Here is a 72,089-nt window from a genome sequence, read left to right on the forward strand (position 1 = left end):
CAGAGTCACAGTTGCCATATAGGAACATCCCTGGGCCTGGATAGACCTGGCCTTCTGTAAGCTCCAACTCTACCTGCAAAACCCATCATGAGCTGCACATACTTTCCCTCCAAGTGGGTCATGGGGTGTGCTACCATGTCCTTCACCTTCTTCATCCCAACCTCCCAACCCCTCTTCTTCCCTAATATCTTCGATGAATCCATCAGTTTCACTCTGCTCTTGATTCCCCTCTGACCATCCCCCATCACTGCTGCTGTTGTTGCCACTATGTCCTCCTCCTCTTCCCCTATCGTCTCCAATTCATGTTTCACTATATCATCTATGCCGATAGATGAGTTTGTTACCCTCTTCTTTTGTGCTGCATGTGGTATCAATGGAGCCATCTTCACTGCTTCTCTTTTATCTCCTCTCCTCCTCTGTGTTTATGTAGAGAGAGAGTGTGTGTGTGTGTGTGGAAGTGTACATATATTCACATTAGCAAAGTAAAAGGCGGTTTTGATGAAAGCACCGGTTTTTAGAAAAGTGGTATTGAATTGGTCAACTGGTTTTGATGTGAGGATAAGGACACAATCAAAAAATAGGGATGCACAACAAGCCGAGTAGATAAAGCAGGACTTAGTTAAAGCAGCTCGAGCTTGCTTATTGAACGAGCCAAGCTTTAGCTTGGCTATAAGCTCGGTACAATAAACGAGCATGATCTCAAACTTATTACTTACGTTTGAGCTCGATTGTGCTTGTTTAAAATAGGTAATGTTTGGTGTTACTGAAGTAGGGATGGCAGTTGATGGGGGAACGAAGCCCTGCCCCGGCTCGGCCCGTTTGGACCAGAGATGGAGGTGGGGATGAAGGTTAAAATCAAAACCGGTGCAGGGATGGAGGCGGGGCTGAACTTACGCTTTCCCCCCGCCCTGCCCCACCCCACCCTCGCCTTGTTTGGACCAAGGATGGAGTTGGAGATGTCAGTTAAAATCCAAACCCGTGCAGGGTGGAGGCGGAGATGGAGGTCCGGATTTTGAGATGCGGCCGGGGTGGAGATCTTGTCCCCCGCCCTCACCACGGTCCACTGCCATCCTTATACTGAAGGCACCAAATTATATGGAACTATTAAGCTGAAAATCATAGTGTTAAGATGTTTTTGTAAATTAAATCTTATGGACGTAATTTACAATGTTTGTTTAGTGGGAAATGGGTTCCCAATCATTAGACTGTTATGCAGAAGCAAGTTTTTTAAGGGATTCAAAAATTAATAGTCCACAATGCACTAAAATTTTATTACTCAAAAAAATCATATTTTTTGATCGAAATAACATGATCCAAGGTTTGATCCTTAGAAAACAAACATTTTGAAACACGTGGTCAGATTTAGCTGATAAAGCTTGAACCTGTGATTTATATTTCAATAGTTCCATATAATTTGGTGCCTTCAATAGCACCAAATATTAACCCATATTTAATACAGTTAATTATAGGTACAATCTAGTTGGAATCTTACTGTGCTAGTCATTTTGAGTCAACGTAATCCTATACACGTATTCAGAAATCAGAATGGTCGATTTAGTGGGAATGGACCCTTTTCATCATGTTTTTTCTATTAAAAAACATGTTTTGAGTAAGAAAAAATCACTTCATTTCTAAACTATTGATTTCTGCATTGCCAGAAAAACCTGTACAGAGATTGGATTCAGACTATTCAAAAGCTCATTACCAAGGCTGGATCAGGTGCAAGCGCATTTGTGATATGCCACTGCACCTAAGCACCTTCATCTTTCCCATACCCAACAGCAGATGGTGAGTGTTTGGGTGCAACAGAACATTTAAAATGTGCAATGTGATTCACCTGATCTTTTTGCATGTAGATCACAGACATGGGGTTGTTGGGATGAAAAAAATACACAAATTAAAAATAAATACAATTTGCTAAATCATTTGTACATACAAACGATTGTGTTGCAAACTTTAATCCATTTAAAGTATACACAAATAATAGCGTCAGCTCAATGACTGCTTTATTGATTGTGAAAAGTGAGGCATGGCTTCTCATTTTACTAAAATGGCATTTTAGAAAAAACACATTTTTATTATAAGCTAGCCTTGAGAGCTAGCCTAGTCGAGCCAAACTCAAGCTTATGAGCTTGCCGAGCCAGCCAGAATTAAGTGGTCAACCTCAACTCATGCTCAGTGCAAGCGTAGAAGTATCCAGCCGAGCTCAAACAACTCAGGCTCGGCTGTTGTGCAGCCCTTTAAAAGGTTCAATATGATGAGGGAATCGGCAGACCCCCACTTTGTGAAGGTGTTCCCATTGGCAATTACGTCAAAGCCTTTTTTAGATTTTGAAAATCAACGTGGGGAAGACTGTGGACATCTGTAGTTTGAGAAATTTGAAAAGCTGTTAATTCCCTGGAATCCAAAATCGTGTTTTTGACTCACAACATTGTGCTATTCAACAGAAAATTGCAGTGGTTTTTTATTAACATGAGACTCACTTCTCCACTGACCACAGGAAGGGCTTGCCCAATATTCAGACCATCATGTTCGTTTTCAAGAATATGAGAATCGTGCTCACATCCATCTACAAAGTTAGACCATCATGTTTTTGTCTTAAATCTAAAATGGGTATGGTTGAGATCAAATCCAAACCGATTCTTAATCCATCTGTATTCTATTCATGGTGTACAAGTTCAAATTTGTTGGGGTACTATTTACTCAATTGGGCCTTTTAAATGTGCTTGCCATGGTTGCTTTGCTCCTTTTTTATTTTTTATTTTTATTTTTATAACAAGGAGAAACTGCCATTATGGTTCGGACATCTTGTTATGGGCAGAGAGATGCCATCTCGGCCACGGATGTGTTTTAGCGTCGGCAGTGTAAAACTCAACAAGTACTCTCCCCCTGTCCACCAGGGACAGTTTCTGGTTGACTTCAACCTTGCAGTAAGAGACACGCACCCCAAGTATCAAACTAGTGACATCATTAGGGATGGCAGTGGACCGGGGAGAAATGGGGCCCCGCCTCGCCCTGTTTGGACCGGGGATGAAGGTTAAAATCAAAACCCGTGTGGGGATGGACTTACACTTTTCCCCACCCCAATCCCCGCCCTGCCCTGCCCCGCCCCGCCCCATCCCCAATCCTTCTAACACTTGGACCGGGGATGGAGGACATGAAAGGAGATGGAGGCGAGAATGGAGGTTAAAATCCAAACCCGTGCAGGGATGGAGGTGGGGATGAAGGTCCGGATTTTGAGACGCATCCCTAGACGTCATTCCACTTGAACGCCTACCTAACCAGGTGTACAAAGCAGTCAGTTTGCTCATTATCATGCATTGCATCTTGATGTTTTGTTGTAAAATTATGGTACTTGTCAATTTTTAGATTTATTTTAAAAAATAGAATTGTTTAGCCTATCGATCACTAGATCCTCTCTCCAAACTCACCCGGCCATTTTCAGCTTGTCAGCAAATGGCAATTTTTTAAATTTTTTTTCCTGTTTTCCCTCAGATTTTATCCTTCATTTTGAAAACTATAAGCGCATAATTTCATTAGTTCTGTTTAATACAGGAAGAACACTGTTATTTCTTCAAATTAGGGGTCCAAACAGATCGGATATATATGGATATCCCATCCAAATCTGGTACATTATTCCTAGATTTTGATCCTTAAAACAAGACCCAGATGTCCATTTGGATCAGATTGAGATTGGTTCCCTGACCTAATCCTGATTTCAGATCTTAACTTTAATCGTGTTTACTAATCCAGTTTTCTCACATGTATTTCAAATATGGATTCACCTGCCTCATCGTATAATTGGATCCAGATTCAGATTTGGATCTGGCATAATCCAGCCCATATCCGATCCCTTTGAACCCCTACGTCAAATATTACTAAGGTAGAGGAGGGTTAGGAGTGTAATTGTATACTTGGTGTAATTGTATGCTTGGCAAAGGGGGGAGCTAAGAGTATTTGGATAAAGGGAGAATTGGGTCCCCATTCCAAAGTCATGATAAGGGTCGAAATCTTGACATCTTGGGTCCAGCAACAAACCAGAACCACAAGCTGTTTTCTGATGTTAAGGCAGCCACTGACAGGTTGAATACGGGTTGGATCACATTTGATTCTATTTAGTTGCGTTTGGTAAGCCAAAAGCATATCAGATTATAATTGGATGCGGATATGGTTTTGATTTGTTGTGATCAAATCGGACAAATATCTGAATTTGACAGAAACCCAAATCCGTTTACAATTTAAAAAATGAATCTGTTATGGACTTTTCACCATCCTAATCCGAATCCATTTAGCCAACATCCGATTAGTTGAATATGGTATTGGCCACATCCAATCCAAATCTGAACAGTTTACATGGAGTGCAACGACGTTCATGTGATTCAACTCGGGCTGTCAAAGCAGCCCACTTTGGATTAGGATGGTTCCATAAGTCCAACCCTGACTGGACCTGATTCGATGTTCATTTAAAACCACAGAATATGACAAAATTTCCTGAAATTTGAGAGAAAGGGAGAGTGATATTATTTGCTTGAAAAATCATATCGTGTGGCTCATTGATTTATTTATTTTTTTAATATTTATAGGGAGAAACCACTCACAGCATCACAAACCTAGCCCCTCTGGCTCTTCCTGTCGCAATTACTAAAACTCCGTGGTCTTACCACGACAAAAGTTAAAAACGGAAAAATCTCCCGAGTCAAAAACTCAGGAGATTTTGAAAACTTTCATAAATCTTGGCAATAAAAAATATTTTTTATAAGAAAATATAAATAAAACACATTCACAATAAATATCTGCTAAAACCGTAAATATCACGATATTTGTTATGGTTTGAAAATCTTGTGAAAATTGTTTGTTTTAAACTTTCAGGCAATTTCTCACGATAATATAGCGAGATTTATAAGCGATATTTGTTACAGAGCTTATCGCTTACCCCAGGAAGTCGCCACGCTTAGGCTTGCGCAAGAAGTGACTCTCATGGGATTTGAACTTAGACCACCAGCCTGGCGGTCTAGGCCCCATCCCACTATGCCAAACCCCTTTGGGGCATGTGGCTCATTGATTACTTTCACATAAAAAGATCTGATCTTTACCCAATTCACAGGAAACTATTAAGGATCAAATACATCCTTATCATGCATTTGTTTCACAGGGTTTACAAAGGATCATGTGAATAACCCGTGGGCACGGGTGACTTTAAGGGTTTTACCAACTGAAGAACGATGATAGTTCATATGAGATTTGTATCTGATTAGAAAGTTAGTTAAGATAGGGATTGATCTTAATTAGAGTTTATCCCTTACGTATTTGTTTTGATTGGGAATTCTCATCTATAAAAAGGATGAGACCATAAATTATTTTACCCACCTCTTTGGTAAATCTGCAAGAGTTGCCCCGAATCTTGAGAGCAACAGGGAGCCTAGTGTTGCAGAAAGTGAGAATGATTCCTTGATGGAAGAAGTAACGAATGAAGAGGTCAAACAAACAGTTTTTGAATTAGAATAATTTATGGTCAAACAAACAGGACCTGATGCGTTTTTGGGTTTTTTTTTTTTTCAGAAATATTGGCATATAGTTGGGTTGGACGTCTCAAAGGCCATAAGGAACTTTTTTCATTCTGCTAAGCTCTTGAAGAAAGTAAACTGCACTAATATTTCATTGATTCCGAAGGTCGACGGAGCAAATAGTTTACCCCTGTTTCAACCAATCGATTTCATCTATAAAATCATCACCAAGATCATGGTAAATAGAATGAGGAGAACGCTGGACTGCATAATCAGTAAAAACCAACAAGCCTGGGGTGCAACATCTATGTCAGCATTCTCTTAGCCCATGATTCCATGTCCAGGAACAGGAAAAAAGTGTCATTTTTCAAGACTGACTTTGCCAAGGCGTATGATAAAGTTTGATTGGGAGTTCCTCGAAGATACATTCACTTTTTCGGATTTGAAAAAACTTGGACTGACAGGATTATGGTCTGTGTAAGAATCACATCTTTCTCTGTCATCATAAACGGAAAAGCCAGTAAACAGTTCAGGGGGAGCCATGGTATTCGCCAAGGGGACCCTATCTCTCCATATTTATTTTTTGTTGGTGATAGAAAGACCAACAAGAGTGTGTGTAGAGGGTGGATAAGACCAATCGAGATGAAAGGTACTAAGTGGCATCATTCCTTTTATGCAGACGATGCTTTGTTTTTTATAAGGGAAAAGAAAGAAGTCAATTACTCGTTTCCTGATCATCATGGCAAACATTGAAGAAGCTTCAGGGCTTCAGATTTGTAAAGAAAAATCAAGTTTCATCGCTTTTAATATTATTCCTCACATGGTGGAAGTGATATCTCGGAGAAGGGGGCGGCTGGCTAAGCAACTCGCGAGAAGGAATCAACTCTCATTTAATAGGGGTGGGATAAAGTATGTAAGCCACAGGAAGGAGGAGGTCTATGATTGAGGAAATGAACCAGATATGCTTAGCCAAATTGGCATGGAGGGTAGCTGAACATCATAAATCTCCTTGGGTTCAGATAGTTATAATTAAATATCTTTCTGCGGAATCAATATGGGCCCCAGATCAACACAATCGTGGTTTGTATGGATGGCGGGAGGTGAAGAAAGGTGTGGCAAGTATCCAAAGAACAAGTGAGGTCGGTCATTGGAGACGGATTCCAAGTAAAATTCTGGTTCAATCCGTGGTGCAATCAAGGCCTTTTTAATCCATCTCCTACCCCATGATACTATACGAACAATGTATAGTGACATGAGACACATCAAGGTAAAGGACAAAATTGACTATAATCAAGTCCCACAATGCAAATATGTGGACTCAATCTTTCGAGTGGCAGAATCAGTCAAGCAATCTGTCAATAACCAGGTCTGGAATCCAGGGGTTCCTGACCATCTTAAATGGCTACGGCAGGAGAAATTCTCTGTTAAATCGGCATGGGAATCACTGCGAGTTAAAGGTCAGAAAGATCAAGGAATGAAGATGGTATGTGTTATTAAGCGGACTTATCCAAGGGCAGCAATCATGCTGAGAGGACCGTTTATTAACCGATAACAGATTGCATAGGTTTGGGCTACAATTCCCAAGCAGATGTGCCCTCTGCTCATCGAATGGAGAGGACGACCCCTGTCACCTATTCTTTTTATTCCCAATTAGTCGTTCCCTATGGAGAATTAGCAAAAATCTATTTGGAGTTAAATGGTCTCCCACTGGGAACATGAAGAGACGGACATCAGATCCTGGTTGGCTAAAAGACTTAGCCATAAGCGTGTCCGCTGGAGCTGGGAAAAAGCCTTCCCAAGTCCTTATCTGGTTTATATGGAGAGCTCGCAATGCACAAATTTTTGGTGACCAGCCAAAATCACCTCAACAACTTCAGAAAGAAGGTTTAATGGCAATTATGGAACAGGTTCTCCAAAATTTAACAGAGGCGGTGGCATGCAGGTGGCAAAGACTTACCTGCTGGTTCCCCCCACAGGAGGGATGGATACAAGTTTGCTGCCATGGAATCTTCCACTGTAGTTGGCATTTTGGGTTCACAATCAGGGATCACTCAGGCCAATATTTACTGGCTGAAAGTTTTTCTTTAATCAGAGACATCAAGGAAAATGAATGGTGTGGCTGGCCTATCATTTTGGATCAGTTGGGGCCACATTGTAAAATAATCATGGAATCGGGGAGAACAGATATAGTACTCAAAACTAGGAATTTTTTTTGGAAGGAAGAACTAATGTTCAAGCAATCCCGCCATATGTGAGACCTTTTTTTATATAGATTTAGAAGATTTTCTATACAGAAAACCAAGTATAAATCAAACTTTACGTCCGGGCAACTTGCCAAACTTGTTAAGGAGGTATCCACAAATCATGGAAGGACCATCCCCAGATTGGTAGATGGTATAGATCTTTTGTATTTTGATTATCCATTGAATTAATGAATCTGGTAGGGTCTGCCTAACCCCAGCTTGACTTTTGGAAAAAAAAAGGTGTGATTGCACATTTTTAGTGTGCTGCTGCACCTGATCATCCTCCATCTTTGAGATACAGCCTCTCAGCTGTGGGGCCTAAGTAATGATGAAGGATGATCAGGTGCTGCAGTAAAAATATGTTGTCACATTTCGCCTGATCCTCCCTCCGTTTAAATTAGGATGTCCTGTCAGATTGATGATGTTCAGAGTCACCCCTACTAAATGTATAGAGCCTTCATGTATTATGCTATTGTTTAGATGGCATTTTGCACAGAATATTCCTTGTGATGTATCAAATTTTACAAAAAAAATGGTCTCGATCAAGAAGCTAGTTCAGGTGAGATCATATTTCACAAATGCAACGTGCCACTACACCTGATCACGCTGTATTCTTTGTTGTACAGCCTGTTAGAGTAGGGACAACAGCAAATGGAAGGGTAGCACCAATGTTGTCAGTATGGGTATCGGACCCTCTCTCGTTGGGCCACCGATTCAGTTGTATCGGCTGATACTGATACTCAATTGAATCATTCTGTATCGGCCTAAAAACAATAAAAAATTATTGTGTCAATCATATCATGACACCTGTTAAAACTATTAAAATAAATTTAAAATAATATTAAAACTGTTTTTAGTATTTTTTTATTTATTAAAAAATAGCCTCAAGCCTGCAGTCAGAGGCGGAGCTTGGGGGGGGGGGGGGGGGGGCAGGACTGGGCTGTAGCCCAGTCCTGCCTTCCGAAACAGTTAATTTTTTTTTTTTTAAAGTCCAGTCCTAGCCCAGCCCTGATTCCATATGAAATAGATTTTTATCCATTTTTTTTAGCCCAGTCCAGTTCTAGCCCAGCCCAGCCCTGACTGCAGCAAATAGTTTGATTTGTCCATATGAAATAGATTTTTATTAATAATTGTAGCCATTTTTTATTTTATCTCAAAAAAAAAATTCAGGGGCGCTGGCCCCGAACCCCCGGCTATCACACCATTTTTTTTTGCTACACCCCTGTTTGCTCCCCCCCCCCCCCCTCACATGAATCCTAGCTACGCCAGTGCCTGCAATGGATCAAAATTCTGTTCGATACGATGAGTATCAGCCCATACTGATAACATTGGGTAGCACATTCCATTTGTGGAATGTGATTGCACCTAATCCCCAGGGTTTGGAGTGTTGAAGATTTTGTTGCATACATGATCAGAAACAAAGGAGAAGAAGAGAAGATACCTGGTTCGGTCATGGTAGACCTACATCTACGGAAAGACAACAATGTTATTTTTCACACGCAATGGAGGTACATCAACGAGAATATAAAGGAGGGTCTTTCCACATTTGATGGACCCTCTTGACTTATCAGGTATAGGCAGAAAAACAGAAAGTATACTAATAACCAAAAATATCTCCAGCACCATATCTGGAGGAGATATACCAGCACACGATCAATTTGTCCCAGCTTGCGAATAAGACGATGATGATTGTCACAGCTTAAAGATTTTGTAAACACGTCTGTGAGTTGTTCTTTGCTCTTGACATGTGAAGTTTGGATTTCTCATGCACTGATTTTTTCATGAACAAAGTGACATTCAAGTTCAATGTGCTTTGTTCTTTCATGAAAATCTGGATTAGCTCCTATGTAAATAGGAGCCTAATTGTCGCAGTAAAGCTTTATAGGGGTTTTGATGTGAATACCCATGTCTTTTAATAAGGCTTTAACCCATACCAATTCGCAGGTACCGTGAACCATAGCCCTGTATTCTGCTTCTGTGCTTAATCTAGCAACCACATTTTGTTTCTTGCTTCTCTACGTAACCAAATTTCCTCCTACAAATATGCAAAAACCTGTTGTAGACCTTCTATCATCGACATTTCTTGCCCAATTAGCATCAGTATACCCAACAACTTCAAAAATTGGAAATATCAGGTTGCGTAACAGTCAAGTATATTAGCCACCCTATCAATCGTTGGAAGGCATTTATATCGGTGAGGACTTGACCATCTTCTTTGTTTAGTTGATGATTGACTTCAAGAGGAGTGTTGAATGGCTTTGATCCAAGTAAACCTGTTTCTTTCAACAGATCAAGAGCATATTTATGTTGGCAAATAAACAATCATTTCTTAGAATGAGCAACTTCGAGACCGAGAAAATACCTTAACTTTCTCAAGTCTTTGATTTCAAACTTTTTTTGCAAGATACGTTTGATGTGCGCTATGTTTTCTTCATTATTTCCTATAATGATGATGTCATCAACATACACAAGGATGATCACAGTTCCTGACTTTTGAACTTGGGTAAACATAGTGTGATATGCTTTACTTTGCTCAAAATTTTGTTCTAAGAGGGCTTCTCTCAACTTTGTAAACCATGCTCTTGGTGATTGTTTCAGACCATAAAGAGCCTTTTTTAGTTTACACACCATACCAACCTTTGGTGGGGCAACACCTGGAGATGGTTTCATATAGACTTCTTCGAGTAAGTCTCCATTTAGGAATGCATTTTTTACATCCATCTGATATGTTTGCCATCTCTGATTAGCAGCCACAGACAATAAAATTTGAACAAAATTCATTTTTGCTACAGGAGCTAAAGTTTCATTATAATCAATGCTTTCAACTTGGGTATATCTCTTTGCCACAAGCCTAGCTCTGTATCGTTCTACACTGCCATCACTTTGATACTTTATTTTATAAACCCATCGACACCCTACTAATTTCTTGTCTTTGGGAAATTTCATGAATTCCCAAGTATTATTCTTCTTTAGAGCTTTTAACTCTTCTCCCATAGCTTCCTTTCATTTTGGATCCCGATTGGCTTCAAGAAACGTCCTTTGTTCAGTTTGGTTATAGATTTGGGCAATATAAGCGTAGTACATGGGATTCAATCGGTCTAGTTTGACATAATTTTCAATCGGGTAGGTACATTCACTAGGACTAGAAACTAGATATGTAAAGTAGTTTTGAAGTCTGGAGAAGGGTTGAGCAATGCGAGTGGATCTTCTGAGGGTAACAACATCAGAAGGGGGAATTTCACGGGTAGTATCACATGAATCATTGGGGCTCTCGGTTTCATGGTTTATGGGTGGAGAATTGATATTTTCTCCAGCATAGAGGTTTGGTAGCATGAACTCGGTTTCATGATGTGAGGTCTCCTCCTCACGGTTAACTTCATCATCGAACATGGATGTAAGAGGGGTGTCAAATGATGGTTCTTTTTCATAGAAATGAACATCACGAGAAGTGTACCAGCTTTTTGTGGAGGGGTCATAACACTTGAAACCTTTTTTTATCGAGGAATAATCGAGAAACACACATTTTACAGTTTAGTGTGACAATTTGTCACGATCCTTTTGCTGGAGATGTACAAAACATTTACAACCAAATACTCGAAGATGGGTAAGAGATACCTGTTTATTGTAGAGAACTTCCATAGGCACCTTGTTCGCAATGGAGCTACTTGGAAGATAGTTGATAAAATAACATGCCGTGGATACAACTTCAGCCCAGAACTCCTTAGGCACGTTCATATGGAACATTATGGCACAAGTTACATTCAAGAGATGGTGATTTTTTCTTTCAGCAACCCCATTCTGTTGGGGCGTTTCTGTGCAAGTGTTTTGGGGAAGTATTCCATTTTCTTTAAAAAAATCACTCAGCGTGGCGTTGATGAATTCACCTCCATTATCGGATCTGAAGGACTTGATCTTGATGTTAAACTGACTAAAAACCATGTCATAAAATTCTTTGAAACATTTGGCAACTTCATGTTTATGCTTTAGAAAATAGACCCACGTCATTCGAGAATGATCATCAATAAAAGTAAAGAAATACATAAAGCCAGCATGTGACTTAACCAGTGTTGGACCCCAAACATCACTATGTATCAACTGAAAAATGCTATAAGACTGACTTCTTGATTTAGGAAAGCACATTCTAGTAGACTTTGAGTATTCACATGCATCACATGACTTATTATTTAAAACAGATTGCAAAACATGTGGGAGCCGAGTTTTCAACACTCTTATTGACGGATGCCCCAGACGCTCGTGCCACAAAACTCTATCATCCTCCTTTGTCGTAAGAGCCTGAAGATCAAAATCCAAGGTATAGAGCCCATTGTGTAGAGATCCTCTACCAATTACTTCCTTCGTCACTTTGTCCTAAAACTCCATACCGTCAGCAGAAAAAATAGCTATACAATGATGAGTTTTTGTGAGTTTGTTAACCGATAATATACTAGCAGGAAATACAGGGATGTATAAAACTTCATGTTTTTTATTCAAGAAATTGATTTCACTGATTCCCAAAATGGGCGATTTAGACCCATCGGCAATGCAAACAGGTTGTTTATATGCTGGTCGGTAATTTTTTAGAAGCGTCTTTTGCCCTGTCATGGGGTTAGTTGCTCCCGTATCTATAATCCAGAAATCTGATTTAGTATGAGCAGTCATGGTGAGATACGTACCAGATTTTTCAATAACTTGTTGATCGGTAGAAGTAGTCGTGGCCAGACTCGCTCGAACTTATGTTTTGGAAAAACTTCGCCAGGTCATCAACGCTTATGGAAGCAACATTAGCTTGCTTAACTGATGAGAATGAAGACGGTGTAGCTCTCGGCTTCGATGGATTCTCGTTGAGATCCCAACATCGTTCTCTAGTGTGCCCGACCTTTTTACAATAAGAACATCTCATTTTTGGGCGTTAACGGCTCAACATCTGATTTTCATTAAAGTTTGGAAGTTTATCACTGACGTTAAAATCACATTTGTTTTCAGCCTTACATGCCACAGTTTCATGCACCTGATCTGGTTCTTTTGCTTTAGAATCTTTACCCATTACTCATCGCCTAGTTTCATCTCTTTGAATAACTTGACAAACAAAGTTAAATGAAGGAAGGGTTTGTGACATCAAAATCTGACTTCTAATAGTATCAAAATCCTCTCGAAGACCCGCAAGCATGTTAAAGATTTTATCTTCTTTCAACCTTCGCTTAATCACTTTAGGATCAATCAATATTGGTCGATATTGAGACATCTCATCCCACAACTCGAGAAATTGGCCGAGATACATGTGATACGACTTATTGCTTTGTTGAAGGTGAGCGATATCTTGTTGAATTTGATAAATCTGAGCCAGGTGATTTTGCTCCCCATACACTTCCTTGAGACTAGCCCACATTTCTTGGGTTGTTTTAAGGAATAACACTCCTGCAATAATTGGCTCAATCGAGTTAAGAAGCCAAGACATGACGAGATGATTTAAGGATTCTCACTTGTCATAGCTAGAATCATTAAGACCGGGTTTAGGGATTTTACCATTCACATACCCGAGTTTCCCTTTTTCACTGAGAAACATCTTGCAACCTTCGACCACCCAAGGTAGTTCGATCCATTTAGGGGAGCGGATGTGATCTTCAAAGTGGGATTTTGATCATGAACGATCAACTTTGCGGATGATAACTCGATGTTCGAAGCGGAGTCGTCAATCGATTGCTGATTACCACTGCTACTCATCTTGAAGAAGAAGAATCTCCCTTTCGCAGATCGATTGCTCTCAAGAGCGCTTTGATACTATGTTGAAGATTTCGTTGCATACGATGACTATCACGATAATCAGAAACAAAGGAGAAGAAGAGAAGATACGTGGTTCAGTCATGATAGACCTACATCCACGGGAAGACAATAATGTTATTTTTCACACGCAGTGGAGGTACATCAACGAGAATATAAAAGAGGGTCTTTCCACATTTGATGGACCCTCTTGACTTACAGAAAGTATACCAATAACCAAAATATCTCCAGCATCAGATCTGAAAGAGATATATCAGCACACCCAAAAGTATCAAGCCATATCCGTTAATACGGAGAGCATTTTGTTGCTTTCCATTGAATGCAATCTTCTTTGACGTTGCATAGTTTAAAGACAATGTGGGCTACCCATGCCATGGATGGTGGAGCCCCCAACTAGGGATGACAATGGACCAGGGGAAAACTGGCCCGGCCTCGCTCCGTTTAGACCGGGATGGAGGATATGAAACAGAGAATGAAGGTTAAAATCAAAACCCGTGCATGATGGAGGCAGAGATAGACTTTTTCTTGCCTTGCCTTAAAATTATTAGTATACTCTTGACATATTATAAAATTCTCTCTCTCTCTCTCTCTCTCTCTCTATATATATATATATATATATATTCTTAACCCTAATATAAAACCCATTCTCGATTATTCTTTCCTCTCTTCTTCTAACGAGTTTTGTGAGATCGCATTTCTCTCATCTCCTTTATTTTCTTTAATAACAAAAGGCAAAAGGTGACAGCAGCGAAAGAACCGGAGAAAAAGGGCTCAGCCCCAGCTCACTACGTTTGGATCAGGGCGGAGGACATGAAACAGAAAATGAACCGAGGCAGTGATGGAGGGCAAAATTTTGAGATGTGGCGGGGGGTGGATACCTTGTCCCCCACTCCCGCCCCAGGTTCTTCCCTACCCCCAACCAGTGTTTTCCTTCGGGTCATAAACGAATAATAATAATAATAAACTAAAAATATAGTATTTTAATATTAATTCATTGATATTGTTGTAACTTTCTTGAGGTTTGTTTTTCATGAGTCTATTTTCTCTCTTCTCTTTTCAGTTTTTTGGATTCTTTCTGAGATTGATGAATTTCACTCATTATCTTGGTACCGATTTGGAGGTTTTAATTCATTGTGTACATTTATGTTTGATATAAAGCGCTCTGCAGAGGGTGGTGGTAATGAAATTGAAATACCAACAGAGAAGAAGAAGCACAGAGGGTTGAGGCATAAGACGAGAAAACTCGTCTCTTCGCTTATATTGAATGAGAGACACTCACAAGGAGAAAACCATGGTAAGGGTCACCTGCTCTCTTGTCTTCATTGTTTCTCCTCGAGCTCTCCTTCTGAGGACCCCTATACAGAACTCACCTACGAGTTTGTCAAGTCATTGATAGAGAGCAATGATTTCTATTCCAATGATTGCAATATTCATAAAGAGTGGCATAATTGAGGTTCTTCATGGATGGGAATGTTTCTTCCTTGGTTTTTCTGAGTTTTATGATGTTGGTTGTGGGTTAATTGATGATGTTGGTGGTTGCTTGATGGTTTTACCAGATGTGTAACTAAGAAAAAGTTGCTTTTTGTGGGAAAATTGAAGGCTGAAGGGGTTAATTTCTCCAATTGATCAATTGTATAATGTTTCCTCACAAAATTGGATGGAATTGGAGATTGGTGAGTCACTCTATTTGATGAGACAACTCTTGATATCGATGATGAGCAGACTCGTAATAGTGGGCAGCGTAGGGGGAGAATTTCTAACATATGGATGGGATAGTGTCTGCAGTTACTTGTATGGTATCAATTGGATTGAGGGTTCAAGAGAATTGTGTTGATTTGTGCAAGAGAAGAACCAATTTGATCATTTGAAGCAAGGGGAACTCAAGAGAGTCGACCATTTTATGTGTTTTATCATATGAGAGGAATAAGAAAATGAGAGTTTGTAATTGCTTTGAATCTCAAAGTCTTGTATTGAATCATCAAAATATCAGAGCAACTGAGACAGCCATGCTATGAAGTACTGCAATTCTGACCACTTACCGAAGCTTCTCAGATAGGTGGAAAACCTGCTTCTCGAAAACTCGTTTGGGAAGCGTGATACTCTCTCTCTTCCTAAACTTGATGAGAAACTCGATTCTCCCTTGCTTCTATTCTTTTCACCTGCTTCATTCGTATTTTTTATGTGTTTTTTTTTTCACTCTACTTTTCATGTCTTTTGTGTTTCGTATCAAGCTTCTCACTCACTTCCATATGCTTTCTCTAAATTGACAGTTATCATTTTTAGATTTTGTCAAAAGTTTAATTCTTACACTAAAACATCATGAAATTTAAAAAATAATCACTTTTATTTGTATTCTATTTTGATTCTCATTCAATTATTATATTGTTTTTAATTATATATTTTTCGCTTCTCGTTTAGTATACATTTTAAAATGCATCACTTCTCGCTTTGGCTTTCTATATCGTTTTCAGCTTCCGCTTAGTCTGGCAACCTTGATTCTGACACTGTTGAATTTCTGAAACTTCTGTCAATATGGTCGTCTTTTGCTTATGTGTTGGGCCCTTTTTCAATCCTGAACCTTTCTTTTGGTTTTATCTTGTCCATTTTCTTTTCCACATTTTGTTGCAGGAACAGGTTCACCTTATTTCAAGAGTATAGTAATTTTTGTGGTGGTGAAATTCTCATATGCAACTAGCATGAATACAAATTCCTCGATGGTAAGGAACTCCACCAACCTCTGTTCAAAACTGAGTTCGTTATTTTCTTTTCAATCATGATCAGAACTTTGAGAGATCTCATCATGATTTTGTTAGCACTAGACACATTTTCCTGCTTCCAAAATCTGTGGAATACTTGGGGAAATAGGAACGTGACACGGTTTCAGATATGCACGTTGCTCCTAACATACAGATGCTTCATCCAGTTTATCTTGCTGGATTGTTTTTGTCTTCTGAAGCATTGTACAAATTAAAGAGGTTGGATTATGTGGACTACTGACGATTCAAGAGTTCTTTAGCTCTTGCAAGGACTTGAGCTTTCTGCATTTTCAAGATTTAAAGGATCTTGGGGAAGCATGCTGCTCGTTGTTACTGATATCTTAATTATTGAAACATGTACTGAAGTGATTCTCGAGTTTGCACCAAGTCAAACTAATGTGACAGCTGGATTCTCTGGTTTCATATCTATTGGTGAAAGTATTTAAGTCATGCTTTTTCGGGCACACTTTTTGCCTTGTGCTGGTAAGGCTGCAATCTGCTGAAAATATTATACTCAATTTTCGCTTGTGTAACATAAGGGCATCAACACAGTATGCACTCTGTTGTTCCAAGATTAGATGTCTTTAGGTGTTCTCAGATTCCAACTGTTTTGTCTTCTTCAGAAGTCGAATCTTATTTCTAGACGTGCACCTTTCTCGTTGTGCATGCATTGGACCTCTTCTGTATTTTCTAAGGAATATCCTGCCAAGGATGAACTTGTCTTGAGAATCTACATGTTTTTACTGGGAACTGGCTGACCTATGTACAGGATTTTCTGGCGATGCAATAAAAAAAATGCTTTTTGGACATGATCCAAGGGTCAATTTTCACTCAATTGATCATGCTGAACACATCTACCAAGTTAGATTCAGTCAAAACGACTTGCATCATGAGATTCCAACTAGATTGTAGTACAATCGACTGTTTTAAATATATACTCTGGAATAAAGCACCTGTTTTCTATACTTTTCTATATCTAAAGAATATTAACATTTTTTAATAGAGCTACTGTCATTTGAAATGTGAAATGCAGTGCTGATTATTTTTACCACTTTATTTTTGTGCTTACTTTCAGTTTCTACACCCACCTAGGAATATTCAATTCATAGTTATCAGGAAGCAAAACGGATAAGGAAAGTGATGCGTGAAGTGGAAGCAGGGAAGCCAATTAATGAAAAGTAATATGAAGCGTGAAGCGAGATTCATTTTGGAAGAGATTGTGAAACACCAATGCTATCTACCATCTTATCTTGGGTACAGTTTTGGAAAATTGAAAAAGTAACAGCATAACTTGCAGGTGATTCCCTCCTACCATGGCTTGTGGTTGATGCTTGTCAATTGCCGGCTCTGATTTCCCACTGTGAAAAAGATGCTTCATTCATTCTATATGGAGCAATAATGTCAATGAGAAGTGCAAGACTGCAATAAGATTGGTGCTGCAGGACCACCACTGTGTAGTCAATGAGAAGTGCAAGACTGCAATAAGATTGGTGCTGCAAGACCACCACTGTGTATGGATGATGTTACTCAGACTCTTGTTCATTAGACTGCTGTTTCTGAAACGTTACTTAGTGTCCACTATGACGTGCGGCTTTAAGGCATAATGTTGGAAGAACGTTAAAAACATGACGGTGTGATGATATAAAGCTGAAATTGGTCCCCAAACACTAAATCAGACTTCATTAATTGATCATAGTTACCAGAAGCGCCTACCTAAGGGGAGAATTGCACTTCCCCGGAATCTCACTTCCAAAACGGGAAGCATTCCCATCGTTTCCTTTACTTTTTTTTTCGCTTTGAAAACACATGGAAGAACAAGAATGCCCCAGAGGTTCCTTGAAGGACTCCTTAAAGAAAGCACCTTGAAAATACTTATGTGGAGGAAGGATGGTCCCCCCCTTCCCTATATATATATAAAAAGTGGTAACTGACTGGCCACTTTTGAGCCCAACAGTCAGCCTACTACCAATGAATAAGGGTTTTCAAGAGTTTTTTGCAAATCTGACCTTGCGGATGAGATCGGCATGGTTGATTTGCTAAGAAATGACACGTAGATATGTTTTTTCGATAAAAAAAAGGTGATTTTTAATCATTGAATACTTTTGAAAATTTTACACCTAACTGGGTGTCAGAATGGGACGATCCAAGAGCCAATTCCTATAAAATCAAGCATGTAAATCACATTTGTATGGTCAGATTTTTAAAAAAATAAGAAAAATCTTTACAAAGCCTGGTAAGCTTGTGGTAGGCTCAAAAAAGGGTCAGGCAGCTACAACTCTCTCTCTCTCTCTCTCTCTATATATATATATATATATATATATAGAGAGAGAGAGAGAGAAGGGTACGGGTCTGACGCTTTTTGTGCCTACCGAGCTTGGATAGGGGTTTTTAGGTTGGTTTTCAAAAATCTGACCCTACGGACGTGTTCTGCATGATCGATTTACTAAGAAATCACACTTGGATCATATTTTTTTGAGAAAAAATATTTTTTTAAGCATTGAATATTTTTTTAAATTATAAACCGTTGATTTTTTAATATTATAAAACCTAACTTGGTGTTGATCCAAAAGTCGATTCCCACAAAATCGAGCATGCAGATCACATCTCTATGGTCACATTTTAGAAAAAATTGAAACAATCTTTCTAAAGTTTGGTAGGCATGCGGTGGGCACAAAAAAGCAGGCACCTCTCTCTCTCTCTCTCTCTCTCTCTCTATATATATATATATATATATATATATATATATATATATATATATAAAGAGTGAGAGAGTAAAATGGCAACCAATAAAAAAAATAGTCTACAGACATAAAGAAAACAGCTGCTTGGATAACTTGTATTGAATTTCCTGTTAAGAATTCGACTGTACAAACCAACTGGAGAAATACATGGCCAGTCAATATTAGCAAGCTCTCAGCTCGCTAGAGATCACAATTCACCATCGGACTTCGCAGGTCACAACCACAAACGGCTAAAAAACTTCACCAGCACAAAATCCATCATAATGATGGCTTCACCTTTGTGATCACCCACATTGTAATTATTTGAAGACACTCTCAGAAGGTATAGGCCATTCCTACCATACAATGGTCAGACTATAAGAATACACCCCCATAAGCTACAGGACATTTCTTACCATAAGATGGTCAGTCTATATGTATAATCTTATGAGCACCCATTCTGTGTACATATGTAAAGAGTACCCTCATGAATAAAAATATAAAGCTACTGTGATGGAGATGGCATGTCCAAGTTCTTCATCTCAACATGATCAACTGAAATGGCATCGCCGCAGGGGTCTTCATCGCTATTGTATTTTTCTGTCTCCTTGAGGTTGTTCAAAGCTCTCTTTCCATACACTGTGAAAGCAATGGTGGTGACAATGGCAATGATAAAAGAGAGAACGTTGTACACTATCTCAACAGGTGTCAATTTGAGATTGTTGTACTTCACGTCTGCTAAAGTTCTTATTAATCGGCCACTGCATCACAAGGCCAAAGAAGAAGCTGTTCAGAATCAGTCATGCTCATCAGCATCCCAGTAACAGGATATGCTCTACTTCAACCTAAACCTTTCTGGCTAGTACTAGTTGAGAAAGAAAAACACAGGCGGAAATAAAAAGCAGATGATAGAGCGATAACTGACCTATATATATAAATGAAGGCTTCAGGTATCATTCCAGTGATTGAACCACATATATAAGGTCCGAATTTCATGTCTGTTATAACTATTGCATAGTTAAAAATTGTGTAAGGGAAAGGTGAGACCCTAAAGAGGGCAACAACTCTAAATTGATGGAACCAACTCCCTTGAGCAGCCAACCTCAGCACAGCAGCTTTATCAGGCCATCTGTTCAACCATCTCTGTATTGATCACATAACAAACTTTCAGAACAGATAAGAAAAGTTGTATCATCCAGCAAAAGTATCTACAGGTCAGAAAACCAAAACCAGCTAGAAAAACTCACATGGATGCGCTCACGAAATAGATAGCCTATGATGTATGGCAATGCCATGCCGATGGTTGTTCCTAACATGATTATCAAAAATCCAAGGCCATAACCAAATATCATTCCCGCCAACCACATAGAAGGTCCAGAAGGAATCAAAATGACAGGGAATAAAGCCAAAGAGGCAACAAGCACAAGAAAAAGAACAGGCCGGCCAAAAGCTGTCGCTTCCCACTGCATAAGCGGCAGGAGAACCTGCAGAAGAGGATAGATAGATAAATATGATGAGCCTTTCTTTATTGGGTTGTGACTTCATAAAGGACATCTAATGATATGAAGCACAAATTACCATCCTTTGATATAGTTTTCATCAATAGTCAAACTCAAACAGTTACATTTTTATATGCAAAATATGCACCATATCACTAGTTCTTACCTAGAAACTACAAGTGTATTCATAATACGATCATTTGCCATGTCAAGGTGCCCCATTAGTGACAATATCAAAATATACAATTTGCTAACATGATACTTTCAAGTTATTTGAACCGTCAAAACAATATAAGAAATTGATTTCAAATAATACGATGCCTACTGTATTTTTGCTACACCATAAGATCAAGTCTTATTGGTTATACTAGATATAAAAGTTGTCAGATAAGGAATCACATTCCATATGCCATATGATATTTACAAATGACCTAATTCCAACATCATGAGAAATTGAATGTCAAAAGACACTAAACACCATTTCTCATTATTGGGACATTACAAGATTGTCAAAGTTTTGACAGGAAGGAAGCCCGCTTTTAGAAAAGTGAATTTGGGTAACCACATTACTTATCATGACATGTACCGAAAATGGAATAAAATTATATGAAACTGAAATTTAAAAGAATAACTATAGTTTCGAATATAGGAAAATTAAAGTCTTCACATCAGATGTATAACAGTATAGGTCTAATATGAAGATCAGGCAGAAGAGGCAAACAAATAATACATTCAACCATGTCCACCAAAGAGCAAATGTTTGAGCACAAATTACATGTCAAATGAAGCATCCATAAAAACATTATCAACAGATAAAGTTGATTTCAACCTAAAAGGTTAGAAAATAAACTCACTTGGCAGCACGGTAATAAGTATATAAGAAAAGCACCAAAAAACTAAATAGAAAAAAATGAATATAACAAAATGCCCAAGAAAAAATTACACTATCCACAAGCATGAATGCTATCTTGTGTTCTGGAGAGACCAGAGTGAGATGCATAAAAGAAAAATATGGTTTGTACTTGATGCATAACCCAGAAGACTAATGATTGATGAACAGATCAATTTCTTCTGTCATAATATTTCAACAATAAGGAATATAGTGAAAGCAGTAGCAAAATTATTTAGCTGGTACCTGGGGAAGTGTGTATGTACTTTATCTTACAGGAGCAGCATTCTTGGAATATCCATGTCAACTTACTTGAAATAAACAAATGATATAATAATCAAAACAAGAAGAAGCCTAGAGCAAGGAACTGGTCCCATTGAGAATTTGAGACCCTTAGTTGGTCAATAATTTCTGATTCACATAACATGATTTCTGGTAGAGAATAATTTTTTGCAGGCTTGGAAGGATCTGATCAAGAGCATGTTCTTAAAAATGGAATATTCACTGGGTGAAGGTCTGACTGTGGGTGTGTATGACTACTGGTGCTGTTTTAGCGGCTCAAAATGGTGCTGCTCCCAAGAGAGTTGCCCCACTAGGAGGTCTTGAATGGGAAAAAAAAGGAAAAGGGCAGAGAAGAGGGATCAAGGGTGGTGTCCATGGTGGTAGGTGCTGTTAAAGTATATATATACTCATTTTGTATATGCATATATCAATATATGCATACATATATATGTATTTATTTTTGTTGATGTAATAGGTAAGAACCATTAGGGGTATTTTTGTCTTTTTACTTGTAATAAGTTGTGCACATTAGGGACACAACAGTAATTTATTTTTTCCTTTCTTTTATATTATTTGAATGTTCCTTAGCCAAAGCTAAAGGGTATTTAAGTCTTTCATTGAAAGAGCCGTTGGGGAGGGTCCCAAGGCCCTCTCCCTTGTTGGTTGTGTATATAGAGAGGTTGAACCCCTCTCTCTTGTAATGCTTGACTCAAGCAAATATTCTCAATAAAGCTTTATATTTTTTACATGTGTTTCTTGCCCATTTGAGGGTTTGTGATTGTGTTCTTGTATTTGACCCATAAGTGGTCGTTGTTTATACACACTTTTGTGTGTTTGTAAAGCCCATAAGCGGCATTCTATTGTTTTTTGCGTATTTGATTACATGGTATCTGAACTTGAAGTGATATTGAAGTGAAGGAGATTTCTTTTCAAGCTGTGTGAAGGAGGAACATGCGTTTGTGATCTTCATTACTTCGGAAAAGTTTGTCATCCACATTTTTTCTCTTCTCTTCCTCTCTCTTCTCTTAAAATGATGTCCGAAAAGGAAGTAGTTACGGTTGTTCCCATCAAATTTGATAGGAAAAACTATAACATGTGGGCCACCGCTATAAAAAGGATCTTGGTTGACAAAGATTTGTGGGACTATGTTGACGGTTACATATCGAAACCTCAACCTATTATCACTAAATCTATTTGTGGGGAAGATGGTGTGACCAAAGAGAAATCTCTTAAAGACAATGAGAGAGAAAAGATTTTTTTGGACTATAAAAAGGCTATTAAGGCATGAGATGTTGAACATGCCAAGGTTTTATCCCTATTTATGGGATGTATGAAGAAACTTGTGAAAATATATTGGAGTTTGAGAGGGCCGATGAAGCATAAGCGTTTATCAAACAAACCTATACCCAAACTGATGCTGCCCATAAATGAGAATTACAAGACAAAATTTATAATTGTAAGAAAGAAGAAAAATGTGTTAGAGAACTATGAGACTCTCAAAAGACTATGGGACCAAATGGCCAAAATGGAGCTTATTTGGATGATTGTCGTAGAAAAGATCAAATCCTTAGTGAGCAATTTTTTCAATTTATGAAAGAGCTTAAGTCACACCGCCGGTCCCAAGCCCGGATAGAGGAGGAGGGTTGCGGTAGGCCAGTGACAGCCAGCATAAAAACTTAGTCACACCCTATGAATATGAACCAGTATGAGAATTTCGTTGGGGCGTTCCCTACTGAGCGATGCGTTGTACTCTATAGGCCCGGAGGCAGTGATAAATGGGCAAGGGTTGCTAGGTCGTCGCCCAGAAGCGACGCGTCACACCGGTGCCCGGGTGTGGTGTCAAATAGGCAAGGGTTCCCTCACTTTGTTGGACGGGTGGGGGTAAAGAAGATAGTTAAAGACCATAAAATTAGGTTAGCCACTTGGAACATAGGGTCTTTAACTAGTAAGTTGGTAGAGTTAGTAGATGTTATGTGTAGGAGAAAGATGGATATTTTATGTCTACAAGAGACTAAATGGGTAGGTGATAAAGCAAAAATGATAGAACCTTAGAGATATAAGATTTGGTATACAGGAATAAATAGGAATAGGAATAGGAATAGGAATGGAGTAGGGATTGTTATTAGTCGTGAGTTTATAGATAATGTAGTTGAGGTCCATAGGAAGGGTGATAGGATTTTACTTATTAAATTAGTATTAGGTACGGATATTATTAATATTATTAGTGTTTATGCACCTCAAGTAGGTTTAGATGATTCCATTAAGCGTCAATTTTGGGAAGATTTAGATAGAGTAGTACAAGGGATATCTTATGGAGAAAAGCTTTTCATCGGCAGTGACCTTAATGGACATGTAGGCATTAGTAGGGATGGATTTGAGAGTATCCATAGAGGCTATGGTATAGGAGAAAGAAACGAAAGTAGAGAAAGGATTTTAGATTTTGGTTTGTCCTATGATATGATCTTAGCAAACACTTGGTTTAGGAAGAGGGAGTCTCACCTAGTAACATTTAAAAGTGGGGTTAATACGAGTCAGATAAATTATTTCCTACTTAGAAAGATAGATAGGAGTTGTTGCATTAATTGTAAGGTTATACCAGAAGAAAGTATAGCTACACAACATAGAGTCTTAATTTTAGATCTTAGAATTAAAAAATGCCGCAAAAAGGATAGACATAGGATAGATCCTAGAATTAAGTGATGGGCACTGAAAGGAGCTAAACAAGAAATGTTTGTAGAGCAGGTAGTTAAAGAAACTGATTGGTGTCTCGAGGAGGATTCAAAATCAATGTGGAATAAGATAGCGGGTGGCATGAGAAAGGTGGCTAAGGAGGTATTGGGTGAGTCTAAAGGCGGTGCACCGCTAGGTAAGAATACATCATGGTGGAACGAGGATGTCAAATTAGCTATTAAAGTTAAAAGAGAGTGTTATAGAAATCTAAGTAAGAGTCGTGATAATGAGAATTTGGAGAAGTATATGATAGCAAAGAAAGAAGCAAAAAAAGTAGTTTGAAACGCGAGGGATAAGGTATATAAAGAGGTTTATGACAAGTTGGATACCAAAGAGGGCGAGAAATATATTTATAGGCTTGCAAAGATGAGAGATAGGAAATCGAGGGATCTAGGTATGGTTAGATGTTTCAAAGATGAAACGCAAAGGATTTTAGTCAAAGATGAGGAGATTAAGGAAAGATGGAAAGATTATTTTGATAAGCTATTTAATGGAAGTTATGCTCAGGATCGTGGAGACTTCTCCATTCCTTTTCATGAGATGAATCGTGACTTCATGCACAAGATTCAAAAGAAAAAAATTGCAAAGGCTTTGAAGAAAATGAAATCAAGAAGGGCAGTTGGCCCAGATGGTATACCTATCGAGGTTTGGAAATGCTTGGGTGAGAAATGTTTAGAATGGTTGATAAATCTTTTTAACAAGATTTGACGGACAAATAAGATGTTTAATGAGTGGAGGAAGAGTACTTCGGTGCCTCTATATAAGAATAAGGGTGATATACAAGATTGCACAAACTATCGTGGTATAAAACTCATGAGTCATACTATAAAACTTTGGGAGAGGATGATTGAGTATAGGTTGAGAAAGGTTGTCATGATATCGGAGAATCAATTTGGTTTTATGCCTAGAAGATCAACTATGGAAGCTATACATCTTCTTAGACAACTTATTGAGAGATATAGAGAGAGGAACAAAGATTTGCATATGGTTTTTATTGATTTGGAGAAGGCATACGATAGAGTACCTAGGGATGTTCTCTGGTGGACAATGATGAAGAAAGGTGTTTCTCTCAAGTACATTAGTATAATTAAATATATGTACGAAGGAGTAGTAACCAATGTCCGCACTTGTAGAGGGGTGACAACCAATTTTCCTATAACGGTTGGGTTACATCAAGGATCTGCATTAAGCCCTTTCCTATTTGCTATAGTGATGGATGAGCTTAAGAGATCAATTCAAGAAAATGTGTCGTGGTGTATGTTGTTTGTTGATGATATTGTTTTGATTGATGAGTCTGGAGTTGGGGTTAATGCTAAGTTAGAATTATAAAGACAGGCATTGGAAGCAAGAGGTCTTAAGTTCAGTAAGAGTAAGACAGAATATATGGAATGTCGGTTTAGTAAGCAACAAAGTAGTGATGGGAGTGTAGTGAAGCTTGGTGAGCAAGAAATATCGGTGGATGACTATTTCAAATATTTGAGATCTATCATTCAAAAGTATGGAGAAATTGATGGAGATGTAAATTATAGGATAAAGGTTGGGTGGATGAAATGGAAAAGTGCAACTAGAGTGTTGTGCGATCGTAGAATGCCATTGCGGTTGAAGAAAAAGTTTTATAGGACGACAATTAGGCCCACTTTACTATATGGTACGGAATGTTGGGCTGCCAAGAGACATCATATTCAAAAAATGAGTATAGCTGAGATGTGTATGCTTAGATGGATGTGTGAAAATACAATAAAAGATAAGATTCAAAACGAGGAGATACGTAAGAAGGTAGGTGTTGCATCCATTGAAAATAAGATGAGAGAGAATCGTTTACGGTGGTTTGGACATATTCGGCGAAGGCCTAATGATGAGATCAACCATAGTCTGTTCTTGATGATCCTTTTGTTTTGAACAACACAGTGGCCTATAAGCATTAAGTCTTTCAAAAGCTGCTTTAACGGAGGCATAATACTAGGCCAAGGTCTGATCGCCCTGCTGCAAATTATATATCTCATATTCAACTTGGAGAATATGACTCACATTAGTCTCTTGAGAGTACGTATCTCGAAGATTGTCCCACATCTGTTTAGTTGTGTTATAATAAATTAGACCATCTGCAATATGAGGTTCGACGCTATTCATGATCCATGACATAACAATGTCATTATCTTCTTTCCAAGTAATGTATTTTCCGGCTTTATCATTTGGTTCAATTTCTAACAAAATATGTTTTGTCGATGTCCAGACACCAACATCATAAACGTTCTGAACCACCTTGCATAGTTCATTTCATTTAATTTCACGGAAGAACCATAAGAGAAAGGATTTGCGAAGGCTTTATATTCCCCAATAGTCTCATTCTTGTAATCAGATTTCGAAACTTCCCCCATAATGAATAACACTAACTCAGGAGTCACTACCAATAATGCTGCTGCAATAACCGTCCACATGAAAAAAAAATTGTCACAGTATGTAAATCTGGTAGACTACCAAAAAATCGTTCAGATTTACTCTCCAATCCACTAAGAAATCGGATCTGAATGCTTCAAGAACGCACGATCTGCTCCACACTATGCAGATCCATGACGGTGATGAGTCTAACCACAACTCCAGATCTGTGATCAGATCTGAACTAACCAGAACAGATCTGAAAAAAAAAATATGTAGATTCACGACTATTTAATAAAATTTATTTTCACACGACATCCAGGTCCACGACTGAATAAAGGATGCATTTAATCGATGATCTGATATGAACGAATAAAAAACACACTGCTCCACACGGTGCAGAACTCACGACGACACCAGAACTGTGATCAGATCTGAACTAACCAGAATAATGATCAGATCTGAAAAAAAAATATGCATATCCATGACAATAGACTGCATTTAACCAAAAAGAAACGACTGTCAACCGTCACCCACTTCACGACTTATGCACAACACCCATACCTGTATCCACCCGATCTGGTCGACAAAGATACATAGATCCACTGCGACTTTTAGATCTGATTACAGATCTGAGTCATGACTCTTGTCACACCTCAGATCTGTTATCCGATCTGTACCACTCATTCTTCAAAAAAAAATTAAATCAGACACACTTTTAGATCTGATCCTCTTCACGCAATCTAATATCCTTCACTCAAACTTTGGCGCAGAACGCGAGATCACGCTCCCAAGGTTGACTGCTTTGATACCATGTAGAATAAATAATAGAATACGCAGAAACGAGAGAGAGAAAGACGTCAAAATCTTAATTAGGTCTAATCTCTTCTAGTTTAAATAGAGATTAGCCAAAAGAATAAATTTACATTTGGGTCCCTCATTATTTAGAAAATACCAAAACAGCCTTAAGAATAAATAAACTTTAAAGTGGTCGACTTATCTTAACATGCATATTGCAACTCGACCTATGTAGCATGGTGGATCTTACACGATAAGGTGTCAGATCTGGATCAGATTGACAAGGGATGTCGCCTATGGACACTGAGGGTTTGTCTGATGGTTTGATCACCTTACTCCGAATATGGATCAAGGATCCTCGGTTCGGGGGGGGGTGATCTTACCCCGAGAATGGCCAGATGAGGAATTTGGTAGTCGGTGCCTTTGACATTGGCGACGATCTCCGCTTCAAGGAACTATAGACTTAGTTCGGGTTCGTGAAGGGCTTGGGCCCTTGATGCGAAATGATCTTCACATGCTGAATCGTCTCCAAGGTCCCAAGATGGACCTGCTTTGATACCAAAATGTTAGCGGCTCAAAAATGGTGTTGCTCCCAAGGGAGTTGCCCCATTAGGAGGAGGTCTTAAATGGGAAAAAAAGGAAAAGGGTAGAGAAGAGGGATCAAGGGTGGTGCATACAGTGGTAGGTGCTTGGGTTGGGTAAGGGATGGTACTGAAGGCTTAGGGGATGAAGTGTGTTGAGAGAGCTACGGGGCGTGAGAGAGAGAGAGAGGCCTAGAGAGGGTCGTGAGATGTAGAGAGAGAGAGAGATTGGGAAAGCTAGAGAGACGTGAGAGGGAGAAAGGAAATAGGGGGTTGTGATTTGGGAAAGGGAGAGGGAGAGGGAGAGGGAGAGGGAGATGGAGGTGGGCTTAGGAAGGTGGGGGAAGGTGATATCCCCTTTGAAAGCTTTCCAAAAGAGCCCAAATCTCTTCCAAGGAAGAGATTATTCCTACTAAAATTTAGCAGGCCTAAATTGAGAAAACTCAATCAATTTCAATTATGCTTTTGTACTTCTCCACATAATGGCCTTTTCTTTTTCCTAATTTTCCTTTTATATTCCTTTGTCCTCTTGCCCTCTTTGCTGGTCCTTGTAAGCATTCTAAGAAGATTGGTGCAATTTAATGATGCAACTTGTAACCAGCCTCTTGATCCATAATCACGAAGAACTATTGCATTTCTGGTTTCTCATTTTCCAGCAGATGTCTGGGAAACTGGAACATATGCCAATTCTATCTAACAGTCGCAAAAAGCATAGGTACAGACTGAAGGCACTGCACAGAAGCATTAGCACAGTAATGATTTATCTAGATTTTTTTGCAATATAATAGCATTCCAATTTTCATTTTAGACAAAATTCATCTGATCATAAATTAGCATGCTGCCTGATCTAAGAGGTTGATACTTCAGCATATTGTATAAGGTTACACTCTTTCACGAGGTGGCTGCCAAGGCTTATGCCTGTAACACCTGATTGGTCCATCAGCTTTCAAAGAAAAAGGTCAAGAGTGCAACCTAGCAATGGGGCTGTATGAGATGCTGATTCATCACATTTAGGCTGGAACTTGCAGAGCATTTTGATTTCCTGCTAGAGATCAGGTACAACTTCTGCTAGTCTGTAGTTTGGTTCCCATGGTGCTCAAGCAAGAGTTGATTACTTCCACCAAAAGGAAAGGATTCCCACAGATGACCATGATAGGAAAATCATAGACATGGCGACTGACTGGAGTTCTATGAAGAATGTGTCAATGCAGGAGTTTAAGCCTCATTGGATACTTCGGGAATGACAGACTGAATGGAACAACTAAATCTATAAGGAAGTTTCATTCAGATTCAAATGTCGAAGATGAGACTTAAGCATCCTTCGCAGGTAAGAGAGACCCACACCTTTTAATAAAGGCCTAAGCCTCTATGAGGGGCTCAAGCCTCCATGAGAGGCATACTTATCTGTTCCTTGAAGAGGATGCTTTCCATCTCATTGAAGTATCAACCAAGCTTGTAACCAGTATCGGTCGGGCCCAAAATAAGATAGTATTGTATCGTTTAGTAAAAAATCATAATTTTATAATAAAAAATTTTAAAAATTCTAAAAAAATAATGAAAAATCATAAAAAACTAACAAAATTTTGAAAAAAATCATAACACATGAAACAATGATGAATTGCACAAAATACAACTATAAAATCACATATGAAGCATTTATGTCTCTATGAGCTGCATAAGACATCATCAAACATCAACTATCTCACAAGAAAAATGCAAAATATTAAGTATCTTGCAATTAAGAACATGCCACAAGACTCATACTTTCATATTACATAAACAAAAATATTATGACAATAGTTGCACTCGATTTTCAATCGGTTTTCACTCATTACTTGAGTGTCCCATTGTCATGCCGGATCATGAGTGTCCATTGTCATGCCGGATCATCTGATGCCATCTTTGTTGGAAGAGTGTGAAGCTTGATTTCTACTCATTTTAGAGGGTATCTTTGTAATTTTATTCATAATAAGGATTTTTTACCTTAACTCACTTTCTTGAATGGAAAAATGGTGGAAATGTACTTTTACTTTAGCAAACCGCAAAATCCCTCTCCCTTGTATACGGATCGGCCCAAATTGCTCTCATGAGTCGTAGGGTGCATGAACACCTATCTAATGACTTCTACACAAATGAAAGTCAGCCCTCAAGAGAACTTTAAAACTCAAAACTGAAAATTTATGATTCAGCCCCTTTTTAAGTGTACTGACCCTGCATTGTATGATACACCCCGTATCGTATGATACGCTACGATATGGGTTTGTATCGTATGATACATACGATACGCACTCATCACAAAACGAGTGTGTATCATATCGATATTCATCATAGTAACGATATGTATTGTACGATACGTACAACATTGGTATCAACTATCAACTAGAGGTACCTTTTCGCGTTGTTTATCTTTTCCTTTGAAAGAGTTTTTCATTCTTTTCTATGTCTTAGAAAAGAATGATATCTACTTGCTAATTATAGTTATGCTTTATAGATAAAATAATATTTTTTTGCAATTTTAGACTTTTTAAAAATTTACATCTCAAACCAGATAGAGTCCTACAGTCTTACAGACTATTATGCCACAAAGCTTATGCCTTTCTTATATTTTAAAAAATGCCTCACTATTCTTTATGCCCTTAAAAACCTTAGGCTTACAATGCAACTTGGCAAGTAAGGAAATCAAATACTCTGCAAAGGAACACCATATGTACCTAAAAATAGAGAAAATCTTGTTATGCAAATGCAAATGCAAATGCAATAATGCAATGCAAGGAAGGTTATTACCTTTTCAAAGAGGAAAGGTACTCCATAAATGATGAAAATGGTTAAAGCAACTAGTGAAATCACACCATAGAACAAGGCCTTGAGCCACCAGAGCAGTCTGTTTACTTTAGAATTTTCTTGAGGAGGTAAAACATTCACCCTTGGCTCATCTGAAAGACCCAACCTCACGTATTCACTTCTACCAGCCATATTTCGCTCAGGAAGTGCATTTCTTTTGTTTGAATCAGCTAATGGACCTGACATCTCCTTCAGTACCCCACACAACCAAAGACTTATATCAGATGCTGAATGATTCAGATTGTAGACCACAGAAAACAAGACCTACACAAAAAATCAAAAGTCAAGATTGCGGAAAAGGGCATAATCAGAATTTGCTGATTATGACAAAAATAAAGGCTAAAAGGGATGAAATATTGACAGCTAGAATACCACAAACATGTAGGGAAATGGATACTTCCTATGACAAGCTTTTGGTAGTGAGATAATGACAACTTTTTTATCCACAAACTAAAGCAGCTCAGCCTTGGGACCCATTTGGATTACATGTTTGTCAAAGGTTTTCATTTAGAACCTTATTTCCTGATAACATAATTTAGTGATTTTGATTACATTATACAGATTGCTTCTTTTTGGAAAGGACTGTGAATCTTGTGCACCAAGAGATAAAAAAAAGGGCAATATGTACAAGCTGTTGATCTCTCCCCTCCTTGGGTTCTCAAATCTGAGTTTGTCGTACAATGTTAATCTCTCCTAGAAAAGATCAAAGTCATGTAAAAAAACTGCATGATTTTTATTCCACCCAATTCTCTCAATCAATTACCACCACAATTTTATTCATTACAGGACACCACACAAGTCCATAACCCCAACCCCAACCTCAATTGTAAAAATCCAACAAGTAATTTAGGCCTAATTTTGCCCCCCAAAAAAAAGGGAAAAAAATCCTTACAATAGCCATGGAATGAAATAAAGAACCCCCATAAACTTCAAGAAAAACTCATCAAAGTAACAAAGAATCGCATATTCGATCATAATCATGAAAATCCATAAAAGTTTTCTTAATCGGAGTCCAAAGTCATCCTTGGTTAGAAAACCTAGGTGCCCACTACTCCAGCAGAACATGGTTAATAAACCCAATCAAATACAGTTTTTTATGGTAGAATTGGATATAGGAGTTTTATCTTGCTACTTCTTTTATTAAAGCTAAAAGGGTATACCTAAATCTGTGTGTGTGTGTGAGAGAGAGAGAGAGAGTTGCTCGCCTTTCTTAGGGTTTTCTCCCGCAGGCTTTTAGGTCCCCAACTATAGCAAAGAGAGATTTTATCTCTTCCTAGAACCCCCACCGTTTTCCCTTTCACACCAAGAGATGCCTGAGTCTTTTCTCGCCCCCCCCCCCCCCTGCGGTACAGTTCATTTCCCCCCAACATGTGATCCTTGTGCTCCAAGAAAACAAACAGAGGCCATCTCTACAAGCCATTTTCCCCACTTGGGTTCTCGAATCCGAATCCATACAGTTCTAATCTCTCCTACAAAACATCAACGACATGTAAAAAAGGCTCCGTATTTTCCACTCCAGTTTCTCTCAAAAGAAACAAAGAATCTATTCCATCCAACTCTCTGCATCAATTATCACCTCACGAACCAACACTTCTCCAGCAATTTAGTCCTAATTTTACCAAAAAAAGGCAAAAAAAAAAACCCATTAAAATAGCCATGTAATGCAACAAAGAACACCCATATACTTCAAGAGAAACCCATCAATGCCTCAACAAAAACAAAACACTTCAAGAAAAAAACCATCAATGCCTCAACCAAAAAAATATATTTCAAGAAAAAACCCATCAAAGTAACAAAGGATCACATATTCGATCATAATCACGAAATCCCACAAAAGCTCCAACAACAGCGAAGGCAAAAGCTTAAAAAACAGAGAAAATAGAAAGCAGGAAAATTTGGAAAACACAAAAAAAGGTGAGAAAGAAAGTTACCTCATGCTAATCAAGAATGGTGGAGAGAGGGAGAGGGTCTTCGTCTGCGGCATGAAACATAGGAGGAAGCGACGCCCAGCGTCCGATGAGGATCGTTCGGACGGAGGGAAACCGGTTGGAAGGCGGGGCGGGATTGCTATGTGCTAACGTACACCCGCAGTCTACCTGCCTTAACGAAAAGCAATAGAAGCAACGAGACCAAGAGGGACTTCAGGCTGCTTTTATTTTCATGAAATGACTATAATACCCTCATGAACACTTTATTGGTGATTGACTACACCCCAATAGAGTCCAGACCACTATTGGAATTTTGAAGGTTCGGGAGGACGAAATTGACCCTCTCGTTTTTAATAAATAACCGGAATGCGGCTATAATTCTCGTATCCAGCAAAACACGTTATTTTAAAAAAATCGCTTGTTTTAGAAATATCATGCCCCCTATCTTCATGTCATTGACTTGGGAAAAAACCCTTTTTGCAAAGTTTAATACATTATTTACATATTTATGTTTATATTTTTGGTATATTTATTTTTTTATATCCTATGTCCTCTCAAGTTTTTTTTTAAATAGATTTTTCAAAATATCGCGAGATTTTCCTTGTTGATAGTTAATGAGAACTAGATTTGTAACTGTCATAGGCACCGACAGGCAACACGTATCCTTTGTGCACATGGCTCTGATACCACAATCGATCAAGTGTGCCAACCATCAAAAATAAATAAATTGGTTCCTTGTGGCTCAGATTTGTGCTTCTGATGAACCTGAACCCAAAGGTCCATAAGGGTCCAAGTCAGCATCTAGTGGAAGCTGACTAATGAACCATTTCAGTATGATCAGGCCCACAATCGATCAAGTGAGCCAACCATCAAAAAACAGCTTTTGTTAATGGCATAGTTTTCTTGCTCTCAGAAAAGCTATGCCATAAGCAAAAGCTGTTTTTTTTATGGTTGACCCACTTGATCGATTGTGGGTCTGATCACACTGAAATGGTTCAATGAGTCAGCTTCCACTCGATGCTGACTTGGACCCTTATGGACCTTCGGGTTCAGCTTCATCAGAAGCACAAATCTGAGCCACAAGGAACCAATTTATTTGTAAAGTTTGATTTTAATCGTATATACAAATCTCATTCTGTGATTTTTTGTATTTTAAGAACATGTATTGAATGCTGCAAAACTAGGACAGTTAGTATATGGGGTCTACACGATGGAAGAGGCTCATTCTTTTGTTTCACTCAGATTCGGGGTAGAATAAATAGGAGAGAGCAGAAATCTAAATAAGGATCTAGGTTTGGATATTTAAGATTAAATAAGATACTTAAATTAAATGATACTTAAATAAAATACTGGAATTAAGAATAGTAATGGAATTGTAGTAAATAGTTGCATTATGCATTACTCTATTCTATTTATTACAACTTGTAATGAAATCTTTGTAATTGTATTTTCAATTAGCAACTTCTATTTGGGATACTTACCATGTATACATAAATATATACAAAATAATCCGATACAATTCATCTAATTTCTCTTTTTAGCATTAGCACACTTGAACAATAAAATGAAGTATCTAGGCTTCGTTCAAAAAGTACCTCCCGTTGATAAAATGATAAATAAGATTAAAAAAAACAAATAAAAGGTTTCAATTCCTATCTAAGTCTATTTGAAATATACCATATATATGCCTACCATTGAGATAAATGTAATAACAATAACCCAAAATTCATTACATTACCTAAATGAGATAAAACAAAAATATGTTCTCTATCAATTGATCAAATTCAATCATAGCATTCTCATGATTCAAATAAGAATTTTGTTCAATGACCCATTACTTGAACTTGATTAAGGTATTATATTAATTATTGTTCCCAATTATTATTATTTTTTTTGAAACACAAACCAAAATAAGGATATGTTTCTGGAAATGGAAAAGCCCACGAGATTTTTTAAAAAAAACTTTGAACTCAGTTTATATAAAATTTAGAATTTAAATAAATAAAATAAATATAGGAAAATTTATTAAATATATAAATTAGTGTGCAAATATGACTATTTTGAAAATCACTTGATATTGTGCAAATTTTCATGGCCCTATAATAACATCTACGGTTTTAAAAAACTCTTAATTGAGCATAAGCCAACGGGATAGGTGTGACGGTGTTAAGTGGGAGACGCTGGATCTGACCCTCTTGGCACAACGTTGTGTGTTGTGTCCACATATTTATCATGGATGGCAAACTTTAGGCAGGGTAGTTGTGTGCTCATCCACGGTTCTACTACACAAGGGTGGGCCAGTTAAGCAACCCAGTCTTCAGCAATAATTTTTTTCATCATAAAAGAAATCTCAACAATATTTTTGACTATGTGTGTGATGTTTATGTTGAAAAACGTGATAAGATAGGATCTAAAAAATTAACTTATAAACTTTACAAAATTCAAATACTATAAAAAATATTATTAATCAAGTATGACATATCCACGTAATGAAATTATCTAAATTTTTTTATATATTTTATTTATTTAAAATAATCATAATAAAAAAAATAGCTATACACTTCTATACATTATCCATATTGCATGTCAATTTAAATATGCTAATGAAATTTTCATGACCAAATCAATGTTCTAAATTAGTATATATGATCATAAATAATCAATTAAAATATCTAAGTTTTTTTATAAATAAATTAAATTTTAAATAATAGATGCTAGCAATTAATTAAAAACATATAATAATAATAATAATAAAATCATAAATATGGTTTTAAATCATATCAAACTTATCTAAATAAGCAACCCAATCCGCCAAAACATAAATCATTTGATTTTTATGCAATTTTGAACATGATAAAAGAGAAATTTGCTTTTGGCTTAAAAAACTATAGTTTAAATAATTGAATAACCTTTTCAACACATTAAAAATCATTGAATTAGGATGTATGGTTGCAATTTTATGGCTTATGCAAGCTTACTATGTTAAGTGCTATCCAATTTTGGGTATGATCTGATCCAAATATATGTATGAGATCTAAATATAAATTTGAATAAATGATATATATACATTAATAACAATACTAAGAAAGAGGAAAAGAAAATGCATATTTTTCATCAACAAAAGACTCTCAGATTCATGTTGATTAAAAAAAGAAAAGAAAAAATAAGACACAAAAATTGATCAACTTACTTTAACTTGAACCATCATCAAAATAGAATCGAACTCAGGCTTTTATATCCACCTTAGGTTTAAGAGCACATTTAATGGGGGTGGAACAAAACTTGCTTCTTGGCTACATGACACAAGGCTACACAAAATTTTTTTGCCATTGCTCTTTCCTTGGGTGAGACCCTCTATTTATAAAGTATGGGACTTTAGTCTTTCATTAAGAAAATGAATCTCAGTTAATTCCAACCTTCAACTAAACTTTTTTAATTGACAAGGACATCTTTCGTTAGGTAGTATTTCTAATTAAAATATAATTTTAAAAGTTATAGAGATTTTAAATATACTAAAATCAAATTTAATAAATATAATAATTACAAATGTGTATTTAAAATAAGATTTACAAAAAACTTGTTTAGCAAATTCTAACTTTTATGCAATACATCCACATTTACTAATATGTTATTTGGGACCATATTGAAAGATGTACTAGATGTCTAGCCTTAATATAATGCGCTTATGCTAGTTACCATTATGAGAATAAGAAAAGTTTTGTTCACTTAGTACATAAACATACAGTACCAATATAGGATACATTGATTGTTTAAGACCAAAGTTCACGTAGCCAATCCTATTTTGAAGGCTACTAACGAAAGTTGTTATTTACCTTGTCTCTCAATAGGGCTACTTGCCTCCACACATATCAAATTGCCTAATTGGCATAGAGACAATGTTGGGTCAAATGCAAGCATGTGTGCCACATGCTCCACGGTCTCTGTCAAGTCCTCAAGTAATTTGTTCATATTGACATTGTAAGTAGGTCTCATCTTAAAGAGACCCTACTGAAGAAAAAGAATAAGATACATGACATCACCCCAACTCACTTAGGCTTATACTTCTAACCTAATTTATAAGACATCTTATAAAGCAATGTATCCAAAGTTTCGAAGAAGGGTTTTTTTTCGTTTCTAAATTGACACAATTTATATAAGTATCCACATGAGCTCATCTTGCAACCAAAACTGGTAAAACTACGATAAGATAAGGCCAAAAAATACATTGATCTAGATTTACAAATCACAAAGAAAACAAATTTGATAGACACATATATTAGAGCTAGAGGTGGCCAGTCCAAGGTCCAAGCAAAGAAAGAATAACTTAGATAGAATATGCATGGCGTGTGAAGCTAGTTTGCGAATAATTTAACAAAGCAAAGTTAGGTCCATTTAGGATCATGCCATTAGTTTTCTTCTTTATATATATATATATATATATATAAGATGAGGAAACATGAGTGGGTGTTACCTTCATTTATTGAATCTCACTAATCAGAGTTGAATTTGGGTAGGATGTTTGTTAATATCCAACCCTTTGACATGAGGCTCTAGGGCAGTAAGAGGTAACTCTTTTAATCGGAAATAATGGAAACCTACAAAATACAAAACCTACTAAATGAAATATGCTATTAGGTTTTCATGAATTATTGATATTTTTTTGAAATCTGGTACAGATGTGATCTATATGCTTGATTTTATAGGAATCACTTCTTGGACCATTTGATTTGGATGTATGTATAGTTTTTTATAAAGTTTCAAAAATCAACAACTTACAATTTTCATAAATTTTTAGGCTCCAAGGACCATTTTTTCATCCAAAATGCATGATCCAAGTGTCAATTTCTAGTAAATCAATCCAACACATCTATGGGTCAGAATTTCAAAAAAAACACCAAAAATCCACTATCGTAAGTTTTGTATTTCGTAGGTTTCTGTTTCTTCTTTTTTAATTAGGAAAAAAAGTTTTTTTTAGGCTAATAAAGGGTTTTATTTAATGTTAAAATATGAAGATAAGGGGTGTATTGGTAATTTGGCTTTGATGATAGTTTGACCCGAATTCGTCCGAGATGTTTGGTAAACTTGTAATAACTTCCAAATTAAGGATCAGCCACGTGGCACTGTGAGGCCCATCGTGTCGGCCAGCAAGACGGGCAACATCAATGTCTTCACCATTCCTCGTGTGTACTTTCAAATCTCTCGAATTTCTCGTCTTCGGGTCTGGCCCACATGTCTGGATCCAAAATCAGAAGTTGTGGGCTAAGGCTGTCCAAGAGTCGGGTCTGTGTTGGGCATCTGATGGAAACGGTAACCGAATATCAGGGTAAGCACATAAAAGTGTTGATTCGAATATTATTTGGGTGGAGCTGGTTGGTACATATTATGACTTTTGTTGGATATTGGATCTAGGGAACTTTTACATGTATTTTTATTTAAATAAATAATTTTTTTATAAGAAAGCTGGGGTTACGCAGACCCCCCACCAGTTACACATAGTACCATTGGGTTTTGAACTTGCAACGTCCCAACACATGGTGACGTGCACTAGCAGCTCCTACCAAACAAGGGGAGCCCCCGTTGGTAAATAAATATGCTTTCAATGACCACCGCAGTGGTCACTCATGTGGTCAGTGGGGTCTTGTGTCAAGCTGAAGGCCCTGGATCGATGCATCAGGCCGCAGTTGCTTTATCATGGTTGAGTGGTTTTGTCCTCAACCTGGAGTTTTACCTCTTAAGGAGGCAGGCCCGTTACGTGACCTGGTTCTCGATGAAGGTTTCTCCTCATAAAAAAATAAATATATTTTTTCAATGCTTTTCAAAAAATATGATTGGGGTTCCGATTTCATTATCTCAAGCCAACATAACCGAACCTGAACATAGCTACATGTTATCTGAGACATGATCACAAATCTCATTCTCAGGAAGATCTCAACAAGGAAAATCTAAAAAAAAATCCGATTTCTTGGTTTTTGTGGGAATCTTCAGAAAATAACAGCATATATGAGAATGAAAAATATACAGAATTAAGAAAATAAATAATATAAAAATTACCAAAGAACTGTTTTTATCGTGTTAATATCAATAAAAATGTGTCAATTTCATATCATGTTATTTTTTGCAGTAAGTATATTAGATTTTATAATAACATGATAAAATCAAGATATTTTCAAAATATCGGCAATAGTTGTGATAATAGTCTGAGCAGTTTTAGGTGCACCCTAATGGGTCAGATGCCAAGACAGTTGAATCAGGCTGACAATTGGGTTGAACTATGGCCTGGGTCGTATCAGCACAAAGCTTGGTCCACAACTCTTACTTTTTTTCTTTTGATGTTGAGGAACCCTCAACAAGAACCGGGCCACTTAATGGACCCACCCCCAATGAGGCAATGGTCCACAACTCACTGGATATGATAAACAAGGTATGGTCCAGCTGGAAAAAATCAGGACTGGACCTTATGCACTGGCCTGGACTTGATCCACTCCAGTACTTCTGGGCCTTTATCCTGAGTTCTTATGGGGTCCAGGCCCAGAAAAACTGACCTTGATTTGGTTTCCAGGTTAGTTATACGTAACATGGGCATGCATATGATAAAACACACATTTTTAGGAAAGATGAAGATATGAATTTTAAATAACAAAATTCTTGGAGGTCTTTAATTTTAATATTATATATAAAAATATATTCACTAATATTCATTTTTTTAAGTGTGGGCAAGGGAAAACGTTGACCTAGCATAAATTTACCTTTATACCCCGCACCAGCTATACATGATCAGTCTAACCGCACATATGCATTCAACATTATTTGTGTTAGGTGTAAGAAGGGAGGGGAGAGAGAATTCATAAGAAGAAACGTAGGTTGTTTTTCCTTTTTGGAAAAAGTTTGGTTTTGATGACGTGGAATAGTCCCATATTGACGATGTTTGAGTTCGTTGTAGGCTTTATAACCTACATGTAAACTCTTACACTTGTTCATAAGAACAAGAGGTTGGGATGACTACCATACATTCGGTTCGTAGAGGTTAATTGTCTTCGAAGGACGATACGTCGGAGTGCACCGGTCTGATCGTCGAGGCTATTGTATCCTGGGGGAAGGACGTCGGACCCTGTTTGCACTGTATGTAGGGGTGAATCTTCTGCAACTTCGGTTTGTAAGGAAAGTACTTTCGTACACCTTAGTCTTTTACATAGTATTAACATGCTCTTCTTGTTTTTATTGTGTTCTGTGCATATGTTTGTGCATATGCTGTTGTCTGAATTTTGGTTTTATGCGAAAACTATCATGCTTACTCCATGTTCTTGTTTCGATCGACTGTCAATCATGATTTCAATACTGCTGTATTTTCTGCTTTATGTCATGATGTTGATTGTGAAACTGCGTGATCCGAAATTCGATTTAACAATTTGTTCATTAAGAATCTAACTTTGTGGTTTTGACAGAAACACAATATTCTTTTCTATCACTAAATTTGGGGAATTCCGTTGATGTTTGAAACTCTTGAAAAACCAATTATGAAACACAATAAGTGAATCTGACGAATATGTTTTTAACCATTTAAGTAATGTCTGTAGCTCTTTTTTTCATTTTATTATAATGGGGAAATCAGGTGTGTGGGATGTCTCAGGATTTGCAGGCATGCCCCCAATCCCATAGGGACCTCAGCCAAGATAGATAACTGCAAGCCGATTTTTTTTTATTTATTTATAACCCAAAGAAACTGCCTTCGGCACAAAGACCTGACAGCACTGGCTCAGCCTGCCATAGTCGTGCCAGCAACATATAAAACTCTGAGGCTATGACCCCACCTCCGGGGCCTATGCTATGCCTTGGCTTGCACAAAAAGGTGACACCCATCGGAATCAAACCTTGGCTGCCCCTCTAACAGCCAAAGGTTCCATCCCACTACGCCAACCCCCCTTGGGGGCTCTGCTCAACTGGTAAGGGATACTTGTGAATTTCACCAAGTTGAGGAGACAAACTTAATGTGAGTGTCCCTTGCTGCAAGGTCGAAGATGCGTGTACTCTCAGGTGGGCAGGAGAGGGTGGTGTATGTTCCCCGTGGAACACGGGACCACGTGTTCGGGGGTCCGAATGAGTGCCACGTTGGCACTCATTCGTCAGTTTGGGTGTGTACGAAGGAATATTGCGGATCCCAAGATATTCCTCCGTACATAACTCCCAAGTGAGTGCCAACATGGCACTCATTCGGACCCCCCGAACATGCGGCCCCGTGTTCGCGAGGGGAACATACAACCTGCTCGCGGTGGGCAGAGAGGACCTCAAGGGTTTTACCAGCCAATATACGGTCAGTGATGAGGGGAGAGGTTTCCCCTTGGCCAAGCCAAAAAAAGAGAAAAGGTGGGAAACCCCGTGTTTGGGCCCTGGCCCCACCCAGACTACTTGCCTCTATCGCTTATTCATGGCACGCACACTTTGATATTCAGATACAAAGCAATTGAAGAATTGCACCCACTCCTAACCAGGTGAGAGGAGCCTGGGTGGGGCCCGTCTATGTATCTCTTGATTCGTAAGATGTAAAAAAACATGTAGCAATCGGAGAAGAGTTTGCTGTGCATGTGTGTAACGTGTGTTGCTATATCACTTGTAGGTAAAAAAAAATTACGTTATTTACTTATGGTTGTTGTTGCATATGTAAACTTATAGATGGAATTCAAATGATTTGTTTAATAGAAATCAAGTTTTGGATCACGTGTTGGCAACGAGTAAGCAGGTTTGTTTTGATGGGCTTAAAAAATACAAAATGATCATATTGTCTTTCTAGATTTGTGCATTTAAAAAAATGCCTACTAATTTGTCAAAATCCTCCTAGTACTCAAAATTGTCTAGTCTCGACCTTTTTAGGACATTTTTACCCTTCACACAAGTGAACATGCATTTGTTCTCACAATAGATATGTACATTGTCTAAAGGTTGTAACATCTAAATAACTATTAGTTTCACATGACTATTTCACGCACATGACAATATTCAAATAAAAAGTTTGCAAACATGGCTTTCTTGAATCTCAATATAGGAGATTCGCATATGAAATGTGCAGATCTTTTAATATTTGCAACCTTTGTGTGAACTTTTCAGAATTTAAAAGTTTGAGCTTGGCAGATTTGCATCGTACCTTTGCGGATGTCAAACCTTCACGCAGACAACATGCAAACCTCATAAGATTGACTATTAATATGTGCATGAATATCTTGAGATCCACATACTTCAAATATGCAAACCTCTTTAGTTTTTGCTAAAAAATTAAGCCAAAATTATCTTACAAATTTTGTTTATTGATACAATCACTCAAGATGTACTTTATCTGTCACTTGCTCATATATTCAAACGCATTTCGTTCACACATTCATTGATCATTTTGGCATATCACACCCTTCTTATGCATACATTAACATGAACGAAAATGTTAACAACACACAATATATAACTCCTATATTGGGTAAAAAACCATCATACATATGTTAAAGTACACAACAATTCATATAAATTGTTTTTCCACATTTCTTCAAGAGTAGTTTCCTCATTATATACCATCGGCTCTACCTCATTAGTAGTCTATGTCACTCACATGTTTGTCTCTGCATCTTTGTTTGCCTATTTTTCTTTCGTTTTCTTATCTAAAGCCTTGTAGTCTTTTATTATCAACATCCTTATATATGTTATATTCGCCTTAAAAGGTTATTAACAAATAACTAATTAACTTACATTTCAAACACCCAACAAAACTATATATTACCTGAGAGAAACTGAGTTGTTTTTCTTTATCTAAGTACTTCAATTACATTAACATAAATATACAACAATCATACATATAATAATTTCATTATAAAAAACACAGACATGTACATATTAAATTAACGGCATAGCTAAATTGCTCTGTAAAATAATATACTTGAAATCCGACATCTACCTAACATGAGTGTATATTGAGCAAACAAACAACATTATTGAACAAGTTAACAATTTATATTAGATCCACGATGTCTTTATTTGCATTCGTTGTGGTCATAGTGGAATTGTATAACCTGATCTCCTTTGCATGAATGTACACCTCTCAAAGAACCCAATGTTGATTGCCCATGTTAAAAGGAATTAAAATCTGAAACATAAATTGGGTTGAAGACATAAACACACAATATATATAGTATAAATATAAATGTAAGTATGCACTATGACATAGACTCATTATACTATAAGAGATACCTTATCCACATTACTGGCTCGACCTCGTTCGACGAGACTACAAAATAATTTTCACACCCCAATCGTCTTTAAACTAATCCGACCTTGTTCGGCAGGACCCATAATAGTCTTGATAATACAGTTTACCTTGACTCTCACAATCATAGGAAGATAATTAATCTTCATCATGACTCTAGGCAAATTATTGAAAGATCATTAAAGGTCAAAGATTTGTTTCAAAATGAATCCAATTATCATCAAAATAGTCTTTTCTCCAAATAAGTCCTTGCACCCGAGAGTCTACTGCATAAAACACGCTACAACAAAATAGACTTTTAGTGACATACATTTCCGTCACTAAAGGCCCCAAGGTCTGTCACTAAAGACCCCAAGAGCCATCACTAAATGTTTTAGTGACAAAAAATGTCACTAAATAAAATCTCTAGTGACAGTTACTTCCATCACAAGAAGGTATCTATAGTGACAACTTTGGCTGTCACTATAAGTCTGATTTGAAAAACACTTTACCAATAGTGATGGTTTCAACCGTCATTAATAGTCATTTTTTTGCAAAACAATATAAATATTAGATTTTATTTAATAAGCTTTTAAGAGTAAATATATGTAATCCTTAAAGATTTCTTGATTTCCAGCTTGAATGTGTACAAGCAGCAACTCATCAAGTCTCACACTCATCAAACTCCCCCTTTGTATATATGACAATAATGTACATTCAAACACCATACACATACTGCCTGCAACAATTACCATGCTGCCTCTAGGCATATACTCACACTCTTGCGACTTCCCTAAATGCTTCTTCTGCTTATAATGACCTAGCCGAGTCACCAAGTTGACCCAGCCATGTACGAGTCAATGATTTCCCAGTTGATTTCCAAGACACTGGGTTTTAAAACACCAAGGTAAGGCTAGCCATGCTTTGAAGAAATGAAGAAATCCTCAATAAGTACCCTTTGTTGCTGTTTGAGAAGCAGCTTCACGTTTCTGCATTCATAATTATCGCTTCTTTGGGGAGGACCTCCAAGTGTACCATCACTACAACTGGAAGAATCAAAACAGCAAAATAAACTTCAAAAAGGTATTACCAAGGATCAGCTCCCCTTATAAAAGAGAAATTAAAGGTGATTTAAATGCTACAATAACATCACATAAAGTGATGACCTAATTTTCTCCTCGTTTAAAAAGCTTTCATACGTTTCCTGTATAAGATGTTCGATATTGACTGTGAACAAATGGAAACAGCTAAGAAAAAGCATTAAAAACCAGTGCCATCAGCCACATGGAAGCCAGAGACTGTGATCAGAATCACAACATCAAAACACCCTCTGGGAAATACGCATATATATATATATATATATATATATATATATATATATATATATATATATATAGAGAGAGAGAGAGAGAGAGAGAGAGAGAGAGAGAGAGAGAGAGAGAGACCTTAATTTCAGAAGTCTTCTTTTCCAACTTCTGAGCAGATGACTCCAGCACATCAGATAGCCCAACCTCTTGAATAGTTATTCTGCAAAAACATACAAAAAGATTAGTTGGGGGCACCATAAAATCTAAGATACCTTTGATACAAGAGAATCTATATTTGACAAGCAAAGCGGGAGTATTGCCATTAGCAGTAAAAATGAACAAGTAAACCAATAATTAAATCTCCTTGATTTTGACATCATTAATCAATAATTAGACATAATAAGTCAATAACAATTTTCTGGTGAAAAAAAACGATCCCACAAGTAAATTTTTTAACAGTTGACTGACTCATTTCAAATTTGAGACCTGATCCAATGGACCAGTACAGATTTGGTAAATCATTCACTAAATCATATTCTTTTAACAGAACCACAATCTACAAAATCTCCCTATCTATAATTTAGTTTAATATCTTTCAAATAATGTCATGAGAAGAAGATTACCTTAGACAAGTAGGATAAAATCTTCATCATCAAATGTTGGAAGCAGTGATTAGTTAGTTACAGATTCTGGACATGCATCAGAAGCTTCATTCTTGCAATCAGCAGATAATGCACTCATCTTCAACAATCAACCTTTAAAGTTTGCAACTCTTGAACTATTTCAGCAGTAAGCCATAGAACTGGTAAAGTAGTAACCTGAGAATCGCTTCAGGTAGGCACAACATAGCCAGACAACTATCCACCGTTTGTTCTCTGTATGTTACTTAAGTCTGCACCAAAATCTCTTGTATAAGCTACAGATGCACCAAAAAGAATTTTCTATTGTTGATAAACAGATACTTCTTGTCCCACTACAGCACAAACCTTGACCAGCAGAAATAGTGATACTTTGTGCTATATGCACAAATTACAGAAGACTTACCTTCTCAATTCTCTCAAACAGCAAATCTGCAAGTTCTCTGACAGATTTCAATAATGTCAGTATCACTGAAACCATGAGTATCACCAATGGGAAATCAATACATTGAGCATCCCTTACCTGCAAATCAGAGGTAGGTACTTAAAGAGATTTCACACAATTAGTAGTTGTAAATCTGTTACTTTATTCTTGCAGCAACAAAGGTGCGAAAGAATTGTGACAATCCATGTACAATAGTTCTGTGTATCGCAGCCTCCTGTTTAAGTTTTACATGATGGCTCCAGTTGGGAGGGGGTCCATGCTGTGCAATTTACTGTCCCCAGATCCTCTCTCTCTCTCTCTCTCGCGCGCGCGCCTTTTTTTGGGTTGAACTTTTTTGAGTTAGTGATGATGATGGTAGTGATAATAATTGTTTTTATTATTGTGACAAACAAAACCAACAACAACATGATAAAGGCTGTTGTACTGTTGTTATCTTTATTAGATGTTGCTGTACGAGAATTGACTGAGCTAAATAATTTGTGGTTTGTAATCTTATGCGCTTTGGAGAATATTCCACCTACCTTTTCTACCATCATGGTGCACCTAGTCATTCATCGATCACATGAGGCCGCACTTGCTAGACTAGTACAATATTGTTGAATGTATCCGATCAAGAGATTCCTTGGTAGATTAAAATGAATTATGAAGAACATAGTATATCCGAAAGCTTTCATTGATGAAGCATATATTTTAATAGAATGTGTGACCCTTTGCTCAATATATCTTAGTAGTATTGATACTAGATTTAACTGTCAGGATCAGCATGATGATAGTCCTAGCACACCAAGGACACCCAGTTTGTTTGTATTCTTACATGACATTCATGTGAAATTTGGAGGCGATTTAGCAACTGTACTTTTAGATTCAGAATGTGCGAGAGCTCATCAGTATGTGCTGAATAACTGCGTTGAATGCGAGCCGTATCTAAGAGAACACAAGGAGATAATTTATGGCTTGTGCAATAATGTTCAGGAAGCTATAATACGACATGACCCGAAGTTCGCAAGTTGGTTTCTATCGGCTCACGAGAATGCTTCTTCAGAATTATGAAGCCTCACAAGAGGATCTGAGCATAAATCAAAGTCCTATCAAACTTGTGATGTGTATAAAATCAAATTTTATGTACAGTCTCGTAGTCAAGACTGTAGTTCTTAGAACAGTGAGATAATGGTTATGTGTACAAGCGATGTAGGAGAGCTCAATGCAGACTATTACAGTATTCTAAAAAATATTATCAAATTTAAATATATAGGATAAAATTGGGTGTATATGTTTAGATGTGATTGGTTTGAAAATAGGCACATACATAATGACAAATACTTTACATGTGTTAATATGTCTCACCGAGCATACCAAGAAGATCCTTTTATCTTAGTCTCTCAAGCTATGCAAGTATTTTATATTAGAGATCCCACAAATAACGAAACACATATATCACAGAAGATACCAAGAAATGTGTACGCGATTCTACCATCTTTAGTTAAACAAAATGAAGAACAAGACAATGATGTGTATCAGGAGGCTAATTGCAGAGGGGTTGATCCATTACTTCACCACACCATCCATGAAGATCCCATACCGTTCGACATGATTTAGAGGATGATTGAAAGAGTTTTGATAGTTAATATTCTTGTATATTAACCTAGATAGTGAATATTCTTATATGATTCAATTCTGTAGTGAAGTTTGATCTAATATTGTTTGCATAAAATTAACAGATGTCGACATATTCACGACAAGGAGGACGTGTGTGTTCTTCTTCTTTCAAGTTTGGTTTATCACCTGCCAGCCAAGGTGAACACCTAGGTGAGATCAACTTCAGATCACAAGTGGGTGATATTTCAAGGAAGGAAGATGTGCCTCCCCACACACCACAAGCCACTGCAGCTCTAGAACGATTCACGACGGCCTAAGGTAAATATTCCAGTAATTTTTTAGTATAATTAACAATTTATTACTGCCATTCTTATTAATATTTGTTTATTACTACAAATTAGCAATTTCAGAATCTTACCAACACAAACATGAGAATAACAAATGCGTAGACCACCATAAGCAAATCAAGCAATGAAAGGCTTCAGTAACTATCAAGCCTGGGACACAAGGAGTCGTGGGCGAGGGCTCCTCCACATTCTATAGGAGGGTTTTGTGCATCATCAGGAAGTGAGCCATACTCACTCACAACTTATGGAAGAAGGTCTCAGACAACAAAAAGATGATGTTGCGTGAGGTAGTTTATGTAAGTATATTGCTTAACTATATTTTGATAAACATATTAATCCATAAAAAAAGTGTAAATAACTATATTTTGATAATTTGGTGCAAGACAAGTTTGATTTAAACAAAGATATACCTGAACATCATGCGTGTGTGGAGAAGAAACTTTCACTATCATACTCAAGGGTTCGAAAATGTTTCCACAAGTATTACCAAAAGTTTGAAAACTATGACATAGTAGAACAACATCCTCTTGAGGGATATGACTTTAGAGTGTGAAAACAAATTTGCAAGTTTTTCACTGAAGGCTATTGGACGATAAATATTGAATATATATTTATAAGTAAATAAATGTTCAAATTTTTAGATTTTCATCTACTAATTGATCTTTCTTTGGTTAACAACAAGCATCAAAAAAAATTTGGCGAATAAAGCAAAACAAACGGTCCTACATACTAATGGATCGTCTTCGTACCTCCAGAGGTATCATACAAAATTTCCTTCATTTGCATTAAAGCATCTCTTTTCAATGTCCTTGCACACAACAGTCTGAACAAATCGCTCAGACGGATTAAAGGCATGTCGATTGTCTTATTTAGATATCCACAATCTACAATAGAAAGTAGGCGCTAGAAGAAGATGTCATGACTCTTCATTCCCAAAAATTTACCATCGTTTATGTTTATGTATGGCCCAATGTTAGATGCATAGCCGTCGAAAAACTTCACATCCTTCAACCAATCAAAAAGCTCCTTATGCTTACTTGAAAATGTGTATTGTGCATGTGGTTTCTTCGGTGTTGCACCGCTTTTGTCTAAGTACAGGTGATAACGTATTTTTTTGAGTCTTAAATCTTTCTATGCATTTTCGTTGTTCTTTGGTTTTACCTCCACTAAATATCGTTCTGGCTATAAGAAAATTACTGCAATGGTCGAAAACCCCCGAGTGTTTATTGATAAGAGGTGAAGAAGCTCAGTGTCCTTAAGTGCTTCGATAGATCTATCAACTACACCTTTGGTATTGTAAAAATAAAGGCTTGGTTGAGCACTCTAGTTTACATTCAGAAATCTGTGTAGTGGCATGAGCACAATGGTGGTCGCACCAGATGGCCAATCCAGGTTGGAAAGGTACAACAAAGACTGTTAGGACATAGAGGTGGTGTCTCTTGCATGAATACTGTGTGCAAGTATGACCATGCATAGACATGATGCAAGCATAACACATTTGAGCATGTACACGTCCAGTCAATAACAAAATTTTCATGACCTGAAAGATTCAATCCTAGCTGTAATGAAAAGAGGCGAAGCACCAATAGAGCAAAAGGTCACTCTTTAAGAGTGACTACTAGAGCCAAGAACACAAACATCAAATGTGCACACACACAACTCACAAATATAGAAAATGACTTAAAGTCATAAGTTGGATTTATTGAAGAAAGGAAGAGAAGGGTGTAAAAACCCATACATTCAAGAGGGGAACACCTCCTCTATTTATAGAGGAGGAGAGCACAAGAAGGGACCACAAGGGGGCTCCCTTGTAGTCGTTGGGAGCCCCCAACGGTTAGAAATCTGACCGTTGGGGCCCCAACGACTACAAGAGTGGGGCCCCTTGTGGTTCAAACAAAAAGCAAAAAAGAAAAAGAAAAAAAAGGGAAAAAAAGAAAAAGAAAAAGAAAAAGAAAAAGAAAAAGAAAAAGAAAAAGCAAAAATATAAAAAGTATATTTTGCAGTTTTACAAGAATACCCCTATCGGGTATTTCACTAAAAGGAATATGTATATATATATATGAATGTATATATATATAAGTATATATATATATATAAGTATATATATATATATATATATATATATATATATATATATTAACACGCCCCCTCAAACTTTACGGGGAGAAGACCAAAAGTTTGCTAAGGAGGAACATAAATCGTGGAGTTGGGAGCACTTTGGTGAAGAAGTCAGCTAGTTGATATTCTGAAGTAACATATGGTAATGAGATAGTTCCTCTGAGGTATTCGTCTCGAACATAATGGCAATCCATTTCGATATGCTTTGTCCGCTCATGAAAGGTGTGATTGCTGGCAATGTATATCGCACTTTTGTTATCACAGCAGAGCTTGGTAGGAGTGGAAATGAGGACGCCCATGTCAGCAAGGAGACTTCTGAGCCATACGATTTCCATAGTTGTCATCGCCATAGCCCGATACTCAGCTTCAGTAGATGATAAGGAGACCTTCTGTTGCTTCTTGCATCTCCACGAGATGAGAGATTCACCTAAAAAAATACAAAGACCCGTAATTGAGATACGATCATTGGGATTTCCTCCCCAGTCAGCATCAGTAAAAGCAGTCAATTCAAGAGATGAGGAAGATGATAAGAAGAGTCCCTTGGAGATGGTATTTTTGATATATCGCACAATTCTCATTACGACCGCCATATGAACCGTGGTAGGTGCGTGCTGGAACTGGCTCGCTGCATGAACCGCATGAGCTATGTCAGGACGGGTGATGGATAGATAGGTGAGGGATCCAATTAATTGACGGTAGGGAGTTGGATCTTCAAGAAGAACACCATCTTCAAGTCTTAGTTTCGCATTGATAACTTCGGGAGTCTCAACTTTCTTTTCATCAGATATTCCTGATTTGATACAAATTTCAGCAGCTAACTTCATTTGAGATAAGATGTATCCACGTTCGGAATAAGCCACTTCAATTCCTAAAAAATATCGCAAATAACCAAGGTCAGACATATCAAAGGTATCTTTTAGCATAGACTTAACATCATTTACTCCCTTTTTGTCATTCCCAGTGATGATATATCATCAACATACAGCAGAAGCATGATAATGGAGTCACCTGTCCTTTTAACAAAAAGAGCAGTGTCAGTATAGCAAGAAGAAAAACCTAAATTGATTAATACATTACTAAACCTGTCATACCAAGCTTTAGGAGCTTGCTTAAGTCCATATAAAGCCTTTTTTAATTTCAAAATTTTTCCATTTAAATTCATACCTGGAGGTGGTTCCATATAAACTTTTTCATTTAAATTACCATTCAAGAAGGCATTTTTAACATCAAGTTGAAAGATAGGCCATTTTTTAACAGAAGCTATAGCAATAAGGGCTCGAACACTAGTCATTCGAGCAACTGGGGCAAAAGTTTCATCATAGTCTACCCATACTCTTGGGCATATCCTTTGGCAACCAACCTAGCCTTATATCTTTCTAATGAACCATCACTCTTAGTTTTTACTTTAAACACCCATCTACATCCAATGGGTTTCTTGTCATTGGGAGGATCAATGATTTCCCAAGTTTGCGCCCTTTTAAGGGCATTAAGTTCAAGTTCCATAGCTTCATTCCAATGAGCATATTGTTTGGCATCATTGTAATGAGATGGTTCGTGAAAGGAGTGAAGAGCAAGAAGACATGCTCGATAATTAGGAGAAAAAAAGTCATAAGAGACAAATCTATTTGGTATCGTGGGAATGCGATTTGATCTTCTTTGAGAGGTTTCTTCTATTGACTCACTTTGAGAAAATCTTTCAAGAGCACACGGAGGATTTCTTTCATTCCTTCTAGAGTAGACTTGTATTTGTCTAGACGCATTTTCTTCTAAGTTTTGATCATTATTTAGATGTTCAACAAGATCTTCATTAAGAGATTCACTAGGATCAACATGATCATCTATGATGTTTTCTTGAGGTAACAAATCAAATAAAAAGGAATAGTCAATATTCTCATTTGGTTGATGCGAAAAACCATTTTCTTCTTCAAGGAATGTGACATCTTTTGAGATATAAAGCTTATTCTTAAGAATGTCAAAACATCGATATCCTTTTTGTTTTTCGCCATATCCCAAGAAAATACATTCAATAGCCCTAGGAGAAAGTTTATCATTTTTGCGAGTTAAAACAAAGCATTTACATCCAAAAATTCTTAATCTTTTATAGTCGGGAGACATATTGTAAAGTTTTTCAAATGGAGAAAGATTTTTCAAAGAGGATGAAGGGATTCTATTGATGAGATATGTTGAGGTTAGAACCGCTTCGTCCCAAAAGGATTTTGGGATATTTTTTGAAATCAATAATGTTCTTGTAGTTTCAATTATGTGCCTATGCTTTCTTTCCGCAAGACCAATTTGTTGCGGAGTGTTGGGACAAGAACGTTGATGACAAATTCCATTTTCTTTTAAGTAATTTTGAAAATCATTAGACATATATTCACCTCCCGAATCGGTCCTAAGAATAGATAGATTTCCCAAAAATTGATTTTTAACCATTGCATGAAATTCTTTAAAAAAGGAGAAGACTTCAGATTTGCGACTTAGGAAGTATATCCATGTAAATCTAGTGAAGTCATCAATAAAAACCACATAATACGAAAAACCTCCTTTAGACAAGATTGGGGAGGGTCCCCACACATCGAAATGAACAAGTTCAAATGGCCGAGTGGTAAAGTAACTTCTTTGAGGAAACGGAATAGCTTTAGATTTCCCAAAAATGCAATCTTTACAAGTCATGTGATTGTCTTTACAAGTATTGTTCAAAAAAGGGAAAAGAGACATTTTTACAAAATTTGGATGACCAAGTCTCTCATGCCAAATTCCAATACTTTTGTCTTTAACAAGATTGCAAGATGACTTAGATGGAAGCGTCAAAAAATCCATAAAATAGAGATCACCCCTTCTATGGCCTTTCCTAATCAGCTTCCCTGACTGGAGATCCTGCACGGTGCAATCTTTAGGTGAGAAAGAGACTTGGCATCCATGGTCGGTGATTTGAGAAACGGAAAAGAGATTTAAATTAATTTTTGGGACGACTCTTACTTTAGGAACAAAAAAGTTTTGAGATTTTTTGAAGTCAAGAGTTCCAATACTTTCAATTTTCAATGACGTTCCATCGGCCGTTGAAACATAGGAGGACATGAGTTCGGAAAAAACATTTGAAAGAGAGGTTTTGTGAGATGTCATATGAAAAGAAGCACCAGAGTCTAGTATCCACATACCTGGAGGTGATGAAGAGTAGGCGATGGCTGCACCGGATGTTGAAGGAGAAGACTTGAGAAGATGTTGGAGAACTTCGGAGATATGATTAAGAGTTTCTTTGATATCTCCTTCTTTGGTACTTTCTTCCTTCTTTGGAGAACTTTCTCCAACCGCGGCAACCTTTCCTTTAAGCTTTGGACAAATCGGTCTAATATGCCTCGGTTCATTACAATAGTGGCATATAATTCCCTTTCTAGGCCCATTACTATTTTTGTTAAAATGGGGAGGTCTATAAGCTTTAACATTCGATCCGGGCCTATTAACGACCAAAACTTCATCACTCCTAATGCTTAAGCCAAGTCGAGTTTCTTCTCGACATATCTCGGCAAGGGCATCTTCAATAGGTAGGGCTTTGCTTCTATGGAGAAGAGATGCCCTTACTTGTTCGAATTCCGGGCGAAGACCATGAAGGAATTGGAAAAAGTGCTCCTTTTCAATTTGTTCCCTTCTTAGTTCAATATCTTGTGGAGCAACCCATTTGGGTTCAAGAAGGGCAAGCTCATCCCAAAGAGGGGTTAGAGAGCTAAAATAGTCCCGGACACTCATATCCATTTGTTTGGTGGAACGAATTTTTTCTTGACAAAAAAATTGCCGAGCAAGATCCTTTTGGGTATACATACCCTTAAAGAAAAACCAAGCCTCATTGGCCCTTCTAAATTTGGCAATATTGGCACAATTTTTAAGGTCTACATTGTTCATAAACCATGCCAAAATTTTGGCATGATTACTTTCCCAATCCTCAATTTTGGATTGATGTTCATTAATGGCTTTGATGCGCTCATCGCCATCTAAGGCCTTTTCAACTTCATTTTCAATTTTGGTAAGAACAAGAGAGGGTTCGGGAGTAGTTCCCATAACAAAGCCCCAAAGTTTCTTACCTCTTAGATGATTTTCCATAGCGGAGGCCCACATGAGATAGTTGGACCCATTTAGCTTGAAAGAAAGCTCCACTTTAGAGTCACGTTCCATCGGCACCAAATATTCTTCCTTTCTTCAAAACTTTGAGAGGCACGCGTTCCAAGATGTCAAAGAAAAAAGCCCAATCACCAACCGTGCTCTGATACCATGTAATGAAAAGAGGCGAAAGCACCAATAGAGCAAAAGGTCACTCTTTAAGAGTGACTACTAGAGCCAAGAACACAAACACCAAATGTGCACACACACAACTCACAAATATAGAAAATGACTTAAAGTCGTAAGTTGGATTTATTGAAGAAAGGAAGAGAAGGGTGTAAAAACCCATACATTCAAGAGGGGAACACCTCCTCTATTTATAGAGGAGGAGAGCACAAGAAGGGACCACAAGGGGGCTCCCTTGTAGTCGTTGGGAGCCCCCAACAGTCAGAAATCTGACCGTTGGGGCCCCAACGACTACAAGAGTGGGGCCCCTTGTGGTTCAAACAAAAAGCAAAAAAGAAAAAGAAAAAAAAAAGGAAAAAAGGAAAAAAGGAAAAAGAAAAAGCAAAAATATAAAAAGTACATTTTGCAGTTTTACAAGAATACCCCTATCGGGTATTTCACTAAAAGGAATATGTATATATATACATATATGTATATATATACTTATATATATATGAATGTATATATATAAGTATATATATATATATATATATATATATATATATATATATATTTTAACACTAGCTTGATCCAATTAAATCACACACATTACGCATGGACATATGCACTCAAACACAATTCAAGAAATGATCTCTCTCTCTCTCACACACACACACACACACACATACGTTCATGCTCACATGCAAGAGTGTGCATACCCACATACCTGTTGAGCTGGAAAGGTCGCAACATCAGTCAGATGTATGTTGCTGATGATGAAAGAACAGAGGGCAGCACACTTGACGGTTTATGAAGGGGCAGGGCCATAGATGTGAATGTTTGTCTGTAACAACCCAAACCAGGGCCTCTCGAGCCCGGGTCCGTGGACGTTAGTTTCCAGAGGGAAATTATCAAAATAACCTAAAAAACCATGCCATAAATTTTTTTTTTCATAGGATTAAAGGTCCATACATCCATGGTTGTGCTACTTTGTCTGTATTCTGTAACCACACCACAAGATCCTTTCTAGTGGTCTTGTCACCCCCTTCTTTCCAACTTGATGGCTTCATAAGATGCCATTTTCTACTTAAACAGTTAAACTTTGCTTCAGTAGCCTCTGCAAAACTAATATAGGACTAAAGTAAGCACTGATTCCCTTCTTTAGAACAACTGAACACCATAAATTTATTTCTTAGAGGAAGAAAAATTAACAACAAAACAAACTTAACACAGTTTCAAAACAAATTCTGCCTTGTATAAACAAAAAGCTGAATCATCAACATTTTTCAACTTACCTCCCCCCAGGATGGTCTGAAGGAAAGTGGGTCAGATCATTTCCAGTGAGAAAAAAAAAGATCAGATTACTTTGGTAATTTAATAATAGTACATGTAAAGAGAAAAGAAAGAATGACAAAATCTTTACATGTAAAAGAAGAGTTGTCAGATCTCACTATCAAACTATACGTCATAACATAAATGAAGATTGCATCTTTAACAATGGCGAGAATCAATTTAAACAACACACCCATATATTATCGATGATGCTATGGAAAAATAAATATATTCAATGTTTTTGACAAGATTATCTAAAAAAACAAAGAACACCACTCAATTTTGCTATTGAGTTAACTAATTATCTTCAGTGTGACTTATAAGCAACTAAAGAAAAGACATTAAAGGAAGCAGATTTGTCAACAAGATTATCTAAATATACATTAGGTACTTTATATATATTTAAACACCTTTTCCTTTTTGATAGGCAAGTTGGGGTATAACCACTAGTGGATTCAAAACCTTTTGTTTATGATTAGATGATGAACATCACACAATACCTTAAGAGTATATAATTCAAAAATCATTAAGCAAAGCAGGAAGAGTCAATACCTCTCAGTCAAAAATTGAACAAAAGAGCCATCAGTTGGAATCGTTCCACAAAGATTATTGTTAGAGACATCCCTGCATAGTGTTAATACTCATTATTAAACAAGACATTGCAGTTATGGACACATGGACTACAAGAAATTCAATTTTTACTGGCACAGCTTTTGCGCGAGTAAAAGTCTTACTGGCGCAGCTTTAGCGCCAGTAAAAGTCTTTACTGGTAAAATCGCTGTGCCAATAGATGCTCCAGTAAAAGCATCCCTGGTAAAGGTTTTACTGGTGCAATTTACATTCTTCAGTGAAAATCTTTTTCACTGTCATAAATTCAGCGCCCGTTGAAATGTTTAACTGGTCTTTTAAATGCCTTTACTGGCGCTGATTTAGCACCAGTAAAAGACTTTTACTGGCACACTTATTTAGTGTGCCAATAAAAGTGGCAAATAGTAAAAAAAATAAAACATTAAACAGGTAATTAGTATTTAAATATTTGAATAACTAAATCAGTAAAACATTAAACAATAAGACTCACAAAAAATAATGCATAAAGACAAATCCAATAAGACTCACAAAAAATAAGTTACACAGTAACTACAACCTAAATACATGCAACAACAAAGAGAAAAAGAAAAATGGACAACACATGATAGATCAATCACCTTTATAGAAACCATGATAATCATCAACCAAAGGATACATTCACGAATCAACCACATAATGAAAAGGAAAAAAGGAGATCAGAACAAGCAAGCACCGAGCAATAAACCAACAGGGCAAGATTAAACTAAAAAAATAAACAGGGGAAAAAGCACACTTCACAGGGCAGCCAGTGTAGCAATAGGAATGAGCTAAATAGTCTCTCACCAAGCACATATACATGGTGAACAACACAATCAAATATCAAAAGCATGTGCAAAAAACTAAAAGTGCCAAAAGAAACAAAAAAAAAATGATAAAAACACACCTGATCTGGTAGAAAACGGAGTTGTTTTTCCTCCCTTCACCATCTTTTCAAGGTTTTACATGGTAAGCATAGAAGCACACAGAAAACATGTGTAGACCAAAGCGACTCTGGCTGGTTCTTCCATGTTGTAGACTAAACAACAGCAAATATTATAGAAGAAACCATACTACAAAAAAAAAAACCTCTTGCAAACACACTGTGGCATAGGCACCGAGGCAAACCTGTTTTCCCTCTATTGATAGCAGCAAAACAATCAAAACTTAAAGACCACAGTGCGATAGAAATCACTACAGAAGGAAGATGAAAGAACTCACAGCCGGTTTCTTCCCACCAAAAAGAATCCTTAGGAAGAGTGTGCTAATAACCACCATAACCGAAACCAGAATATCAATTGTAAGATTGAGTTGCTTTTCACCTTTTTCAATAACATCCAGCAACACATCTATCCAGGTTCAGGGATACTCTTGAATTGAAAAACATAAAGCAACAATGCAGTTCAAACAATTCCAGTGCACATATGGAGACAATACATTTAGACAGAACATGTAAAATTACAAAAGATCTGACTTCTGATGTAAATTAAGCAGGAAACTTAATGGAAATATTGTCATATGACGTCCAAATTTTCACCCTATGAATCAAACCTAAAATAATAACAGAAGTCATTCAGCCAAAGATCTCAAGCCATTCTACAATTACAATCCTCACTATTACAATTATGTCATTATGATATTACAATTATGTCATTACAATTCCAAGAGCAGTCTGAACCAGAGTTACCGGAAGCTTCTTAGGTAGGTGGGAAGCTCGCTTCGGAAGCGCGATACTCCTCGCTTCCGAAACTTCATGGGAAGCTCGATTCCCCCACGCTTCTTCTATGCTTCTCATACACATGGTCTATGCATACTATATACTTTTCTTACGTTTCTTTTCATCTTTTTCATGTATTTTCTCTCACGCTTTCACTCACTTTCCATGTACTTTCTTTAAATTGGTAGCCGTCATTGTTAGATTTTAACAAAAAATTTAACTCTTTTCCAGAAAAATCATGAAATATAAGAATGATCAATTTTATTTTAGTTTTTATTTGTTTCTTGTTTGATTCCATATTGCTTCATTTTTTATTCATATTCTGCTTTTAAATTGAAACTTTGCTTCCCGCTTCGTATAAATTTTAAAATGCCTCGCTTCGGCTTCCCGCTTCCGCTTCCCGCTTCCTAGTTTGGCAACCTTGGTCTGAACAAAACATTTTCAGTATCAGCAACGGATTAACTGTCACTAATGGTCATTTGCTTGAATATATATATATATATATATATATATATATATATATATATACAAAAGCTCTTGCCATGGCTTCCATGGTAACACACTTATAGGACTCCAAAAACTGTGAATAAACCACTGTTCGGACCTCATATAATATCTGAAGTGACGATGCAAATATCTGTCCAGCTTAATTTGATCTGCCAAACCAAATAAATTGTCAAAAGATCCAACACATGCAAGTAGACTTGGCAAACACATCACACAGTAAAACAAGAGCAGGAGCACCATAAACTTTGAGACACAACCCCCAACATATGGATTATGCAACACAGGCTAGACAACATGTTTTCTTAATGCTATGTTTTTCAAAATAATTTACCAACCAGTCTGATAATGAAAATCTGATACAACTCCCTGACACAGACCAAATTAGTTAACACATATCTTCTGTCTATTTTAGTTTTTTATAAAAAAGCCAACTAACCAACATCACAAGTTACGAGTTGCAAGTTGCAACTAAGCCAAAATTCACAAACTTAACTGAATCAATCACAACAGGGTTTCTGATGCAGAGCAGGCCAGGGCTGAGCCTATACAACGTGAACCGGACATGGCCATGGAACCTGACACCAATGGGATGGACGATCGGACCCAGGTGATGGATCCGATCGCGAGTCCGGTACCACGATGCAGGGACGTGCCCCTGCGTACTTATTCCAGGAGAGCGAAGGTCTAAATCACGCTACACGTCGACAGCATTCCAACGCATGGGTGATCAGCAGCATCGATTTAACCTCGGGTCCAGGGGCTAGACCCGAGATCCAGATCCATTATGCAGTCTATAAATACCCTGCTTTAGGGTTACCTAAGGGGGGATTGAAGATTTGTTTATTGCTTTTATTGTTTCTCTCTTTCTGTCAGCATTTGTTTCCACTGCAGCCGTTATTTCCATTCCAAACCTTATTTTCAAAACATGCCCCTTCGAGCTAACAACAACTTAACAAGGGGACCTTGTCTAATTGAATCAACAATAACACATAGGTATGCAGTTACAGGATAGTATGAGCTTTCTCATCAAGATAGAGTTTGTTAAACCAAATATATCTGAGATCCAAGCCATGCATGATGATGGCAGTAGGCATCAAAAGTATCGGATGGTTGCAAGGGCTGTCAAATTTTCCCAGTTGCCAAGCAAGTTGAAAAGGAAAAGAAAAATAAAAAGAAAACTTTCAAATGCAATCCATGTCCCAAAATGTTTCAATCTTTCTTTTTCCAACAGTGTCTTCACCAAAAAAGCTAGTTGGGCAACCATCCATATGAAGGCAATGGCTGCACAGATTCTTACCTACCAATATGGTTAAAAGTTTTCACTCTCTTGGGAAGAATTAATATACAATGAATGCTGTAAAAACAAATCTCACCTGCCCTTCAAAGAGAAAAATGAATGAATACACAAAATCTTACCTTCAACTATGGTCAATACAAATGGCTTAAGGGAAGTGACTTCCACACTATCTTTAAATTTACCCCCTCTAACCTGTAAGAATCAATCCATCAATCACCATATTGGCCTCAAAGCCTTAATCCGATAGAACCAACATCAGAAAAATTCAACAGCAAAACCTTGTTCTATATCATTAGCAACACAATGCAATGCTACCAATTTCACCTCATGAGATAGAGAGTAGTTGGTGAGGTGGCATATATCCACATGAACTGCTAGAAGCCTTTTCACATCAATAATCTATCATTTGAGACCCCTTGTTTCAGTTACCAATCAAACTCAGTACTAAATCAGAAAAAAATAATTAGCTTCATCTAGCAATAGATTAACAATGACTCAAAGAATGAATTATGGAAGTAGAGTCCTTACCTTGAGTGTTTTTTGTGTGTCATATGGGGTGCATACAACGATGTCAACGATGGTAGGCAGTACTGTGAAGAATAAGCAAAGGGTGTCGAATTTAATTACAGTGAGAGAATGGGTGTTGAGAATTTGGTGAGATTGAATCTTTTTTAATCTGAATGTGTTGGGTACTAACCTTCCAGTCAACTATGATTTCTGAAAAGATTCCAAACATCAGCTTATGCAGAGAAATTACCCTATATGAAAAAATAAATCATGATGGTGAAGAAAAGAAAATACAAGCCTGCAAATGACTTCCATAGTTTTCCATTGGGGCAGTTTCACCAATACTCTTGCAAGTTTGGCAAGGAAAATCTGGAAACATGATAATTAATTATAATAAGCCCCATAAAAAAAACACTGAGGTCTAGCAGTACTGAAAAAAAGTTGAGCATACACAACCAATTCTTCTATGCATATGCACACTGGTGTTTCCCATGTACTGAAGAAAGAACAACAGAGAACATATTTCTTAAACAATCTCCTTTCAAACACAATAGTTTCAATACGTTAAAATATTGCAATATTCCGTTTTTTGTTTCCTTAAAATTAAAAAGCTTTTAAAATTTTGATATTTTCAAAATATCACTGATATTGGTGACTCTCTAAATTGCAAAATTACAAAACCCCTAAAATCTAAGCATAACTGAAAAAAAAAAACAGATTTAGCATCCCTTCACTTAATAAATTGCAAAAAACAGGGATTACAATACAAAACCCTTAAAATCTAAGCATATCTGAAAAAAAAAATCAGATTTAGCATGCATTCACTCAACAAACCTATAAAAGAAACATTTTAATGAAACAACACGTTAACAGAATAATACAAAACCACAGTAATATCCTAAGCATGTGAGACACACACCAGCCCATCAAACAACATGAAAGAAAAGCTTCAACGAATAGGATCGAGGCTTAAAAACGACAATCAAACTTGCTGAACAGAAACAAAACTCTATGAATTCGCCAAGAATAAAGAAAACGAATGCATTGCTCGAATATAGCAATACACGCAATATTCAACCAATAAAAAAAAATACTTCAGCTATCAAAGCGAAAACACTAACCGAAGCCAGAAAGAACAAACTGTTAATCATCAACACTTAAAAAAATAAATAAATAAAGATAAAATCATCCGCACTGGAATCTCGTTCATTCCAGATAGGAATCTCCGCCGATTGACGATCCGACGCACAATGCAGGCATAAATTTCACCAATTAGAGCTCGATGACGTTGACAGGCACCGAGAACCATCGAGAGCAAGCAGAAATGAAATGCGTCGAGTACGAGCCACTAACGGAACCACAAACTCGCCAGAATCTGGCCGCGGATAAGCGGCTTAGGTTCCAGAAAGGCAGGCGCTCGGTCGGAAGGTAACTCTGATCGCTCCTTCTCCTCTGCTATTTAGCTTCGCCTTCGCTTCACTTTCTTTCGCAGAATGCCTTCTTCTTCCCCCCACTATTTTGCTTATTTCATCTCCTTCCTAAGAGCGATTCTCGCTTGATTCTGGAGAGACTGCGATAGGACTTAGGGTTTCCGTTTCTATGCTGAGTTTGGAGTCGTTCATCGCCTGCGTTAGTGGCTCGTACTCGTCGCATTTCATTTTTGCTTGCTCTCGATACTTCTCGGTGTCTGTCTACGTCATCGAGCTCTAATTGGTGAAATCTATGCCTGAATTGTGCATCGGATCGTCAATCGGCGGAGATTCCTATCTGGAATGAACGAGATTCCATTGCTAATAATTTTATCTTTATTTGTTTTTTTATTTTTTAAGTGTTGATCATTAACAGTTTATTCTTTCCCGCTTCGGTTAGTGTTTTCGCTTTGATAGCTGAAGTATTTTGTTTTTATTGGTTGAATTTTGAGTATATTGCTATATTCAATTGAATTTTCTGCTTTTGATGCAGTTGCCCTCGCCGACGATGACCTGATGGGCGAGAGAGATGTTCGTCGGCCACTACTTGATGGGAGAGAGACGCTCGCCAGCAATGACTTAGAGGGGTGAGAGACACTTGCCAGTGATGACCTGAGAGACGAGAGAGAGTGACGCTCGTCGGTGACGACCTGAGGGGCGAGAGAGAGACCACACTAGGAAGCGTAGCACCTTCGATCTTCTCGATTGCCGATTCAGAGGAGAATTTGAGCTCGGAGAGGTGGAAGAGCTCTGCCAGGTCGGGCGTTGGCACTGGCGGAGATGGTGGCGGGGTGGGTTCTGGCATCGAAGGTGGTGGTGGCGGCAGCGTAGGGAGTGGCTTGTGGTCCGTCCAGCAGTGGGAGTCTTTTGGAGAAAGACAAAGAAAGAAAAGAAAAGATGGTTTCGTAAAAAGATGTTAATGAGTCTGACATCTGCAAAAGTTTGAAAAAATGAGGATCAATCAGAATTGTCTCCACCATTCGATTCTAACTAGTTTTTATAGCCTTCAGGGACTCTCTCTCTCTCTCTCTCTCTATATATATATATATATATATATATATAGAGAGAGAGAGAGAGAGAGAGCGAGAGAGAGAGAGAGTCCTAAATAGTGTCTTAAACCATTTTAAACACTTATAAAAAATATGGTTGCACATGTTTTTTGTTTAATCCTAAGTTCCGAACCTGTAGATGTGTTCTTTATTGCTTATTCACTAAAACCCAAGCCTTTTATTAAATCAATTAGATGAGAAGATTTAATTTTTTTTCACCGAGTTTTTGTGCAATATAAGTTGTTGATTTTTTATTTGCATCTAAACGCAAAAAATGTCTAATCTAATTCATGTTTTTTACTAAGCCATGGGGAATGCCTTTATGTGTTCGAATTAAACAAACATCCAACACATTGTCTTTTGAAGTTTTTTAAGACGGTTTAGGATATAATATTTGAGGTACTCATCGCTCTGTGTGTGTGTGTTGATTATTATATATGCAATCCAGTTGGAAAATCATGGGCGCAAGTTGCATCCGCTCTATCTAACCTTAGACATGTTCAACATGGTTTGTTTGACAAGGATCAACACCCTGGATCATATTTTTTAATATAAAAATATGTTTTAACTAATATAAAATTATGATTTGTTGAGTCATAAATTTTTGGTACATTGTAGGCCATTTATTTATTTTTACATAAAATGAATGTACTGTCCTTAAAAATGGCATGTTTTTAGAAAATGTTTATTAATTTGTTGAAATCTTCTACATGCCCAAAATTGTCGATTCTTAATTTTTTAGAACATTTTTACCCTTTAGACAAGTGATCCCGCTAACATTTGCATGATAGATATGTACATCATCTAAAGGTCGCAACATCTCAATAACCTATTAGATTAGCAGACTTAACAACATTGCTATAAAAAAATTGTGAATATGGCTATCTTGAAACCCAACATAGGAGATTCACATCTGAAATGCACATATCTTTTTATTTTTGCAAGCCTCGTGGAAACCTTTTAAATTTTTGAAGTTCTAGCTTAGTAGATTCACACCATACATTTGCGAACATCGTGACCTTCACTCAGACAATATGTGAACCTTCTTTAACTAAAAACTCACATAAAGTTAGGATGATCGCAAATGTATGTTGCGACCTTTACAAATATATATTATGATTGTCCTTACCTTCACGTGTTTTCTAATTCAAGTTCGGTAGGTTCACGCAATACATTTGCGGGCATCCTGACCTACACACAGATACCATGTGAACCACCTTTAACTAAAAATTACATGAAGTCTATGACATAACTTTCGTAAATACTATATGCAAACCTCCTATTAATGTAATGTCAATCTATTTTAACATACAAATGTTATTTTGTAAATATTAAAGTCATTATATTTTAGCGGGTTTTTTTTTCATTTTTTGTTTCTCTTTATAACCATAACCCCTTTTCCTTTAAAACCTTAACATTTTTTCTCTCTTCTTGCAAGAATTCCTAGGTATTTCATCTTTTAGCATTACAACGAGGTTGCAACAACTTTTTGGTCAACCTTTGTGTCTTTTGACCCCCTAAACTTAGGACGAGAAATGAGTTTCATATGTTATCTTGCATTCTTAAGGTTTTAAGTTATATATGTATTATTGTCTTTGTAGTATTTATATCTGGTTGTTGTCGTGGATAATTTATGGTTGTTTGCTTGTATTTCATTTAATATTTGGCACTAGATTGTATGCTTATAGTTTGTTTGTTTTGGGATATAATAAGGTTAGGGTTGGTGATATGCACAAGCATTCATTTAAGGTAATGGGGTTAGAGTTGAACCGACTGGTTTTCAGTATGTGGCGAGACCCATATTCGGCCGCACCAGCACCCTTAGGGTACACTAAGCTATATGAAGTGTCCATGTGACATAGTGTGCAATAGAAATTTGACCCATCTGGTTAATTTGATTCCTACAAACCTTTCATGATCCAGAATGGGCACAATTTAATTAGACTTTTTAAAGAGATATTTTATGATATAGCAATTATTGTGTCAGCATGAATTTGAAGAGTTGGGAGAAACATAGGATTGAGAAATGTAAGGCTTTCAAGAGATAGAAAATGAGAGAATTGAGGAAGAGCTTTCTAGCAAAAAAAGATACCTCAACTTCTTTGTATGTGTTTCGATGTACTTGTTGATTGAATGTCTACAGTTAAATAGGAAAGAAGAAAGTAAAAAGAGGTCCAAGAAAAAACAAAGTTAGTTTACGTTAAGGCTTTTGAATGATGAATGGACATAGAGGGTTGTCATGATTATGAGATAAAGGAAAAGAATCGTGATTGGGTAACATTTCAAGAGAGAAGGTGTAAATGGTCACTGTCTGAGAGAGTTAATGATACTCTATTCTAGGGAAAATTTTTGGAGACCAGTTAGAAAGAGAAAGGTGATGAGCGTTGTGAAGGGTTTTGTAGGCTTTCATTGCATTTATGTTTTTTGATCTAAGGATGGGTGAAATATGAGTAAATTACTGCTACCTTTTAAATTACTACGGTATGGAGAATAGGCAAAATGAAGGCAATAGAAATTTGAATGACCTCACATTTCACCATGGGTTGCCAGTATAGAGTTTGTAAAGACTCGATTCTGTGAGTGCAACGAGAGAGAAGAGAGAATGAGAGAGGGAAGGATTTGCGACCTTTTTCTGAGGGGTTGTAATTCCAATGTAGGTAACTTGTATCTATATCTGAAGTAACTCACTCCTATATATAAGAGTGAGGGCTAGTGCATTTCTCCTCCCTTCTGTAGCCGTTACCCAGCTAATATCCTGCCAAGCACTTGGTATTCCCTTGTAGAAGGCATACCAACATAAGGATAAGCCCAATGAATGAGCTTCCCATGCATTGAGCAAAGAGTGAGCCCACCTCTCTCCTTAATGCATTAGGTGCATGGTCATGCATGCCATCTATAACCAACATCTCCCACTTAGCTATGTGAACCGAATCATGATGTAGGATTTTTTCTTTCACTAATGGAGTCTTATGCTTGTATCAAAGTTCTAGCAATTTGGTATTTCACTGATCCAGCTAAATGTCTCAATCAAACATATCTCAATCCCATGTAGGATACATACTTCGAAAACAATTCTTCAAATATGCCTTTTGTCAAAGGGCCCGCAATCATATTAGAGGTTGGTAAATAACTGATTGTAATTTCATTTTTTTAATCATATCATGAATATAATGATATTTTACCATTATGTGTTTGCTCTTAGAGTTATCTGCTCTTCATAAAAGTGATCGTTGCTTGGTTATTACAATAAATTTATACTAGCCGTTGGTTATATCTTGCTTCAATTCACTGATGAAGCACCTTATCCAAATGAGTAGCAACAACATTGCAGGCAACATACTCAGCTTTTTGAGTGTGCTGAGTCATACAACCTTGTTTCTTGCAAGACCAAGAAACAACACATCCTCCAAGGAGAAAGATATATCCAGAAGTAGATTTATTATCATCTTTGTTGCCAGCAAAATCAACACCAGAATATCTAGTTAGTTCTAAAGTATTTTTTTGAAAACACAATTGCAAATTTTTAGTCTTTTTCAAATATCGAAAGATTCTCTTTACTGCTTTCCAGTAAGGCCAACTAGGATTACTCTGGTATTAACTAACGAGGCCAACATCAAAGCTTATATTTGGTCCCGTACATAGCATAACATACATCAAACTTCCAACAACTTGTGCATAAGGGATATTCAGCATTTCTTGTCCTTCATCAGGACATTAATTCTTACTTAATTTTATATCTTTTACTATAGGTGTTTAACATGCTCACAATCACTCATTTTAAACTTCTTGAGTATATTATTATTAATGTATCTTTTTTTACTTAAGCTCAAAAGTTTAGAATTTCTATCTCAAGTGATTTTAATTCTAAGAACATAAGATGCCTCTCCCATGTCTTTCATCTCGAATTGAGACACCAAAATCTCATAATGCCCAATTGCTAATGTCTTCTGAGAAAAGTAATTGCAAGTGCCCAACAAAAATTGGGCACCCCACCCTTGGACGGCAAAACTGACTGTCATCTGTCACTAGACATCAGAATGAGACGCCGCCCACTATTGGACGATAGAACATAACGTCGTCCACTACTGGACGGTAGAACATAATATTGACTATTATAGGAAGACATAGCAGAGTGTCGTCCGCTATGAGATGATAGAGCAAAACACCATCTGTTGTACCAAACACGTGGATAGGCTTCAAGGCTTATCCTTTTCTCATCCAACTGCCTTGTATGTCTTCTAGGGTGGAAGGATTCTTCTTGAACGTGTCTTTCTACTGAGGAAAAATTCTCCTAGAACTCTTTAAATAGGGACTCACCCCTATACCTGAAAGAATCTGAAAATAATCTGAAAATTATCAAAAAATCTAGGAACCAGATACCTATGTGCTGGCCCTGCAAGAACAAGTCTACCCAAGTCTTGCCGGTATACATTGTCATGACGCCATTGAAGAACACTCATATCTATATGCCAATAGACAAGGAAGAGCATGAACGATAAAACATACTCTCGAGTCTGAAAAAGGTATTTTCTCAATTCCCTAATTTGTTTATTTCACTTTTAATTTAATCTTTGGATTATGTATGTATACACATTTTTATCTTTGATTTGGATATTGCAGCGTGATTCGAGCTACGGAGATTGAGAAACCTGCCCCATCTTTACCTTTCTGTTAGGCAAAGGACAGTCAGAGGTTGTAAATGGCGTCCCCTATGATTTTAGAAGGAGGATTTCGTGAATCTAGGTACGTCCCATCTTTCCCAGCTTTCAGTAACAACTGAAAAAAAAACAACACCAAGTGAGACCAATAAGAAAAACAAATGAACGAGAAAGAATAAATTTTGATTAAAATAGGATAAAAATAAAGAAAATAGTGGCCAAAAGCACATTGTAGGCTTTTATATATATATATATATATATAAATACTAAGTAGACTGTCAATCATTTATATAGAAAAACAAAGAAAGATAAAGATAAATCCATGTTAGTTTTAAAGGCAAAGAATGTCTCTGCAAAAACTGTTATAAGCTTAATAAAAGTATCTCTTATGCACACCACTCATATCCTCACCTAAAAATATTCAGATGTCAAAATTGTTAGAACTTGCAGAAGGAGGGTGAACCCGAATCGAAGGGTGTACGCGCAATAAATCTTGAGTCAATTGTTTGATCATAAACCAAGATATGCTTTGCTCTTGGTTGGTAAACTTCATTTAGCCTGACTTTCTAGCTCGAGCTGATATGAAAATTTTCTTTTCTATTTAAGTTGAAACATCATTCATGGTTTTGTGTCCCAACATGCTCAATGTGGCTTTTCCATGCTGATTTTTATGAAAGGATTTATGCCTTTTCACATAGATCAAGATTGATATTCATTTGTTTTAGTGACGCCAAGTTTATGTTGCTTATCTATGGTTCGCAACTCCATGAATTGATCTTATCCCCCTTCACTTCCCTACCAAGTAAATCCACATAGCTTGACAACTGCAAGATTGGATATGTTGAGTGCTACAGTCGTTAAGCCAAGTTCCGAGTATTGTCCAAGTTGTTTGCTGGCAGAATTATGATTTATAATTTTAGTTTCTATTGGCTGAACCTCAATTTTTGAGCTAATCTCATCTAGGTGAGGACTATATGAGGAAGCACTTATCCAGTTGGATCCGTTCAGCTACTCAATTCTACTTTGACCCTGCCTGGATTTTGAAAAAATTCCTAGCGAACTTTTATTGATTGTTATTGAATTTTGTGATAATCTTTATTTATGAAGTCAGGCAAGGAAGAAAAGTTTAGATCATTGCCATTATTTTACCGTAGTTTTTCATTGTTGCCTTTGTATCTATTCAGTGTTTACATTTATCGAAAACCAGAAGTTTCTTTGGCATCCAGTAGAGAGTTTTTTTGAGGCTAAACTAGTTATCTATGTATTTGCAGGGGAACATGACTGCTAACCATTGGATTATCTATGGTGTTGATTTAGATTCCTTCCTCCAGTCATTTGCGAAGATCATTGAGAATCCTGAGAGTCTTACCTTGTAGGTGGCTTGAGTAAGATCCAGGATCAAATTTTCCCTGTTTAAAGATGGAAAAGGACAAACAGCGTGGCTAGGTCTCTGATTCTGGGGGCGGTTTCTTCATGTAAATATAAAAAAAAGGTCAAACAGCCATTGAATAAGATATTTGTGTTAAAAAAGTGGCCACATGAGTCTCTTTTCATTGAAAATGACATTGCAAAATTTTCCCACCATATATAATCAAATTTTAAAATGAAATGTACATCGGAATAGCAAGGGTCGGTGTTGCCTTCTTGAATGTAGTCATATTGCTCGATTTGAATTTTGTATTACTGTGGAAGAGGAACTTCATTTTTACAGCAAATGATATTGATCTGTTCTTCCTAATAAATTTGCTAAGAAACCTGCCCAGCCCAAGGAAGCAACATAACCCAAGGCCAAAGAGGAGCCCAAAAATGAAGTAAAGAAAGCAGCCCCGAAACCTAAAGTGGTAGAAGATGCAGATGAAGAAGAGGAAGCCCTCAAACTGAAGCCTAAGAATCCTCTTGACCTGCTATCACCGATCAAGATGATCCCAGACGACTGGAAGAGGCTATATTCTTACACCAAGACCAACTTCTATGAGGTTTCCATCAAAGGCATTTTCCTATGCTTTAATTCTTCAATGGGTTTTCATATTCTTTTAGTTTGAACTTCGATTGTACTATTTTCTACAATCATAAATGGGGAAAGTTGATTAGTCATTGAATTAGAAATCTATCCAGCACCATGTAGAAATTTTAGGTAACCTTATATGTGTGCAATAAAATAACATTTTAAGTGGTGGATTTTTTTTTTGAAATATATTGGTTTTTATTTTTGTTTCTTTGTTGTAGTTTTTCTTTCAAATTCCGCCTGGATATTCAATATTTGAACATGCTTTAATTTTGTTCCAACTCATCTTGTGCGCGGCTTAATGAATGTGATAACATGACCCTATAGGTTCACTACATCTGTGGTGTTATATAATATGCTACACATTTGTACCTTATAATCTTTGGGAAGAAACAGACAGTATTCTAGAAATTATGGAATTTATGAAACTCCACCTATCGCTCCACACTGCTTATGACATTGGTTTAATGGGTGTATGATGAAATAATAGGTTTAAGACTGGTTCTTTTTAATTAAAAAAAAAGTACTAATCACACATACTTTGATTACATGAAGATAGATGAAAAACAATGAGGTAATGATAACATGTGAATGCGATGTAAGAAAGCCTGATGTAGACTATTACTGTATTCTAAAAGATATTATTAAATTTAAATATATAAAATGAAATTGAGTGTATACGTTTAGATGTTATTGGTTTGATAATAGGCACATATGTAAGGACTAATATTTTATGTGTCAACATATCTCACCCATCATACTAAGAGGATCCCTTTATTTTAGCCTTTCAAGTTATGCAAGTATTTTATATTAGAGATATCACAAATAGCAAAATGCATATAGTGCACAAGATAATATCAATAAATGTATACAAAATTTTATCATCTTCAGCTGAACAGAACGAAGAACATGACAATGATGTGTCTCAAGAGAAAAATTGCAGAGGGGTTGATTCATTACCCCCTACACCATTGACGAAGACCTTATGCCGTTACACCGAGATGATTCAGAGGAAGATTGATAAATATTTCGATACGTAATTTTGTGGCAAGCGTATTGCATGACGTCGTTGACTTATTTGTAAGATTCATCACTGTATTTATGTTATAAAAAAATTTTATTTAAATATGATCATGTTAATTAGTACAATCTTATTTACGATATTTTTTGATATTTTAAGGTATTTTTGTTACTGTAGCATGTCTCCATCACAAGCAGAGAAGAAAGACCCTGTGTTGTCATAAAGTCCTATTTGGTTAGAGGACTTAAAAATCAACCAATAAATTATTACAAGTGCAATTGAAAATCTACCTATTGAAGAGTTGATAACGCATCTAGAGTCACAAAAAAATTATAATGTAAGTTCATGTATTATTGCTCTATTTTCTGCCTTTGTTTTCTTTTACTATCTTGAAAACAAGTTAAAAAATATATCCGTACCTTATTTATATTTCATAATTTTGTGCTATCTTAACTCCATCATCTTGCTACTACCATTCATTTGATATATCTGCATTTGTGAATAAGTTCTTTGTAATATATAACAAATTTAATATTCTTATATGATAATAAATATTCTTGTATGATTCAATTTTGTACAGCATCTTTTGATTTAATATTGTTTGCATAAAATTAACAGATGTTGACATATCGTTCATGATGAGGATGTGGGTGTTCTTCTTTCCCGTGGATCAGTTTAGCACCAGATCTAAATTTTTTAAACTTTTTGCTTATATGAGAAGTATATATGTTTTGATTTTTAAACTCTTTGCTATAATTAAATTCTGATTTATATGAATATTAGAAGTGTATATATTTGTTGCAAGCTTGGAGTTGATGTACTGAGTATAAGAAGTTTGTATTTGAAGTGTGTTTGTTGCATGCTTGGAGATGACATACCGAGTGTAATGAGTTTATATTAGGGGGGTTGTATTTGAAGTTGAATGTTTGAGGATGTGTATTTGAAGTGTATTTGAAGTTTTTGTTGAATGTATATTTTAGTTGCAAGTTTTTTAATGTAAATTTGTTTAAAACTAATATTTATTTTTAAATTTAAAAGTTTATAACCTATAACAGTGACATTTCTGTCTCGTCGTTATAGCCAACCTATAACGACGAGTCATAGACCGGCTGTTACAACATATAACAAGTTAATGCTCGATGTTAAAATGGAGACAAAAATGTTATAACCTACCGGTAGCCTATAACAACAAGCCAGAGATGTCATTATTATAGGGTATCTCGTCATTAAAACAATGTCACTGCTATAGGCTACCTCACCACTATTAGTGTTCCAAGTTTTGATGAGATTCTTCATTGTTATTGGTTTACCTTTTAACAACGACCTATAAATGTCACCATTATTGGTCAACAATGGCCATTTTTTTGTGGTGACTTATTGTCATCGTTATTTGTCAATAATGGTGAGAAATAGAGCAATAACAGCGACAAAAATCATTGCTATTGACCTTCATCTTTGTAGTGAGAGAGAATTTGTTGATGGGTCTGCCTAACCTCAGTTTATCAATCTATAAAAAAAACTCTGTGGAGAGAGAGAGGAATTTTTGTGATATTAAAAAATATCATGGTAGCCTTGAAAAGAAGGTGAAAAAGGTGAGGGTAGATATGGTATTAAGAGAGAGAAAGAGAGAGATGGCTGGTTTTTGTAACTCTCAATGTAAAAACTAAAAGTGTAGGGGTGTCAACAGGTCGGGTTTTGTTTGAACCCAGGTGGAACCAGACCTGACCTCGATTTTTGGGTATAGTATCGGGTCCGGACCTAAGTCTAATCGGACCCACCATAAGAGAAACCATACTCGGACCCGAAAAGAACTACATGAACCAGACTCAGTTCATACCCGATAAAATAATATTTTTATCATTTTATATTGAAAATTGCTGGTGTTAATCGAAACTAGTGTTGGGCCCAGGTCTGGTATAAAATTTCACAAACTCTACTACGGTCTATGTATTAATTGGACCTTCGAGTCTAGATCCAAGTCGTCTTAATCGGGTCTTCTTATTTATCACCATACCCGGACCCTATAGGGTTTGGTTCAGATCCAATCCTCGTAAACCAGACCCATTGACACC

The 72,089-nt window shown here is 37.0% G+C and overlaps 1 protein-coding gene across 1 annotated transcript; it reads right to left on the reverse strand.

The window, feature by feature from the left end:
* Positions 1-19,092: 19,092 nt before the first annotated feature.
* LOC149839397 (uncharacterized) lies at positions 19,093-33,652 on the reverse strand. Its single transcript, XM_090002521.1, has 5 exons — positions 32,929-33,652; positions 30,941-31,261; positions 20,249-20,485; positions 19,927-20,144; positions 19,093-19,762 (listed from the first exon to the last, which is right to left on the reverse strand). The coding sequence occupies exons 2-5, from the start codon at positions 31,181-31,183 to the stop codon at positions 19,507-19,509; spliced, it is 954 nt and encodes a 317-aa protein (XP_089858647.1). The 5' UTR covers positions 31,184-31,261; positions 32,929-33,652; the 3' UTR covers positions 19,093-19,506.
* Positions 33,653-72,089: the final 38,437 nt, after the last annotated feature.

This window comes from Nuphar pumila, chromosome 4, assembly GCF_984573655.1.
Source record: "Nuphar pumila chromosome 4, dmNupPumi1.hap1.1, whole genome shotgun sequence".
In the NCBI taxonomy this organism is placed as follows: Eukaryota; Viridiplantae; Streptophyta; class Magnoliopsida; order Nymphaeales; family Nymphaeaceae; genus Nuphar; species Nuphar pumila.

Bases quoted from the DNA above. Each gene is read 5' to 3' on its own strand.
- LOC149839397 (XM_090002521.1), bottom strand. From the start codon at position 31,183: ATGTCAGGTCCATTAGCTGATTCAAACAAAAGAAATGCACTTCCTGAG. The intron at 20,486-30,940 runs GTAATAACCTTC...CCTCTTCTGCAG, and splicing joins TACCTTTCCTCTTTGAAAAG to GTTCTCCTGCCGCTTATGCA. The intron at 20,145-20,248 runs GTGAGTTTTTCT...TGATCAATACAG, and splicing joins TATTTCGTGAGCGCATCCAT to AGATGGTTGAACAGATGGCC.